Source organism: Eretmochelys imbricata, chromosome 6 (assembly GCF_965152235.1).
Source record: "Eretmochelys imbricata isolate rEreImb1 chromosome 6, rEreImb1.hap1, whole genome shotgun sequence".
Classification (NCBI taxonomy): Eukaryota; Metazoa; Chordata; order Testudines; family Cheloniidae; genus Eretmochelys; species Eretmochelys imbricata.
In genome coordinates this window covers 131,442,666-131,514,754 of record NC_135577.1, presented here as the reverse complement: position 1 = coordinate 131,514,754, position 72,089 = coordinate 131,442,666, and positions in this window count along the sequence as shown.

Here is a 72,089-nt window from a genome sequence, read left to right as displayed (position 1 = left end):
CAGAAAGGTGGTAACCAGAACACCTTGATACCAGCACATTCCCCAAAGATAACAGGAACACACTGACCCATCCTAAATATAAGGTCAGGATGACGATGAATAGAGGTCTATGATGAATAAGGTCTATGATGAATAGAGATGTACAAGGTGATTGGTGGTAACTGGCTATGTCAGAGTGTGTCAGCTAACTACGTCAGAGTGGCAGTATGTAACTTGTTTGTATTGGTGTATAAAATGGAGCCTCTAAGGGAGTGTCTCTGTCTGGCTGAGGGAGAAACGGAAAGTCCCGCCATTCACTGAGCTGGTCCATTGTTACTGGCATAAATGTATTAGTGGTCCGGTAAAGTCTGTGGGATACTAGTACTGTGCTTTGTCGACAATCAACCTGGCCGAGTGCCTTCGTCCCTTAATGAATCTTGTGGTCGTTGGGCAGTTCGCTTGAGGTCTGCTGTGCCAACTGTCTGTGTAGACCTAAGACAGCACACAGGGAGAACAAGCACACACAGCCAAACATCTGTTAACGTATGTTGCTTTACACTTCCTCATTATCCAGTCTGTGGCAATGTCAATCAACAGCAGAGATAAAATGTATCCCTATTTCACCACTCTCGTTTGGTTGTTCATCCTTACACTTCACATGATCAGTGAATACTATTTTAACCCCAACTGTTCCCATCTACACTCAGGGCAAAATTATACCGATACCATGTCAGTTAACCATGTTAGGATTAGTTTTCTAGCATGATGCATTTTCCTGGCAAAAACTGGCTGAACAGAAGAATGGTTTAGGGAAGGGAAGGGAAGACAGAAAAGGGAATCCTTTAAATCAACTAGTAATTCACATCTGATATACCAGAGAATGACTGTTTGGAGAACGTAACAATAATATGAGCCAGGTCTGTTTAAATTCCGGGTATGTCCTCATTGCAGAGTTAGTTCCAGCTATAGCCTGGGCGTTGTCCCCATCCCATCCCCTTCTGTCCACACAGAAAAATGTATAACCCAGGCTTGCTGATGCTTTTAACCCAGGTTAGCAGGCACAGCTGAGGCTATTGGCTTGAACTCGAGGTTTGCTTCAGCCCAGGTTGGCAACGTGTCTATTTTTCAGTGAGAACACAGGCTAATCGAGCCTGATTGCTGTTAGTCCTCCAATGCTATCCCACAATTCCACTTGAGCTGTACTTTGTCGATCTCCTCCTTTCTGTACTGGTTCAGTGGTTTAGCCCCACAACTGCCTGCTCCATTTCTGCTGCACTTACACGGCATTTGAACCGAGGTGCCATCCAAAAAATCCACCTCTCATGCTGCCAGTCTGCCAGAGGCTGAGAAGCCATCTGGTGAAGCTGTGATGAGATATCAATAAAACCCAGAATTTGGGGGAAATGACCCAAAGTGACATTTTATGTTTAATGGACAGGAAAGACACGGAGAGACCGAGATGTCCACCAGCTGCGCTACAAATCACTTTGGGGTCTGCAGATAGAAATCCTTAATGACTTTCTCGTTCCTGTTGCCAAATACTGCAATCTTTCACCTTCAGCCTGGCTGGCATTACTAACGAGTAACTCCACTCAGAAGTTCTTTACATGCAGCATTGTTCTGCTGTCACCGACAGACAGAGGCACCACGCTAGATGAGAGCGAGAGCGAGACCGCACTCAGGGCTTGTAGACAATAGCAGCTGTGTCAGTCTAACCTACGTCACCCAGGGGTGTGAATAAACCACCCCGCAAGTGACAGAGTTAGACCGACCCAGTGCCGGTGTGGACAGCGCTATCCTGCAGACATAGCTACAGCAACTCGCAGAGGTGATTTTGTTATGCTGACAGGCAGGCTCTCTCCCATCAGCAGCGAGCGTTACACCAGACACGTCACAGAGACACAGGTGCATCAGGTGGCTGTAGGGCGTTTAGCACAGTGAATGAATTCGCAGAGTGGCCCAGTCGAATGCACCTCTAAGAACCACTAGCCCACCAGAAACTCATCCCAGCACAGGGGCTAGTACACCACGACTGTGGCTGCAGTAACACCAGTCTGGCACTGGTAAAGCTTTGCAGTTGGGATGTTCCACCCAGGCGAGGCTAGCCTGGGCTACCTCTGCAGTGAAGACATGCCCTCGCTGGCAAGGCAAGCAGCATATTGGTTCCAGGTTAGCACCGTCAGTCGGGACAACTGACACGTGAAAGGCAGGAGGGAAGAGCAGAGGGGCCTCGAAGTGTGAAGGTGACAAGCATTGTGAGCAAAAGGACTTGTACACTGTAACAAGGGTGCAGGAAAAACAGAAACTGAAACAGTTTCCTCCAAAGCAGCAAAAAACCAAACCCCAGAATGAATTCAGGACACATACAATGGACATACCCTAAGAGACTGTCCTGTCCTCGTCAGACAGGACATCTGGGAGATGCCTTTGTGAGGGATGTCACAGAAAGCAGAACACAGAGGCATGAAAGGTATAACTGAAACCGCAGGGAGGAAAGAGTGGGAGGATGGCACAAGATACCTGAAGCTGCAGCTGTCTCTCTGACATGCTGTCTGCCAAAGGAGACAGAGCGACTCGCTGATGCTGTCCCTAGAAGTGCAAGACATTGTTGCTGTTCCTGTTACAACACCAAGGGACTTCTCTGGACATGCTCTGGCAGAGTTTCAGACTAGACCTGTTCTATTGACTCTCGTTGTAATCCAATTTTCTGTCTATTTCCAGTATATCCTGTCTGTGATTTAAGGCTTTTGGGGATTCTCGGAGGGGAAGAAGTTGAAAAGGAAGGGGCACAGCCTGCCTGGGAGCACAAACAATTTGGTGTTGTGAAGGGACATGCCCTAACAAGTTCCTCTGGGCCTGCTCCTGGATGAGGAGACACATCTGCAAGGCTTACTCAGCCTGGAGGGAAAGCAGCTTAAAAGGGGGAAACTTCACACAGGAAGAGGCGGTGAACACAAAGAAGTTTGCTCCACCCAGGGACTGCTGGGAGTAGAGTGAGCCCAGCAGGGGGGGAAGCAGCCACAAGACAAGTGCTGTTTAAAAATAGCCAGAGCTCCGCGAACCAGCTGAGCGGGGGTGAACCAGCTGAGCAGCGGGGAACAGCAGAGCAGCTCACAGCAGGAGTTTGCCTGGGAGTTCGCCTGGAGTGAGCCCAGTGAGGCTTACATCTTGCCAACTTCTCTGAGGAAGCTCATAGTAGGAAGGTGATATGGAAGGGGGGGGTTCAGCTGTTGTGACCTGCACTGGATGTGCCATGTTTGTCTTTCTTCCACAGGACAGAAGTGACTTTGTCTGTACAAAGTGCAAGCTGGTCTCCATATTGGAAGAGAAGATTGAAGGTCTGGAGCAACAGATAACGACCCTGCGTTGCATACGAGAATCTGAGGATTTTCTGGACAAAAGTCAGGATATGCTTCTACGGGCACAAACAACTAAAGATTTAGAGCAGGTTGCACAGCGGAGCCAAGAGGCCAGTGAAGAAGCTTGGCAACATGTGACCTCCAGAAGAAGGGGGAATGTCCGGGTTCCAGCAACGCGGACACAGGTAACTAACCGCTTTCATGTTCTCTCCACAGGTACCATTGCGGAGAGTGGACCAGATGATACGTCTGGGGAGAGAAAGCAGAAGGAGACTCCGCTGGTTGGAGGGCATGAGATGCGCTGTCCTGAGGTTGGGGGTTCCATGACCACCTCTCCCAAGAGAAGGAGGCAGGTGGTGGTGGTCGGGGACTCTCTCCTCCGGGGGACTGAATCATCTATCTGCCGCATCACAACATGGGGAAGAGATGGCCAGCCCTCTGTGGAGATAGAGGTGGTTAGGGACTATTTAGAAAAGCTGGACGTGCACAAGTCCATGGGGCCGGACGCGTTGCATCTGAGAGTGCTGAAGGAATTGGCGGCTGTGATTGCAGAGCCATTGGCCATTATCTTTGAAAACTCGTGGCGAACCGGGGAAGTCCCGGATGACTGGAAAAAGGCTAATGTAGTGCCAATCTTTAAAAAAGGGAAGAAGGAGGATCCTGGGAACTACAGGCCAGTCAGCCTCACCTCAGTCCCTGGAAAAATCATGGAGCAGGTCCTCAAGAAATCAATCCTGAAGCACTTACATGGGAGAAAAGTGATCAGGAACAGTCAGCATGGATTCACCAAGGGAAGGTCATGCCTGACTAATCTAATCACCTTCTATGATGAGATTACTGGTTCTGTGGATGAAGGGAAAGCAGTGGATGTATTGTTTCTTGACTTTAGCAAAGCTTTTGACACCGTCTCCCACAGTATTCTTGTCAGCAAGTTAAAGAAGTATGGGATGGATGAATGCACTATAAGGTGGGTAGAAAGTTGGCTAGATTGTCGGGCTCAACGGGTATTGATCAATGGCTCCATGTCTAGTTGGCAGCCGGTGTCAAGTGGAGTGCCCCAGGGGTCGGTCCTGGGGCTGGTTTTGTTCAATATCTTCATAAATGATCTGGAGGATGGTGTGGATTGCACTCTCAGCAAATTTGCGGATGATACTAAACTAGGAGAAGTGGTAGATACGCTGGAGGGCAGGGATAAGAGACAGAGGGACCTAGACAAATTGGAGGATTGGGCCAAAAGAAATCTGATGAGGTTCAATAAGGATAAGTGCAGAGTCCTGCACTTAGGACGGAAGAATCCCATGCACCGCTACAGACTAAGGACCGAATGGCTCGGCAGCAGTTCTGCGGAAAAGAACCTAGGGGTGACAGTGGACAAGAAGCTGGATATGAGTCAGCAGTGTGCCCTTGTTGCCAAGAAGGCCAATAGCATTTTGGGATGTATAAGTAGGGGCATAGCAAGCAGATCGAGGGACGTGATCGTCCCCCTCTATTCGACATTGGTGAGGCCTCATCTGGAGTACTGTGTCCAGTTTTGGGCCCCACACTACAAGAAGGATGTGGATAAATTGGAGAGAGTCCAGCAAAGGGCAACAAAAATGATTAGGGGTCTGGAACACATGACTTATGAGGAGAGGCTGAGGGAACTGGGATTGTTTAGTCTGCAGAAGAGAAGAATGAGGGGGGATTTGACAGCTGCTTTCAACTACCTGAGAGGTGGTTCCAGAGAGGATGGTTCTAGACTATTCTCAGCAGTAGAAGAGGACAGGACAAGGAGTAATGGTCTCAAGTTGCAGTTAGGGAGGTTTAGGTTGGATATTAGGAAAACATTTTTCACTAGGAGGGTGGTGAAACACTGGAATGGGTTACCTAGGGAGGTGGTAGAATCTCCTTCCTTAGAAGTTTTTAAGGTCAGACTTGACAAAGCCCTGGCTGGGATGATTTAATTGGGGATTGGTCCTGCTTTGAGCAGGGGGTTGGACTAGATGACCTCCTGAGGTCCTTTCCAACCCTGATATTCTATGATTCTGTGAAGACACACTGCTTCCAAAGCCGCCCTGACCAAAAGTAAAACAACACGCCCTCAAGAGGGTTGACGGTAAACCCCGAAAAGGGACCATAGACTCTGTTAGACCAGGTCCTTAGAGCTGACTCTCTAGGGCAGAGATACTCAGTTAGATCTACCCATGGACTGATTGGAGAATTTCATGGCAAGACGCGGGCCATTGGCACAGAAGGCTGACCAAAAAAAAAAAAAGACCTTGATTGCAACATGAGTATGAGTGTTTCTATCTTTTAACAATGTTTATAAATCAACATAATTCCCTGTGTTTGCAGCAATCTCTAATGGAAAAGGTGACATCATCTATCTCTGGCAAGCTTTGTGGAGAGTGGTTTGTGGGAAGTCAGGGCACTGCGATTGTGGTGTTGGTTTTTTTACAATGTTTGTAGTAGAAAACCCAGCGTCGCAGAGGCATGTTGAGCGGAACATCATTAAAAGATAAATGGCTAGATTCTGGCTATTCTGAAACTGGTCAGCATATTGAGTCCAGAAATCACCAAGTATTGCTTCTCTGAATTTTGCCTTCAAGACAGCTGAGCTCTGGGGCCTCACAATTTCTAAGTACAGACCAGCCCTACATTTTAAAATTTTCAGTCAGGTGGTTTAGGAATTCTTGCATTGTTTTCATCGAAGTTTCATCTGTAGCAACAACATGCAATATGGAAAAGTGCGACATCTTTCCTGGTAAGTCTGTATGGAAGATTTCAAGATTCCTCTGAAAAGAACACACTTTTTCAAACAGATCCCCAACACTGCTTGCAAAGCTTTGGAGCTGCAAGTTGAGGAAACTCAAGTGACCAGTAATATGGCACAGATAAGCTACCTGTGACATAAAGGGGACATCATTCATAAAACCACATTAAATTGCAGTAACAATCATATAGTAAAATCTAAGAAGCTAAGGAGGTGTCAGATGGAAGCTGAAGTTACTCAGGATGAGTGTGGGAGACTGTGAGAAGAGGAAGAGAGAGCCAGGAGTCAAGACCAGAGAGGCAGGCTGCTGGGAAGGAATTGGGTGGATGTTGATAACGGCAGCATTGAATGGGAGAGGAGAGAAGAGTTGGATGCTGTGCTGTTCAAAAGAGGAGAGAGAAGAGGGAGGGGAGCATAGAGGGGTTGGAAGTGGCAGGAATGGGAGAGGAAAAGCCCAATACCCTCAGCGTGGTCGGACCAGGGAAAGAGGAGGACAACAGATGCTATGATGCAGAAGAGGGGGCGGGGGGAACCCTAGGTGAGTGGCAGATGGATAGGGTTATAAAAAGAAGTTTCCGAAGTGCTGTGAAGGTAACATTCATGCTCTGGGAGCTGGACAGCACTGTCCCACCCTGCCAGGGAGGGGAGAAGGCAGGGACCAACCTCTGCCCCTGGAACGATGTTTGCAGGGTTCTCCACATGCAAGGGGAATTAGACACCTAACTACTTTTTAAGGATCTGGGCCCTAATGATTCATAAATGATCTGGAAAAGGGTAAGCAGTGAGGTTGCAAAGATTGTGGAAGATACAGAATTATTCAAGATAAGTTCAAGCAGATTGTGAAGAGCTACAAAGGGATCTCACAAAACTGGGTGACTGGGCAACAAAAAAGCAGATGAAATGCAAAGTAATGCACATTGGAAAACATAATAGTTGAATACTGCATGCAGATCTGGTCACCCCGTCTCTAAAAAGATATTAGATTTGGAAAAAGGGCCCAGGACAACAGAAATGATTAGTGGTATAGAACAGCCTCCTTGTGAGGAGAGATTAAAAGAGACAGAGTGTTCATCTTGGAAAAGAGGTGACTCAGGGGGGATATGATAGACGTCTGGTGTGGAGGAAGTGAATAAGGAAGTGTTATTTACTCCTTCTCATAACTCAAGAACTGGGGGTCACCCAATGAAATTAATCGGCAATAGATTTAAAACAAACAAAAGGAAGCGTTCCTTCACACAACAAAGAGTCAATCCGTGGAACTCTGACTGCCAGCGGCTGGGACTGGATGACAGGGGATGGATCACTCAACAATTTGCCTGGATCTGTTCATTCTCTCGGAAGCACCTGGCACTAGTCACTGTTGGAAGACCGGTTCCTGGGCTAGCTAGACCATTGGGGTCTCCCAGTAGGGTGACCAGATGTCCCGATTTTATAGGGACAGTCCCAATTTTTGGGTCTTTTTCTTATATGGGGTCCTATTACCCCACACCCCCTGTCCAGATTTTTCACACTTGCTGTCTGTCATCCTATCTCCCAATATGGCCGTTCTTCTTACTACAGACAAGACACCTTTGGTAGAAACTTAGTTTAAGCTCTCTGGGACAGGGACTGTCCTCTTTTCACATGTACATGTAGAGCACTTAGCACAATGGGGCCTTCATCTCTCACTGGCATTATCCAAACACATGGGCATTATCCAAACACATAATCCATGAAAAGAAAAGGAGGACTTGTGGCACCTTAGAGACTAACCAATTTATTTGAGCATAAGCTTTCGTGAGCTACAGCTCACTTCACCTCACTACAGCTCATGAAAGCTTATGCTCAAATAAATGTGTTAGTCTCTAAGGTGCCACAAGTCCTCCTTTTCCTTTTGCGGATACAGACTAACACGGCAGCTACTCTGAAACCTGTCATAATCCATGGGCATTATCCAAACACAACTAGTGCAGTTATTTGTTTACAGGAAAGCTGAGGTGAGCAGCAAGGTTCAGGGGGCCCTACAAATCAGAGGAAGGAAGAGTGACAAAGGCCCTGCAGGAACTGGTGTTCCATGAAGGAGGAGTGCTGGGCAGAGACGGGCTCCATCTTACGAAGAGAGGGAAGAGCATCTTTGCCAGCAGGCTGGCTAACCTAGTGAGGAGGGCTTTAAACTAGGTTCACCGGGGGAAGGAGACCAAAGCCCTGAGGTAAGTGGGAAAGAGGGATACCGGGAGGAAGCACAGGCAGAAATGTCTGTGAGGGGAGGGCTCCTGCCTCATACTGGGAATGAGGGGCGATCAACAGGTTATCTCAAGTGCTTATATACAAATGCACAAAGCCTTGGAAACAAGCAGGGAGAACTGGAGGTCCTGGTAATGTCAAGGAACTATGATGTGATTGGAATCACAGAGACTTGGTGGGATAACTCACATGACTGGAGTACTGTCATGGATGGTTATAAACTGTTCAGGAAGGACAGGCAGGGCAGAAAAGGTGGGGGAGTAGCACTGTATGTAAGGGAGCAGTATGACTGCTCAGAGCTCCGGTACGAAACTGTAGAAAAACCTGAGTGTCTCTGGATTAAGTTTAGAAGTGTGTGCAACAAGAGTGATGTAGTGGTGGGAGTCTGCTATAGACCACCGGACCAGGGGGATGAGGTAGATGAGGCTTTCTTCTGGCAGCTCACGGAAGCTACTAGATCGCATGCCTTGATTCTCATGGGTGACTTTAATTTTCCTGATATCTGCTGGGAGAGCAATACTGCGGTGCATAGACAATCCAGGAAGTTTTTGGAAAGCGTAGGGGACAATTTCCTGGTGCAAGTGCTAGAGGAGCCAACTAGGGGGGGCGCTTTTCTTGACCTGCTGCTCACAAACCAGGTAGAATTAGTGGGGGAAGCAAAAGTGGATGGGAATCTGGGAGGCAGTGACCATGAGTTGGTTGAGTTCAGGATCCTGACGCAGGGAAGAAAGGTAAGCAGCAGGATACGGACCCTGGACTTCAGGAAAGCAGACTTCGACTCCCTCAGGGAACGGATGGCCAGGATCCCCTGGGGGACTAACTTGAAGGGGAAAGGAGTCCAGGAGAGCTGGCTGTATTTCAAGGAATCCCTGTTGAGGTTACAGGGACAAACCATCCCGATGAGTCGAAAGAATAGTAAATATGGCAGGCGACTGGCTAGGCTTAACGGTGAAATCCTAGCGGATCTTAAACATAAAAAAGAAGCTTACAAGAAGTGGAAAGTTGGACATATGACCAGGGAAGAGTATAAAAATATTGCTCGGGCATGTAGGAATGAAATCAGGAGGGCCAAATCGCACCTGGAGCTGCAGCTAGCGAGAGATGTCAAGAGTAACAAGAAGGGTTTTTTCAGGTATGTTGGCAACAAGAAGAAAGCCAAGGAAAGTGTGGGACCCTTACTGAATGAGGGAGGCAACCTAGTGACAGAGGATGTGGAAAAAGCTAATGTACTCAATGCTTTTTTTGCCTCTGTTTTCACTAACAAGGTCAGCTCCCAGACTGCTACGCTGGGCATCACAAAATGGGGAAGAGATGGCCAGCCCTCTGTGGAGATAGAGGTGGTTAGGGACTATTTAGAAAAGCTGGACGTGCACAAGTCCATGGGGCCGGACGAGTTGCATCCGAGAGTGCTGAAGGAATTGGCGGCTGTGATTGCAGAGCCATTGGCCATTATCTTTGAAAACTCGTGGCGAACCGGGGAAGTCCCGGATGACTGGAAAAAGGCTAATGTAGTGCCAATCTTTAAAAAAGGGAAGAAGGAGGATCCTGGGAACTACAGGCCAGTCAGCCTCACCTCAGTCCCTGGAAAAATCATGGAGCAGGTCCTCAAAGAATCAATCTTGAAGTACTTGCATGAGAGGAAAGTGATCAGGAACAGCCAGCATGGATTCACCAAGGGAAGGTCATGCCTGACTAATCTAATCGCCTTTTATGATGAGATTACTGGTTCTGTGGATGAAGGGAAAGCAGTGGATGTATTGTTTCTTGACTTTAGCAAAGCTTTTGACACGGTCTCCCACAGTATTCTTGTCAGCAAGTTAAGGAAGTATGGGCTGGATGAATGCACTATAGGGTGGGTAGAAAGCTGGCTAGATTGTCGGGCTCAACGGGTAGTGATCAATGGCTCCATGTCTAGTTGGCAGCCGGTGTCAAGTGGAGTGCCCCAGGGGTCGGTCCTGGGGCCGGTTTTGTTCAATATCTTCATAAATGATCTGGAGGATGGTGTGGATTGCACTCTCAGCGAATTTGCGGACGATACTAAACTGGGAGGAGTGGTAGATACGCTGGAGGGGAGGGATAGGATACAGAAGGACCTAGACAAATTGGAGGATTGGGCCAAAAGAAATCTGATGAGGTTCAATAAGGATAAGTGCAGGGTCCTGCACTTAGGACGGAAGAATCCAATGCACCGCTACAGACTAGGGACCGAATGGCTAGGCAGCAGTTCTGCGGAAAAGGACCTAGGGGTGACAGTGGACGAGAAGCTGGATATGAGTCAGCAGTGTGCCCTTGTTGCCAAGAAGGCCAATGGCATTTTGGGATGTATACGTAGGGGCATAGCGAGCAGATCGAGGGACGTGATCGTCCCCCTCTATTCGACATTGGTGAGGCCTCATCTGGAGTACTGTGTCCAGTTTTGGGCCCCACACTACAAGAAGGATGTGGATAAATTGGAGAGAGTCCAGCGAAGGGCAACAAAAATTATTAGGGGTCTAGAACACATGACTTATGAGGAGAGGCTGAGGGAGCTGGGATTGTTTAGCCTGCAGAAGAGAAGAATGAGGGGGGATTTGATAGCTGCTTTCAACTACCTGAAAGGGGGTTCCAAAGAGGATGGCTCTAGACTGTTCTCAATGGTAGCAGATGACAGAACGAGGAGTAATGGCCTCAAGTTGCAGTGGGGGAGGTTTAGATTGGATATTAGGAAAAACTTTTTCACTAAGAGGGTGGTGAAACACTGGAATGCGTTGCCTAGGGAGGTGGTGGAATCTCCTTCCTTGGAAGTTTTTAAGGTCAGGCTTGACAAAGCCCTGGCTGGGATGATTTAACTGGGAATTGGTCCTGCTTCGAGCAGGGGGTTGGACTAGATGACCTTCAGGGGTCCCTTCCAACCCTGATATTCTATGATTCTATGATTCTATGACAGTGCTGGCAGTGAGTGCAAGTGGAGAGGTTGTTGAGATCCTGGAAGCATTAGCTACTTTTGGAGAGCAGGGGATGCCACTGTCCCCCTGACTGATCGTCCTTTGGGGGATGAGACTAGCCATCCCAAAAGATAGCCATGAGATGGGAGAAACACAGGGCAGGATGTACCAGCCCTCAGAAACAGTTCTTTGGAGAACGGACACAGAACAACGCTTTGCAGTTACATAGCTCACTGCATCGGCAAGTGCTATGAGATTAGGAAAGTGAGTGCCACTGTCCGAGGAGATTCAGACCAGCTTGCTCTAGTTCATCCGTCCCTAGCGCCACACATGCCCAGTCACCCCTGCACTCCACCCATCACATAAAGCTGGTCCCAGCGGTCCCAGCATGGCACTGGGCAGCCAAAGTGCTGCAGCACGATTTCCACCTATTCAGACCCTCAGTGCTAAACGGCTGTGAAAGACCTTGTGAAATTGAAAGGACAGGTTTCCAGAACAGCGTCACCGCCAGTTCCCCAGCACCACCCTTCTTCGGGGAGCAACAGAGAACACGGACAGCCCAGGGCACCCGTCAAGTGACACATCACTCTTGAGAGAGTCGGCACAATGACAAGCCCATATGTCTTAGCAGTGACCTATTGCTCTGCAAGCAGATGGTATAAAGCAGCCTCCCATGTGCTTGCTGCCCCTATCTTCATGAGCATTGCCGAGAGGGGAACTCAGCCCCTCCGCCCACAAACCAGGGAGAGGCCTGTGCACTAGACTGAGAGCGCCTCCGATTGTTAAAGACCAGGAAAGTTACAACTGGACTCTCCCATCCCTAGCAAGCTTTTCCCCTCATTGTGTAGCATCATCAAGGAGTTTAACCCTTATGAACGCAACAATGAAGCATTGACAGCAGGGAAAATGATATCAATGGCGACTGCTAGTCCAGGCAAAACGTAATATCCTGAGACAGCTTCAGAGAATTTGGGGAGAGAAATTCAGCTGGAAAAAAACCACCACAATAATGTACAGGGAACAACCTGTGCTAGCCTCTCTTTGGGGAGCTCGTCTGTCACCTGATATTGCTATTTATATTGCGGGAGCACCAGGAATGTGTTTGAAGGATCAGGGCCCAAATGGACAGGAAAGATAAAGGGTGTGAGAAAGAAAGGATGATCTGTATTCTATGGATGGGAAACTTTGGTACAGAGAGGCCATGGCCCAGATTTTTACAAGCATTTAGGTGCTGAAAAGCCCAAGTGACTTAGAGAGTGAAATCTCAGTTTCAGAAGTCACTTAGGCTCCTTAGTCCCATTGACCAAAATATCTTTAAAACGCTGGGCCTATGTGACCAGGGTTACACAGGAGGTCAGTGGCAGACATGGATATTGGACCAAGCCCAAGTTTACCCGCCAAGATCTTCCTTGTCTCTAACGTTCAGCACAGGCTCCCCATCAGCTAGGAAAAACTTTTTTAATTGAACCTTCATTGGGAGAAAAAAAAAGATAACGAAAATAATAGAGGAAGAAATTTTGCAATGCAGTCCCCCCCCAAAGACTAGTCCAAACAGCTCCTCCATCACCAGTTCAGCCATGCTAAGCACTCAGCTCTCCCCGCATAGCCCTGTTCACATTGCAGAAAGCCCTCTCCTCACTCCGTCTTTGCACCGCAGTTTGCATTCTCTCCAGACACACAGCCGCTGTTACCATGAGCAATGGAACTGAACGGCACCCACCCTGGGAGCTTTCTGAAGAGCCATTCGTGCTTCTCTCTTGGCCTGGGATTGTCACGAGCCGACAATACCTGACTGTAAATTGCTTGGTAGCCTTTGGGATGGATGTTCAATTCTGTTCGCTCTCACTTTGATGGATGCGAAAAACAAGTGTAACAAAAATAGTGTGACATCTTAAAAGCGTTGATGGCTTAGAACAGCACTGGCCTGCATCCAGACGCGTACATCAAACACTTGACAGTTTGGGGCGAGTAGAAGGGAGTGCTGCAGAACTAATGCTGCCAAGAGAGGTTTTGAAGTCACACGCCATATCAAAGCAGTGCATGCTGCATAAGACTGCAGCTAGGGAGCTGCCTTCCGCCCACATCACAGGAGATGGTCTCTTTTTAACCCAGGATCTTGGTTAATGAGGGGATTAAGGATGGGGCATCAGCCCCCATGTTTATTAGTCTTAATTCTAAGGTTTCTTGGTTTCATTGGGAATGTAATTGAGACTTTTAAAAGGGCAGCCATACAATCACCACAAGGGAGGTTCAGGGTAAGTTCTCCCCCGAGAGAGCACTAACGGATATATTTCTTTAAACTGAACCAGGGAAGGAGGAAGAACTTAGGGGCACCCCCCTCTGCCTGCTCTGAGGAGCCAGCCTTGCCCGCCGCGGATGGCACCAAAGAGGGGATGCTGCGGTGCTCTGTCTGCAGGGGGAGGAGGTGGGAGATTGGAAGCCCAGCTGGCTGGTTTCCTAGAGGCAGTGAAAGTGATGGCAGATCAGCCAGAGATTGCAGGGAAGCTAGAAGGAGATGGCCATCTAGGACGGTGTATTTAGGAGATTGCCCTGCCTGTCTGCCCAGCATTATTACTAGATGGGGAGTGCTTGATTCTCCCTCTTTCACCCCTGGCCCCCAGGCTGCCTGTAGGCAATGCCTGATGGTTTCTCTCCCCTTCCCATTGCTCATCAGCTGGACTCCCGATCCCATTTTACTTCCACAGAGAACCCAGGACACTCCCTCCAGAGCTGGGCAGGTCATTGAATTCAGTGTGGTGGCCACACTGAAAAATAAATTTAAAAATGTTCTGGGACAACTGGAAATGGAAATTTTTCAGTTTCTTGACAAAATAAAGTATTTCCTGTTTTTTCAAATATTTTGCTTGATCTGAAAGTAATATTATTCATTTTGTTTGATTGTGGGGGTATTTTTACATGTTTATGTTTTCAACTAGATCTAGTGAAACTTGGAAACAAAAAGTCAAAACGTTTCAACTTGTTTCTTCTGCTGAAGCAATCACCAAATTTGCCCTCAATTCATAAATAGCATCGACCAACCTGGAACTGCACTTTTCAGGGAATAAACAATTTGTCAGAAAAGTTCCACTGGGCTCTAATTCTCTCCTCCGAAGTGCCCAGGAGGAGAAGGAAGAAGGAGGCAGCTCCCAAGATCTTTATCCCCCACGATGAAACCGGGGGCGGGCGGAGGTGTTTTCTTTCATTAACCTGTAACAAGAAACCAGGCTGGAGGGTGCTGGATTGCAACCGACCTCCCTTCCCACATTGCTAAATGGGAGAGGGATCCCAGCAAGGTGGTGCGGGAGAGTCCCAGTGCGGAGAAGAGTGAGAACCACTGCCTTAGTGTAATAAAGCTCCCTGTTCAGTGTTATAAAAAAGCAACTGTGAGTCTGTGCCATTGTGACATGACACAGGGACATAACAGACCCTATCCACACCCACATGCACGCTGTCTGGGGTACAGCAGCACCCAGCGTATCTATCATAGTCTTCTGTGGCGTCATTTAGATTCCTCCTTTTAACTCTTCTCACAAATAATTTGGGGCTGTGAGGGAAGGCACTCGTGTACCCACACCCTACACAACACTATAACGATTTTTATACAGAATATGCCTTGTAAGGTATCATCTGAAAACCAATAACTTGCTGGTCAATAATATCATGAAACGTATGTAGCAACATGATATGTAAAGTTAGGAACATACACACACTTCAGTCATGATTTCAGCTTACCAGACAAGTCTGGGGAGTGGGTAAAGACAAAGGCCAAGCTGATGCCTCTAGCCAGGTAGGCAATCACCTATCAAGTGGCCGTTTTTTGGCAAGGAAGATCTGCAGCTTAGCAAACAGCACAGAAGCTCTTTCACCATCAGACTCCTTGCCTCCAACCTCACCAGGAGACCGGACTCTATCTAGGGGTAACCCTTAAGAAACGGCATTTCAAAGGGGGACTAAACTATAAAAGTGAGGGGCAAAAACATCCCAAGTTCTCACCCTATCCATCTCTCTCCTTTTCACCTAAGATGACAAAAGAAACAGACTTGGGAAAAGATCCTGGCCTGAGAGTTTGGTCAGCAATGTTACTGGAAACATCATGAACCAAGTCTAGTTTGTAAAGTTTAGAACTAGGAAGCATCTTTATTTCTCTTGTAACCATTTCTGACTTCAATGCCTTATTCTTGTACTCACTTAAAACCCCTCTCCTTGTAGATAAATAAACTTGTTGTATTCTTTAATTAGAACTAATCCAGTGTTGTGAATTGTTTGGGTAACTCCATGTAAGGCAGCAGACTGTTGTATGTTGAGTCCCTTAGAGGGGCAATGGACCCAATATTTGTGGACTGTCCAGGAGAGGGCTGGTCAGTGCAGAATACACAGTTTGGGGGGAAATTTGAGACTGGTGGTGTGTTGGGGTCACCCTGTAAGTAGTAACCGAGGTTGGAGGAAGCCAGAGTGTGGCTGGTGTTTGCTGGCAGGCTGCTGGGGCCAGGGCTGCGGCTCTAAACAGATACTCAGGGTGTGACCTGCCAGCTGTTTGGCTGTTTGTGAGGAGCCTAGGTTGGGTGCTATAGCATCAAAGCATTGTAAGGCACACCACGTTGCAGGCCAGGGGTGACACAGCCCCTCACTGGTCTGGATTGCACTCCAGAATGTCACAGGGACGTAAGGAAGAAAGTGTCTCTCATATAAATATGAAAATTCCCAGCATAGACTAGTATGGATATGAGCAGTTCTTAGGTCTGGGGAGTCAGTAGTTTTGATGAAATCAGAGCTGTGACAAGAGCATTTTAAAGTGCATCTAACTGGTGACCAGCATGAATCACACGTTTACCACCAGACAATGCTGTAATTGCCAGTTCTCATTATAAAAGATGCTGGCTTTCAAAACACTGCATATTAAGCTTTTTAAACCATCAAAGTGTGTTTGGTTAAAAAGTGATTATTTTGAAAGGAAAATACATAGCCAGAGTACTGTAACTAATGTAATTCAGTGCCCAGGTTTATTTGTCCTGGTTATATGCCAGCAGAGGAGAAATGAAAAATGGATGAATGCTGTCAGCCATGAATGCTAATGGAATGCATTGTCTTCTACTCTCTGAAAAAGCTATTAAACTGAGAGTATATAATAAACTGTCATGATATTTACAAAAGACATGCTTTGCATTCCCTCTCATATACAATTTTCAATTGTGTTCTCAAAATCTAAATCCATTTTCTAATTACAGGGCAGATTCTGCCAGCAGATGAATGAACACACACACACACACCCCCTACCCTACCCTCAGGGGAGTAACACAAGGGCATCCGAGGGCATGGTAGAGATGACATTGAAAACCACTGCACTTTAATTCATAGCAGTAAAATAGTAACTCCACAGGAAACACTTACCGTTACCCATTAATGACATTTATAGAGCATTTTTTTCCATCCAAAGCATCTCATTAAAGTAAATATGAAGCTTATGGAGCTTTTGATAATGTTTTGAATGCATAAAAAAATCTGAGTGGATGGCTAATTTAACCACTGGTCTGACTCAGATACCACAATGAAGGAGACATCATTAGGAAGCATTGATTAGTTAATCACTCCGTAGCTAAGGTTTAAAGGAAAACTTAGCCACCAAGATGAATTCTGCAACCTCTCTAAAAATCCACAAATACAGCCAGGTTGACATTTGACCCAACCTGATCTTAAGAAGTCCTTACCTAGGATCACACTATAATCTCTATATTCGGAAAAGCTAAGATGCAATAGAAACAATTCAAGCTATAATGTAAGTAGGGAAAAATAAGATGTAAAAGTATGTGAAATAGGCTTTGTGATAAGCTTCAGGCCTAGCAGGCCTAGAAGCGAGGCAAACTACTCAGGCCTGATGCTAAGTGTTTGATCTAGGGTTATAAGATTTAGCAATATGTAACTTGAAATAAAGACAAACCACTGAGAAAAAACTGAATTTAAATTAGTAGGGTTTTTTTAGGTGCCAGTAACCATGGAGCAAAACCACCTCTGTGTATTGAAACCATAGGGGAATGTATTGATGGAAATAGCTTATACTAGCAGTTGAAACCCTAATTATAGTCCACCAGAATAACAAACAGGAGGCCCCGAACTAATCAAATCTGGGCCAGTTGCGTGGGGATGAAAGTAAAAAGCATTATAAAAGGTTCTCAGACCAACGCCTAGTTTGGACATCAGGACAACATCACCATCAATCCCATTGACAGTGCGTCTTCACTTCCTATTCTTGCCATCTTCGCTTCTGATGGGCTGCATAAAGGGGTGAGTATGTGCCATACAGAGGAGTATTTTTCTATGGTTGCAATGATACTGGTTTGTACTTGGGTATTAAATAAAGGCTTTGCGTCTTTACATATGTGATTCACCAATCTCATTTCCTAGAACAAATTTCAAGGAGCTGCCTGACTACAAGAACCTGTTATTAGTGACTGGTGCATTTTGTACCCTACATTGATCAAAGGCTATGTTGAGACTGGTCAACCAGGTCAGAATCCAGGGTGGACTTTATGGGGAGACTTCAGATCAGTTGATCAGGGTGTTCCAAGACACAACACCTTAAAATGTGACCAATTTTGAAGTTGCCGAAGTCTTCACTGCATTTTTGTGCTCAGCTCGGGGGGAAGGGGAAGTGACTAAAAGACGTGCAACTCCTAGCATGAGACTCCCCGTGCCCAGATCTAGTGGCTGGTACCAAACACAGGATGTGGAGTTTGAAATATGAAGAGCTATTAAAATTCAGGGAGGACATATCTAGTGGGGTCCCACAAGAGTCTGTCCTGAGTTCAGTATTATTCAGTATTTTCATTACTGATTTGGATAATGGCGTGGAGAGGATGCTTATAAAATTTGAGGATTACACCAAGCTGGGAGGGCATTGCAAGAATTTTGGAGAACAGGATTAAATTTCAAACTGGAGAACAGGTCTGAAATCAACAAGATGAAGTTCCAGGAAGATAAGTGCTGTACGTTGCACTTAGGAAGTAAAAATCAAATGCACAAGTTCAATATGAGGAATAACTGGCGCGGCAGGAGTATTGCTGAGAAGGATCTGGGGGTTATAGTGGATCACAAGCTGAATGAGTCAACAATGTGATGCAGTTGTGAAAAAAAGGCGAATATCATGGTTCGGTGTATTAACCAGAGCGTCACATGTAAGACACAGGAGACAATTGTCCTGCTCCGCTTGGCACTGATGGGGACTCATCAGGAGTCCTGTATCCCATTTCGGGCACCACACTTTGAGAGAGATGTGGACAAATTGGAGACAGTCCAAAGGAGAGCAACAAAACCAATGAAAGGTTTAGCAAACCTGACCTGTGAGGAAAGGTTACAAAAACTGGACATGTTTAGCCTTGAGAAAAGAAGACCGAGGCAGCACTTGATCACCGTCTCCCAATATGGGGGTCAGTCCGATGGCCAGCTGTGTTTTGTCTGTTAATTCTGGAGGGAGCTCTGTCACGTCATTTACAATCAGGTCTCTCCCTCCTATGCACCCCTGCTTCTCCCCTTGGAGCTCTGCCACGAGCAAGGGGAGAGGGACCTGGCCCCTCCCACTCCACCAGGTCCCAGCCCAGGGCTCTCAGGGGCATTGCAGTTTCTGGACCACTGGGTATATTTTGCTGTCACAGCAGACGCTGGAAAACAATCAACGGCAGTTGAGAATTGCAGAAGGCTCAGCACTCAATATATTTTCATGGTACTTCATTAAATCTGCCAGTGAAGAAGTAGGTAAACAACCAAATCAAAAATACGCGACTTAAAAATGATTAGGATAGAGTGACAGCGACTGGGAGGCTTTTAGTTTTGCATAGTTATGTAAATACATTTAGACACACGCCATTGCCTTCCCTCTGTAGCCAAACCCTACAGCTCAAATTGCCTTTTGATTTTTAATAGCATGGCTTAATACTCTGGCTGCATTTTTTTAAAGTCACGTAATCCTCTCATTTTAGCTTTTTAATTAAAAAAAGGAAAGCAAATATCAGAGCTGAGAGAGGTTAGTGACTAGAGAAACTCTCCATAGACACAGCATTGCCTTTGAACAACTTTGGGCTATTTTCCCTGGCACTCTGGCTTGGGTTTTGAGCATTTCACCTTCCTCTATGCACTTTACTTCAAAAGCAAAGGACTTTTCAAAAGTGCCTTAGAGACTTAGGAGCCTGAGTCCCATCATCAAAAGTGACTTGGGCACTTGGGAGTCTAATCTCATTGAAAGCCCAAGGAAGTTAGGCACCTAACCCTTCTGCCAGGTGGAGTTGGCAGCAACAAGGGCCGGGTTCAGTATCTAGGGGATCCTCTTAATGAGCCCCCCTTCCACTAATCTGGGAAAACTAACCACCACCCTTGGACACTCAGAGGGTGGTGGTTAATCTGCACAATGAGTCTGTGAATAGCAAAGAAAACTTATAATGAAAAGGGGAAAGGAACCTGGCATTAATATTGGGAAAACACCACAACTGTGATTGAAAACCACACGGCCATGAGCAAACACCCACCCCAGAGTACGCTGGGCAGTGTCCTTTGCCTCAGTTTCCCCACCTTGCAGTGTGAAGGTCTGACAAAGAAATGTCCCTTTAACACATCGCTCCCCTCTCCCTCCACTGCACCCACTCACAGTGGCCATCCTGGGTCAGTGAAGACCCAGAGCTCAGAGGTGCATGCATGTGAGTTCGCGTCCCACTCAGGGGGGAAGAAGTGTGAAGCAATGCCTCAGCTGCTGTATCACTGATACTGTTCCTACCACCACCCTCTGCTGCGACATCACACTCAGGGATCCCACCACTTGCCCCAGCTCCCTGGGTTTTCAGCAGGAAGGGGGGATTCTCACTGCCAGTGTAGGCTGGGCAGCCTCTTTCCCTGTAACACTGTCCCACACCAGGGCTGGGGCTCAGCACCTGGATTTCACTCCTAGCAACCACTGAGCAAAATATGGACTCTTAATTGAATCTAAGCAGCGGGTGTCTCTAAAAGTAACAAAAATGGGACCAAATGGTAGCTAGTACTCTTAAACACCAACCACAACATCCCACAGAAACACCTACTGCTCTTTCTATTACTGGGGATTGGCATCCCTACCCCCAGCTTAGCAAGGGAGCTTCAGGTTAGGGTGACACCCTCACCCTGGGCAGGCTAAGTACAGTTCTGCTGCCTTTTACTCCTCCGATAAGGATAACAGCATTTCATTCCCCCTGCACTCAGTACTCAAGTGATTTGTAACCCAACATCCTCCAAAAGTGATTCCTTGGGCAAAGCAGCTCCATCATGCTGCTGACTGGGCAGAGTGGGCAGGACTATACAAACATGGTCTGCTCCTGAAGTATTTTCCCCCAGCTCCTCACTAGATGTCAGGGGAGAGCTCACTCAGACTCTGCTTACATCAGGAAGTTACTTAAATTCAGCCCTCGGTAAACACACATAGCCTTCAACCTGTCCAGCAACGAGACATGTTTGGTGGACCTTCAGGGGGACAGGCCAGCTCCTGGGAGCGGGGTGAGCTCATTCCCAGGGCCAAGCGCCTCCTTATGATTAAGAGTGCGCAAGGGAGTATGCCTGGGGAAGGGGCCTCTCTGCCTCCCACTGACCAGCCAGGGTGTGAGGGGAGGCACTTGGCTTTCACAGCCCCACTCTCCATGTGCAGCATCCCCAGGTGTCCAGGGACCATCTTGACATGTTGTTGCCCTCCCTGTGGCTGCCGGATATTGAGCTGTGTTTACAGGTTGCTGAGGGGTCTAACCCATCACTGGTTCTGGGGGTCAGGAAGGGATTTTTTCCTGCTGGGCTAAATTGGCAGAGACTGGAGGGCAGAGGCCCAGTTGGTGGACTCCCAGCTTCAGGCCGGAGGGGTCAGAATAGGAATGCGAACATTAAGAGTAACATGGGAACGTTGAGTTCATCACCATTTGTGGTCAGTGTCCTGTGCAGATGAAGGCTCCCAGGGCCAGCTCCCAGAGGGGAATGGGGCCTTGGGATATGGCTGGGGGGCCTTTGCCATAAGGGGAAAGGGAGACCTGGACCTTGGCAGACTGAGGTCTCCCCACATATCCTTTACCCCCCTGGCAGGGACAGGGTGAGAGAAGTCATCAGTGAGCTGAGTCCTGGGGTCAGGAGGGTCTAACCCAGGTATCGGTTATATGGTGGGAGCCTTGTGACCCCACACTGGGCCCAGTTAAATGGTTGGTAATGCGGGGAGGCAGAGAAGTTAACTCTGTAGAGAGATGCTAACGAAGTTTCAGTCTCCCACTTAAATGCATTCCTGTGTCCTTCTTTCATGCACCCGCGTGTCCTGCTATATTTGAGATAGTGCAATTAAACTGGTATCTTTTCAATGTCCAGCCCCCCCGTCTCGGTTACGATGCCAGACTCCGCTCAGAGGGTGCTGCCCCTCCAGCGATACCCGTGTGTCTCAGGCTTTCTGTGCCTGCTGAAGGCAGGAAGTGTGTTTGGTACCATTCATCCAAATGTTTTCTTTCCAGCAGTTGACATGGATTCCAAACCTGGCCCTCACGTGACTTTACCTAAATGATGAGCAATTCAGCCTTGTATTGAACTGCATCATTAAATGTACATGTCAGAGAATTAACAAAACCCGCTCATTTGCTCGTGTCTGAATCTAGGCCGCATACGCTCAGTGACGCACCACAACTACATCCCAGGGGTCTTTGACAGAGGTGACCCACTTCCTTGACCAGACCCACTGCTGCAAGACTAGGGCACCTGAGGCTCTAAGGATTCCCACACACTGGAGGACACGTTACGACCTGCTGTTGTCACTCATCTTCATCAGGACCATGCTTTCCCTAGTCCAACAACCGGCTGTCTCTGGCAATGATCAGCGACGTACCCACAGGGTAGGAGGGGGGCAGGGTCCGCATAACTAGAGTTTAACTCATGCCAGAGATGAACAGAGCTTGTGGCAGTATGAGCTGCTCTATCACACAAGTATTGGAGGAGTGCGTTGTCAAGCACACCAGGAGTAGAGGGGAGTCGAGTACATTATGAGCTACCGTAAGTGCTGTCAGTGACTGTTTGTATCAGTTCATTCGACTTGGGCTGTCTTTCCTCCAACAGGTCAATGGTTAATACACTTCAGGCAGGAAGCCATTCGAGTGCTCTCCATAGTTTGGTCGAGCAGCCAGGGTCAGACCTACTGATGCCTGGAGGGGAGAGTTGCAGGCTAGAACTACCCTGCAGTTGTCTAAGAGGGGTGGGGGCTGTGCCCAAGTGTTCTGGGTCTGTGAAGGGGAAGGGGGAAGGGGTGGCTTTTTATGGGACAGCAGAATTCGCACACCCACAGCAACAGGTGTCTCTGCTCTGCTCCTTCCTGCTATCAGCCAGGATTGAGAGCTAGAGGAATATGCTGAAAAGTGCTAGATAGGGCAGATGCATTTACATTGGCCTCGAGGGAACTGTTTTCCACACCAGGACTAGACAGGATGGGGACTGCCCAGCACGAAGGGGACGTCAGTCCAGCTTAGCCTGAACTTGGTGCTCATTCTGAAAATAGAAGGTGATGCATTGCCTGGGGTCTGAACAATTCAGGGTCAACATCTCTCTCCCAGTTCCTGCACCCCTCAAGCTGTCACTGCCTCATCTAATCAAACTCTCCCTGTATGTTCATGACTGACAAAATGCCTTGAAAGTTAAAGGAAAAGACGGTGAAATCATCTTTGAGTTCCAACCTGGTGGGTTCAAATAGAATTCACCCAAGACATCGCAATTCTGCAGCAGAAATGACTCACAGATATTAATCACTACAGACTAGGCTTTTTTCTGCATACCCTGTGTTGGTGCCCACATCTTCCCCTCCTTCCCAAAAGAGCTTCCCTAACGCCATCTCTCTGCACCTGCAGCAGCCCTCAGTGCTTAGGAGATCAGGCATGCCCTGCAGTGCACAGTGTCAACCTAGGGTTGCCACCTGTCCAGGTTTTCCCAGGCTTGTCCCATTTGTGCGGTGGCTGCACTGGGAGATCCGTCAGGGTGCTCGGCAGATGCTGTCAGCTGACCAGTTTTAGGGGCTCAGGATTGTCCCAGACATCCCGTTTTTCACATCTCAGAGGTAGCTGCCCTGTCCTAGAGGAGCTGGGGTGGAAGAGTCAAAGGCCACTTATCCCCTCTGCCCAAGATCCTGGAGCTCCAAAGGGAGACCCAAGGAGATGTGGGGGACATGCTGGGCAGTCACAAAAGACAGAACATTCCTGAAAGCTTCTCTACCTGTCGCAACAAATCCGTGTGTTCCTCCTGTACCCCTCGTTAAGGGTCAATAATGTCAAGGGTCTAGAACAGGGTTTGCTGTTCAGGACACAATGGCTAATAGACATCCTGATGGACTGTGGAAAGGATTATCTGACTCCCAGAACATGGCCTGGCTGCATCAGAGCACAATCTTCTGTTACCCTGGGATAAAGTCATGGCCTCGTTTGAGACCCTGTGCACGTCTCCCTGTGCACTAGGGAGCTATGCCTGCCTGCTCACATCACCACACCCCTGGGTACCAGCCTCTCAGAACCCCAGCAGGCACAGGGGAGAGCATAGCTCTCAAACACCCGGACGTATCCAAAACTACATAGACTTCAAAGAGCTACCCTTGGTGCCCAGAATTGATTGCCAGTGCAAAATGAGAGCAGACTGGAACTTCCTTAAGGGGTTGGACTTCATGCTGCAGCTGGAAAATAAATAAATAACTAAAAAATAGGGCCATTTCCCAAGACACTGTGGAGAGATGCACTAATGTGCAAAAGCAACTAAAGGAGGTTTGAGGGACTTCCCAGCTGACAAGATAACACAAGTATCAACATCTCAGGAGCCTGAACTGGCTTGGTCTAGCACTGGAATCATACAAGGACAAAATCAGAAAGCCACAGACCCTTCCCATTACTTAGACAATGTAACTGATCCCGAATACAAAAGATCAAAGGCTGACTCCAGAACAGGAGCACAGGTGAAATATGGCTGATGGCAAGCAATCCTCAGTCCCTTCGTTCTAGGGTGACCAGATAGAAAATATTAAACATTGAGATGGGGTGGGGGGTAATAGGTGCCAATATAAAAAAAGCCCCGAATATCAGGACTGTCCCTGTAAAATCGGGACGTCTGGTCACCCTACTTCATTCTCTTCTTGCATTTAGAAGGGAAGGTGCAGCTTCCTTTCCCTAAGCCCGGTTCGGAAAGGAAGCAGTGTCCCCGAGCCGTGCGGCAGAGGGTGGGAAATGGGGGAAGTGAAGTGGCAGAGCAGTTGAAATCTGAATTTTGTAAATTTGAATGCCCAGCAACAATCATGGTTTTAGCATATGCTGATTGGCGTGGGTGAAAGTCTGTAAGGGGCTAAATGCTGAAAACCAGACTGACTGATGATAGACGTGTGTCTCAGGTAGCTGTGGGCAGGGACAGAGTGGCTGGCCTAGCTAGGCAAGGAGTAGGGCTCTAGGAATCGGATCCTTATGTTCTGTTCACAGAATTGCAAGCTTCTACGTGTGACCAAGGTGCGTCCTTATGTTCGAAAAGTGACTACGCTGCCAAAGAGAACTGTGTGGTCTGTGTTGTGTTCACTTTCTCATCCTCTTGCCCAGACACATGCCCCAGAAGAACCTTTTGGGATTGGGGAAAACCACAGCCGCTTGTCTGTACTTCACCCTGCAGGAGGCATTGGGGGAAGGTGCAGTGTAGACACAGCACTCAGGGAATTTAATGACAAACTCATTTCACCCTTCCACGGGTCCGGTTTTTGCCAGTGTAGGCAAGGCCTGTGGGAAATTCAAACAGACTTTTGGAGCAAATAGGGACAGAGAATAAGCCACAAAATGGTGCGCAACCAGAGATGAACAAACTGTCTGAAGAGAGAGTGATTTAAATAACGTATTTTGCATATTTCTCCTCTTTGTGAATCTTCCCTGAATAGACTTTGATTTTTATAATTTGATGGAAATTTGCAATTGCTGAGCCAATAGTCCGTGAACATATTTCATCCTTTGGGCTGTTACCAGACCCGTCACTAGTCCTGGCACATGACTGGGCACCTAAACCACATGGTATTAGTTTGGGATCCTGGTTGGACCACTGAGACATCTTTAAACAGAAAAAGGGGAATGAGATGGCAAGGCCTCCTTGAGACCACCCCTATGGAAACCTTCGTGCAAACACATTTGCAGAATTATGTGACCTTCCGTGAACATCTGTGTGACAAAAGAGCCACTTTTTAATGTTAGAAACAAATCCAGACAATCACTAGTGCCATCAAAGTTCAACTGCAGAATTTAACCAACCATTCCTGCAGCATTTACCCAGCTCTTTATGGATTAGTAAAACCAACTGAGATGAAATTATTCATGTAGCTTTCTAAATTTATACTCTCAGCTTCACAACTTTGGATCCTTCTCAATCCTTGCAAAGCTCGAGAGGCTGCGACTGTCACCAGGGGATCCACTTTCATCAATGGTGACAGCGTGTTAAATTTCAAGATGCTGTGACAATTTTGAGGAGGAAATCTGTAACACACTGGCATTTGATATTCCTCTTGCCCTACTTAGGGAGATCTTGGGAGTATTTCCAAACACGGCCTGTGTGTTATGGCTCAGGACAAACATGCAGATTTTCACACCATAAAAGCATGCTCACTGAGCCTTGGAGAAGAGAGATCCAAGGGCCCAATCCCACAATGAACTCCCTGTGGGCTGACACAATGGGGCACACGCAGTGGGGGTCTGCACACAAACCCCATGGGCCAGAGTCAGCAAACCCAAATACAAAAAAAGGTGAAATTCTCAAAAGTGCCTATGTGATTTAGGAACATAGAACCCATTGTCAAAACTGGAGTAGGCTCTGAGGATCCCAAATCCCATTGAAAGTGAGACCCAGGTTCCTAACTCACTTAGGTTCTTTTGAAAATTTGCCCTACAGCTGAGATTTTAAACCAGGAACTTGAAAATGCCCAGGGTGGCCATGAGCAAGTTCAAAAAGACGTCACAATCACCCTCCCTTTCTGTAGGTTAGATTAGCAGCAGTGGAAAGAGCGATGGATGGGGGGGCCTGGTATGGCAAATGCTGAGAATGGCTGGGCTAAGCAATTATGAATTTACACACACAACTATGACCTTCAGATCCATCTTTTTGGAGACATTGAAGATATTTTCCTGGTTAGCTCTGCCTCTCTGCATGGCGGGAATCTGCAGAAAGTCACCTGAAATTCTAAAAGTTGTTGGGTTTATTGGGCTAATGCGGCTTTCACACGAGGCAGCTGGTTTTCCTTTCAGCTATTCAGACAGGCAGCCAAAGAAGCTATCATAAAAGCTGCAGTTAACTGTGGGGGGGTCTCTGGCAGCTTGGATGTCACACTTCACCAGGCCATAGGAATCACACTATGTGCTCAGGTGGATTCAACGAGATTTCAGTTACTTCAAGAGTTGAAGATTAGAAGACTTGCCTGATGGATGAAACAGCCAAGTATCTGCACAGGGTGGAGGAGGCTAGATGCCTGGGGCCAGCTGTAAGATAATTCCCCTGTAAGAGCAACAGGAAGCTTGAGGGGGAAATGCCCGGCTGAGACAAGTCGAGGAAGCTGTGTGAGAGACTGCAGAAGAGATGCAGTGGGGAGAAGACTCTTGCAGGAGACCCTTAGCCAAGGAGTAGCATTTGGGCCTAGCAGCCAGAAGGCTGAGGGCTAGGGAGAGCATATGTAGGGGGAGAAGAGAAAGCCCAGGCCTGAGTTTTGTTTTCTGTCAATAAATTCGATCCTAGGAGAAGGGGTGCTATTGGACCAGAAAGCTGATGTGGAGTTCATTTAAGAAGACTCTAGAAGAGGGAAACTGAGGCCAGTTGCCTGTAGAACGTCTTCATGCCATGAGGAGGCTCTCAGGTGACAGTCAGCCCATTCACAGGCCATAAATGGGATGATCCGAGGAATGGAAAACTTGTCTTATGAAAGGAGACTCAAGGAGGTTGGCTTGTTTAGCCTAACTAAAAGAAGGTTGAGGGGAGATATGATTGCTCTCTATAAATATATCAGAGGGATAAATACCGGAGAGGGAGAGGAATTATTTAAGCTCAGTACCAGTGTGGACACAAGAACAAATGGATATAAACTGGCCACCACGAAGTTTAGACTTGACATTAGATGAAGGTTACTAACCATCAGAGGAGTGAAGTTTTGGAATAGCCTTCCAAGGGAAGCAGTGGAGGCAAAAGGTCTATCTGGCTTTAAGATTAAACTTGATAAGTTTATGGAGGAGACGGTATGATGGGATAACATGATTTTGGTAATTAAATATTCATGGTAAATAGGCCTAATGGCCTGTGATGGAACGTTAGATGGGGTGGGATCTGAGTTACCCAGGAAAGAATTTTCTGTAGTATCTGGCTGGTGAATCTTGCCAATATGCTCAGGGTTTAGCTGATCGCCATATTTGGGGTCAGGAAGGAATTTTCCTGCAGGGCAGATTGGAAGAGGCCCTGGAGGTTTTTCGCCTTTCTCTGTAGCATGGGGCACGGGTCACTTGCTGGAGGATTCTCTGCTCCTTGAAGTCTTTAAACCACGATTTGAGAACTTCAATAGCTCAGACATAAGTGAGAGGGTTTTTGCAGGAGTGGTGGGTGAAATTCTGTGGCCTGCGTTGTGCAGGAGGTCAGACTAGATGATCATAATGGTCCCTTCTGACCTTAGGATCTATAAATCTATAAAGTGGGGGAAAACTTCTTGGGTCTTTAGAAATAAGAGACTTTTGGGTTTGGTGTAGGTTTGAATAGCTCTAGAAGGACTAGATCCAGAGCTGACTGAAGTCAATGGAACTCCTGCCAAGTATTCCGATGGGCTTTGGATCACGTCCCAGATGGGTACAACCACAGGCACTGACTTGTGTTTTTGCTGGTGGTCCTGCTGATCCCTGCAGGTTCAGTGCTGGGGGAGGGGGTAAATCCCTCTTGCCCGTCCCCACCCATCATGGACCTGCCTGATCTGCAGAACCTCCTTCAAAATCCTAGCTCCATGGACTCCCAGGACCCCAGAGCTATGCCTGACCCCACATGCCTATGGCAGAGGTGAGACATATGTGCAGAAAGTCCTCTCCCAGCATGGATTGGGGGAACACTAACTGAGCTTGAGCCACACAAAGACCCTCCATCTCATATCTAGTACCCCGCAGTCAGACCTGCACATGCAGCATATCCCAGCAGTGACCGATGCATTAAGAAACATACCCAGAGTATGCATCTGATGAAGTGAGCTGTAGCTCACGAAAGCTTATGCTCAAATAAATTGGTTAGTCTCTAAGGTGCCACAATTACTCCTTTTCTTTTTGCGAATACAGACTAACACGGCTGCTACTCTGATACCCAGAAACAGGATCACGTTCCTCTTGTGAGTGGAGAACCAAGTTCTCCTAGTTCCTCTTTGCAGTTGTGCCAAAGGAGGATGTTAGATGGAGCATCTTCATGAATGCCTTCAGGCAACAGGCTTCCCAGTCTGGGACAGACACAACGGTTTTATGGACAGAAACTGCAGCACTGTTAACCTGCTGCCCTCTCGTCACTCTCAGATTCTCTTCCGTGAGAGTGTTTTAGCTCCATATGGGAAGTGATGTCGGCGTTTGTGGTGGTCTGTACCAGAAGCTCGCTCTCTCCTTCCTTGGCACATATGGCAGGTGCCTGCATTGCTCTTGCATGAGCTAGACATAACCGTACAGCCACAAGCTACCAGAACAAAAAGAAATGAAATTCGTAACCATCTGAATGTATCCTCCTGACTTTCGGAGATAAATGTGTGCACCTCTGACCCCTCAAACTGAACTCGCATTCTGAGAGAGCACATTCACTTGTTTTCATGTGTGTGCATGAAGGTGCCATCTACGTACGCTGCACGTGCAAATGCGAACTGAGCATAAAGAGGTGAACACTGGCTACTATTATTATTTGTCAACAGCTATTGAGCTCTGTTAAGGTGAGTATCCGTGTTCATCGATCCGCGAGGGAGGTACTGACTGAGGTAACACTAAAGTCAACATGTTCCTCAAATGGCCAATCCTGATGCTCACTGAAAAAATAAGGCCCTGTTCTTGCAGTAGGATTAACAAGGGTCCCCATATCTGTCTGCATGGACCAAACCCTAAGGCCATATATGCATTGCCCGTTAATACCTGGCTCTTTTCATTGGCAGATTTCAAAACACTTTACAAAGGTGGACAGGATCACTATCCCTCTTTGACAGCTGGGGAAACCAAGGCAGACAGCAGCAAAGTGACTTTTCCAAGATCACCCAGCAGGCCAGTGCCAGAGATGGTCCTGGTCTGCTGACTCTCACTCCAGTGCCCCATCCACTACGCCACACTGGGTATACTTACCAGCTTCAAAAAGATCTGAGGGTTTCTTTTTTTGAAAGTTTTTGTTTGAAAGTACAATGCTGAAGAACCCAGAAATAAATGTTGTTGGATCTCTATTCTCCCATGCCTTTCCTTGGGATAGGGGAAGGTGTGGGGGAGGGGACAATTTGCTTTTGTGGCAGGGACACGTTTTTTGGACTTTGGAAAGACCAGTTTTCGTGTATCGTTTTATCCTGCCCCTGCGCTCGGAGCATTGCCTGGGCACGTTGTACTTCTTCTGATTTATGAACAACAAAATAAGTCTCGGCCCATCCGATATCTAACACACCCTGTAAGCATAAATGTTATCTCGGCTGTGAATGGCCTCCCCAGCTTTGATACGGCTGGAGCTCGCAGTGACATTGGTTTTTAAGCACGTGAATGTGCCACGTCTAGCTTTGCCTTTTTTATGAAAATAACGTGGAAATCAGCAGCTGTTTAATTCTCCTGAGTTTGTTTTGTTAAACTATTTCTTTTGAATTTTTTACTGATCCCAAATCACACTCTCCCCCAGAACCCTTTACTTCCAGCAATGAATCATAAATGTGCAAGATTCAGTCGTGTTGTAGTAAAAATCAGGAATAAAGAGCTTCTTAGTACTACTTTAAAAGGAACATTTTGGTGCTTGTATCACAAACACGTTCTACATCAGCAATGAACAGCTGCCGCTGCTGGTTCCCTGCTTTTTCTAAAGCCGTTTCCGATGGCCACATGGGACTAGCTATAGTGGAGGTACAACTTAGTGAGGAAAAGTGTCACCCTTCCAACCACAAAGGGCCACACTAAGGAGCAATGGGCAAGCAATCATGGTGCGCGTGATATTTAATCATAAGGAGGCACCACGGGGGCTGAGGTACCAGGAACACTTCTGCTCACACACTGCTTGTACTTCATACAGTCCTTGTATTCTGCTATTCCCATGCATCTTCTCTGGGGAGGAGTTAAACTCACACAAGGTTTTTGTGATGGTTTTTTTCCCTTTTTGGAAAGTGAAAACCTTGTAACTAATAATACAAACCTCAGCCTCACTCCAGCTCCAGCCTACCTCCCCGCTGGGGTGGGTGTGACAAAAATCTGTTCTTGCACCATAATTTAGGGAGGTGGCAAGTTGTAATTACTGCTACCGCTGAACCGCACACAGCCAGTCTGCACCAAAACATCCTATTAACACGGTTATCCATCTTCCCCCACCCCTCGTCTTTTAAACCGTACCCTGTTTGGGGCAGGGACTGTCCTTTACTAAATGTGTGTTCAGTGTCTAGTACAATGGGGCACTGGTGGAGGCCTTTAGGCATTGCTATAATTTAAATGTTAATTAATAATGGTAATGGTGACATGTATATTTACTGTTTATACAGCTCCACAGAATACAAAGCACCCTATAATGGATAAAGTGTTTCGGATACCAGAAGCTGAAACTGGGAACAAAGTTCCCACTGGCTCTAGGAGCTTGGGAAATGGGGGGCAACAGAGTGAAATAAAATACAGCAAAAACCCTACCAGAGCGCTAAGCAACTGACAGTGGTTTACGACTGACTCACCCGAGAGGACAAGGTACTGCACGTGTGAGCAAAATGAGGAGGGCCCAGGGTGAAGTGGAGCTCCGGTTTTCAAGTGTTTGTACCTAACACCAGCTCCATACTTAGACCTCTTAATAAGCGGCTTAATTATCAAAAGTGCCGAGCACCACAGCTTGCAACAGACTGAGCAAAACAAGTGTTTGGGGTTTGAATTAGGAATTCAGTTCCTGGCTAGGCGAGGAGAGACTGCGCTGACCAGAGAACGACTCCCGCAGGGCCGTCCCACTGGCTGAGAGCAGAAGAGGGGCAGACACCTGGTCAGACTGATTCTGCTAATTGACATTTTGAACAAGAGTTTGTTAGAGACTCAATGGCCTGAGCCCTCCTGGAGGCCAGTCAGACAAACTAAGGAAAACAAATGACTTCCCCGGTGTTTTCAGGGTTAATAAAAATATACTAAAGATACCCCTTTGGGGCCCATTCAGCCATCTGGGAAGAGTAAAAGAGGGCACAAGCCCAAGTTTGGGGAGTTGTCTGTTTTTTCATCTGAAGCAGAGATGGCCACAGCTGGAGGTGGGACACCAGGGCTCTGAGGTGGGACAGAGAATCCTCTCTCAGGTGCCTGGCTGGTGTGTCCTGCTCCCATGCTCAGGGTCTCACTGATCACCGGATCTGAGGTCAGGAAGGAGTTTTGCCCCAGGGCAGATTGACAGAGAACTTGGCAGTGGCGGGAGGCACAGTCACCTTCATCTGCAGCCTGGGGCATGGGTTGCCTGATGGGATCATGCGTGCGTGTCTCACCTAATCAATTCCCTGCTAGTGCAGGGACCTGGGTGGCACCTCCCTCTCCCCTGTGTGTGACTGGCAGAGAACACCACTTGAATCTCCTTTGGAGTAGAGTCACTGGGCTCACCACAAGGGTGTCTAGGGGACATTCCCTGGCCCTTCTAGCCTTAGAATCATAGAATCATAGAACATCAGGGTTGGAAGGGACCCCTGAAGGTCATCTAGTCCAACCCCCTGCTCACAGCAGGACCAATTCCCAGTTAAATCATCCCAGCCAGGGCTTTGTCAAGCCTGACCTTAAAAACCTCTAAGGAAGGAGATTCTACCACCTCCCTAGGTAACGCATTCCAGTGTTTCACCACCCTCTTAGTGAAAAAGTTTTTCCTAATATCCAATCTAAACCTCCCCCACTGCAACTTGAGACCATTACTCCTCGTTCTGTCATCTGCTACCATTGAGAACAGTCTAGAGCCATCCTCTTTGGAACCCCCTTTCAGGTAGTTGAAAGCAGCTATCAAATCCCCCCTCATTCTTCTCTTCTGCAGGCTAAACAATCCCAGCTCCCTCAGCCTCTCCTCATAAGTCATGTGTTCTAGACCCCTAATAATTTTTGTTGCCCTTCACTGGACTCTCTCCAATTTATCCACATCCTTCTTGTAGTGTGGGGCCCAAAACTGGACACAGTACTCCAGATGAGGCCTCACCAATGTCGAATAGAGGGGAACGATCACGTCCCTCGATCTGCTCGCTATGCCCCTACTTATACATCCCAAAATGCCATTGGCCTTCTTGGCAACAAGGGCACACTGCTGACTCATATCCAGCTTCTCGTCCACTGTCACCCCTAGGTCCTTTTCCGCAGAACTGCTGCCTAGCCATTCGGTCCCTAGTCTGTAGCTGTGCATTGGATTCTTCCATCCTAAGTGCAGGACCCTGCACTTATCCTTATTGAACCTCATCAGATTTCTTTTGACCCAATCCTCCAATTTGTCTAGGTCCTTCTGTATCCTATCCCTCCCCTCCAGCGTATCTACCACTCCTCCCAGTTTAGTATCATCCGCAAATTTGCTGAGAGTGCAATCCACACCATCCTCCAGATCATTTATGAAGATATTGAACAAAACCGGCCCCAGGACCGACCCTTGGGGCACTCCACTTGATACCGGCTGCCAACTAGACATGGAGCCATTGATCACTACCCGTTGAGCCCGACAATCTAGCCAGCTTTCTACCCACCTTATAGTGCATTCATCCAGCCCATACTTCCTTAACTTGCTGACAAGAATACTGTGGGAGACCGTGTCAAAAGCTTTGCTAAAGTCAAGAAACAATACATCCACTGCTTTCCCTTCATCCACAGAACCAGTAATCTCATCATAAAAGGCGATTGGATTAGTCAGGCATGACCTTCCCTTGGTGAATCCATGCTGGCTGTTCCTGATCACTTTCCTCTCATGCAAGTGCTTCAGGATTGATTCTTTGAGGACCTGCTCCATGATTTTTCCAGGGACTGAGGTGAGGCTGACTGGCCTGTAGTTCCCAGGATCCTCCTTCTTCCCTTTTTTAAAGATTGGCACTACATTAGCCTTTTTCCAGTCATCCGGGACTTCCCCCGTTCGCCACGAGTTTTCAAAGATAATGGCCAATGGCTCTGCAATCACAGCCGCCAATTCCTTCAGCACTCTCGGATGCAACTCGTCCGGCCCCATGGACTTGTGCACGTCCAGCTTTTCTAAATAGTCCCTAACCACCTCTGTCTCCACAGAGGGCTGGCCATCTCTTCCCCATTTTGTGATGCCCAGCGCAGCAGTCTGGGAGCTGACCTTGTTTGTGAAAACAGAGGCAAAAAAAGCATTGAGTACATTAGCTTTTTCCACATCCTCTGTCACTAGGTTGCCTCCCTCATTCAGTAAGGGGCCCACACTTTCCTTGGCTTTCTTCTTGTTGCCAACATACCTGAAAAAACCCTTCTTGTTATTCTTGACGTCTCTCGCTAGCTGCAGCTCCAGGTGCGATTTGGCCCTCCTGATTTCATTCCTACATGCCCGAGCAATATTTTTATACTCTTCCCTGGTCATATGTCCAACCTTCCACTTCTTGTAAGCTTCTTTTTTATGTTTAAGATCCGCTAGGATTTCACCATTAAGCCAAGCTGGTCGCCTGCCATATTTACTATTCTTTCGACTCATCGGGATGGTTTGTCCCTGTAACCTCAACAGGGATTCCTTGAAATACAGCCAGCTCTCCTGGACTCCTTTCCCCTTCATGTTAGTCCCCCAGGCGATCCTACCCATCCGTTCCCTGAGGGAGTCGAAGTCTGCTTTCCTGAAGTCCAGGGTCCGTATCCTGCTGCTTACCTTTCTTCCCTGCGTCAGGATCCTGAACTCAACCAACTCATGGTCACTGCCTCCCAGATTCCCATCCACTTTTGCTTCCCCCACTAATTCTACCCGGTTTGTGAGCAGCAGGTCAAGAAAAGTGCCCCCCCTAGTTGGCTCCTCTAGCACTTGCGCCAGGAAATTGTCCCCTACGCTTTCCAAAAACTTCCTGGATTGTCTATGCACCGCTGTATTGCTCTCCCAGCAGATATCAGGAAAATTAAAGTCACCCATGAGAACCAGGGTGTGCAATCTAGTAGCTTCCGTGAGCTGCCGGAAGAAAGCCTCGTCCACCTCATCCCCCTGGTCCGGTGGTCTATAGCAGACTCCCACCACTACATCACTCTTGTTGCTCACACTTCTAAACTTAATCCAGAGACACTCAGGTTTTTCTAGTTTCGTACCGGAGCTCTGAGCAGTCATACTGCTCCCTTACATACAGTGCTACTCCCCCACCTTTTCTGCCCTGCCTGTCCTTCCTGAACAGTTTATAACCATCCATGACAGTACTCCAGTCATGTGAGTTATCCCACCAAGTCTCTGTTATTCCAATCACGTCATAGTTCCTTGACATCACCAGGACCTCCAGTTCTCCCTGCTTGTTTCCAAGGCTTTGTGCATTCGTATATAAGCACTTGAGATAACCTGTTGATCGCCCCTCATTCCCAGTATGAGGCAGGAGCCCTCCCGTCACAGACATTCCTGCCTGTGCTTCCTCCCGGTATCCCGCTTTCCCACTTACCTCAGGGCTTTGGTCTCCTTCCCCCGGTGAACCTAGTTTAAAGCCCTCCTCACTAGGTTAGCCAGCCTGCTGGCAAAGATGCTCTTCCCTCTCTTCGTAAGATGGAGCCCGTCTCTGCCCAGCACTCCTTCTTCATGGAACACCATCCCATGGTCAAAGAATCCAAAGCCTTCTCTCCGACACCACCTGTGTAGCCATTCGTTGACTTCCACGATTCGACGGTCCCTACCCAGGCCTTTTCCTTCCACGGGGAGGATGGACGAGAACACCACTTGCGCCTCCAACTCCTTTATCCTTCTTCCCAGAGCCACGTAGTCCGCAGTGATCCGCTCAAGGTCATTCTTGGCAGTATCATTGGTGCCCACGTGGAGAAGCAGGAAGGGGTAGCGATCCGAGGGCTTGATGAGTCTCGGCAGTCTCTCCGTCACATTGCGAATCTTAGCCCCTGGCAAGCAGCAGACTTCTCGGTTTTCCCGGTCAGGGCGGCAGATAGATGACTCAGTCCCCCAGAGGAGAGAGTCCCTGACCACCACCACCCGCCTTCTCCTCTTGGGAGTGGTGGTCGGGGACTCTCTCCTCCGGGGGACTGAGTCATCTATCTGCCGCCCTGACCGGGAAAACCGAGAAGTCTGCTGCTTGCCAGGGGCTAAGATTCGCGATGTGACGGAGAGACTGCCGAGACTCTCTCCTTAAACTCTATGAATCCATGAAAAGTTCTCTCTCCCCTAGCCGCTTTGGCTATTGTTATTTTCATATTACAACTGAGATCAGGGCCCCATTGTGCTAGGCGCTATCGCTCTGGCACTGTAAAAAGACCTTAATCTGGTGTATACGTAATTTATGCCCAACCTGAGAGCCCTTCATGCTGCTCGAATGAGGTAAAGTGGCCTCAGGCCCGAAGCAGTCATGCAAAGGTATTTTGCACCCTCGTATGGAATCACAGTGATAGAATTTGTACCTGGAAGTCTCCTAGAATATGTGAAACAGGCCATTCAGTTTGTTTCTTGCTCACTCAGATCATTTTTTGCATGATTATCTTCCTTCTGCAGACCAAAAATGATGCATGAATATAAATTTCTACATTCTTCCAGAAAATAACCCCATTATTTCATAAGCTTGATAAAAGGTATTTTTGATCTATATGCCCACAGAAAGGCTAACCTATTTTCAGGATTAAAGAGGAAGACAGAAATAACTCTGTAGCTTCCAGCTACCAAATGTAAAGAATGTATTATTCAGTTCATTAATCAAAATCTAGGTCACTTGTCAAACATACATAACGTGAAGAAGGAGCAAAATTAAAATTCTCTGAATAAGAGCGACCATGTGGGGTTTTTTGGTTTGGTTTGGTTTTTAAGACTCAAGAGTAGCCTCCCAGTGATTTCAGCGCAACGTTCACAAACTTGGGTTCTTTGCTACAAATGAAGCCTTTTTTACGGGGACCATACACAGCAGCAAAGTCCATTTCACGACCTTAGTACAGGATCCGAGAGACCTTCCCCTAGATTATCGTCTCTCCTAAAAAGCCTGAGGCCATGGCCCACGATATGCTGATTCAATTAATCTCTTGAGGGCAAGGCTTCTGCAAGGATCGCCGCTTGCTCGTGTCAGAGGCAGCGGTTTCTGGGCTCAGGTCCCTGGAGAAAAAAGTGCAGCTCCTCTGGGGGAAATGGAAAGGCTGGGACAGGCTGGGACAGGCTGGGCTGGTGACTCCCCAGGAAGGAAGATGTTGCTCACAGCAGTAGGCAAAGCATTCACTATGCTCACATAGGGGTCCCGGAGAAGCACATGCTCAGCAAGCAAAGTGAGCAAAGAAATGACAGCCGGTCACGTGGAGGTTAGTACATACAAGGCCTGACAGACGAAGCCCTCATGGGACAATCACGCACTGAGTCTAAAGGGCCCGAACCGCTAGGGGCGACAGCTGTTGCTTTACTCCTGCCGCAGCAGGACGCAGGGACGGGGGGCAGGGGAGGAGCACTCACCGACGCACACGAGACATTCTGGTAGGACAGGCAGCTAGAAGCAATGGCTGTCAGCGTGAGGCTTCTCAGTTCAGGGCCAACTGGCTGAGAAATGGGACTGTGGTGTTACCTGGTTACTGCCTTTCGTGGGCATGCTGCCCTGGCCGGGAGCTGCTCCAGCACCCCGCTGGGACCCTGCCCCGGCACCTCTGCTGTGTGTGGTCAGTCACCGTGTTTAACCCAACCCTAGAACACTCCTCTTTCCTGTCTCTCCCACGTGCCGGTGGCTCTTGCCTGCCTCACGATTTGAGGCCTCAGCCAAGCCCACAGAAGCCCTGGGGAACATTGACTTCAACGGGCTTTGATCAGGCCCTGCGGGTTCTGCTGTCTGACACACACACGCAGCATCCTCTGGAAGAGACGCTGCTTGGCTTGGTCTCCACTCCCAGGGGCAGGGGGATAGTCGCGTACGTGGGACTCTCCCTCTCTGTCGCACTCACACGTGCCCTTCTGCCCGTGCTGCCCCGTGAACTGAGGATCAGGTACAATCCCCACCGATGAGTCTCTGCAGCATCCTGAACAGTTCCAAGTGCCCCTTTTCCCAGAGACAGCAGTGTCCAAGGGAGTTTGCAGCTTCCCAGAAGAGCCAGGCTGTTCTCACCGAGTGAAATCCAGCTGAATTGGACAGTGTTCTTCAGGTCCACAGCAGCCTGCCGCCAGACCCACACCGCACCAAGGGCATCTCTGAAGAGTGCTTGCTCTGTGGTGTTGCCATCCCTGCGGGAGGCTGCCTGCGGCAATAAGATCTCCCGCGAAACACATCGGCTTTCAGCTGTCCCGAGTGGGATGGGACGCTCTCGCTTAGAGGAGCAGCTCCCCGTTGGGCCGTTTAATTCTGTAGGGCCTTTCAGGAATTACAGTCCTGGAGTGTTTCCCCTGGGGACACTTATTACCAAGAGGCTAGGAGAGAAGAATTAAGGAGCCAAAGCCCAGCTCTCCCCAAACTTGCTGGGCTTCTGCTCACCCTGCCGCCCCTTCCCCTACAGGGCAGCCAGATGGGAGCGTCCTGGGAGCAGATTCTGTTGTCAGCAGCTTCCCTTGTGCAAGGAGCCAGAAGGTGGGAAAGGTCCAGCTGCCTCCCTATACTGACCGCAGGAGCTCACAGCAGCACTGGGGGCGGGAAGAACAGGGGCTGAAGAGTCCATCCCTGGCTGGTGCTGAGCGCCTCCTTGGAGACAGGCTGTGTTGCTGGGAGCAGACAGGGACTTGGACCCAGGGGCGTAAAGATGGAGAAGAGCGGCCTTCTGTTCCTCAAAAGCCACTGCCCCGGCAGAAGCTTGTGTCCAGGGGGGCCTTCTCAACCAGCAATCAGCAATACCTCAGGAGTTTCAGAACTTGCCTGGTACCTCGTTGACGGTTCACCTCCCAGAAATGGTTTGGCCAAACCACTCAAATTGTCCACTAGCCACAGACGCAAAACAGGAAGCCTTGAGGGCCCTTTCAAAGGCTCTTAGTGTGAAGCCCAAGCCAGGCTGGTAATGGAAGGCACATCTCACCTTAAATGTGGAGGATCTGCCACTTTTCCCCAATATTTCTGGATGGCTGATTTCCTTCTCACTCCCAACTGCACAATCCCACTGGGGATTCCTGTGCTTAGCCCTATTAAACTAATACATTTGAAATACAAAGGCTAGTTAGCTTTTGCCTGCCACTGCAGTTCCCGCTTTAAAGCATGATTTGGATAGCTAGTGCCTGCGTAGCCCTGCTTTTTTTAACATAATCTCCTTCTAAGGAATTGTCTGCAGCTGCAGATTGCCAGCTAATCCACACAGAGGTAAATTCAGAGCTTTAAAGTGGCCCAGAGCTTCCCGGCTCCAATTCTGGCCCAGCCCAAGCTATAAGTTTGGGCATGACGTTTCCATCACGCCTTGCTTCCCTGTTGCAAAAACATGGGAACCCATCTGCTTCAGGGACAACACTGAGCGTCGCTGGATGCCCAAGTTCCCAAAGCACATAGTAAGGGACTTCAGGAAATACTGTGTGTCCTACAGGCAGTGAGTAAACCCACCCACAGGGAACCCTGACACTTTCCTACCTCTCCCCTAGTCCCCGCCTGAAACAAGAGGCTCCAACCATAGCTCTACCAGCCTGAGGTATCACCAGTGCCTCATGCCCTGGGCAGACTGGGTTTGACTTCCCAGTTTGCCCTCCTCAATCCAAGCCAAACGGCTGACAGCCCTCACCCATGGTCACATCACAGCCCCACCTAACAGGAGGCTCAGGGAGGCGTTGTCTCCCAGCACAGGGACTGCAGAGTTGGGGATGCTGCTTGTTCTCTCCCTACCACCCTCAGCAATTGCACCTGGACTAGTCCCAGTTTGTCTCTAACACCCTGGTCCAAATACACATGTGCCATTTCGAATGCTGCCTGCAAATCTTGGGAACGATCCAGCCAGTTTATCCTGATTCCAGGTGGAAATGGACTGTGGGTGTGGAAAGTGTGATTGCTTACAGGAAGTGTGAGAATATCAGCTCTGAAAGAAATCAGTGTCTACATTGTACTGTGTTTATGTTGTTCTCCCTTGGCAGCAGGGCTGATCAGAGACAGCGCATCTATTCTGTTTTCAATAGCCCTCCTTTACTGTCCTATGTGAGATCCAGAAAGATGGCAGAACCTATCTGCAACATGGGAAAGAAGGAAATTCATGTCAACTCTGATGCTGGGAGCACCTGAGAAGGTTTGGTTTGGAGAAGCTGTCAGAGGTTTGATGCCAGTTCTTGACCCTACAGTGTAATCAAGGGCTGTCCCAATAAAGGTTGTGATACAATAACCCACTTCCAAAGTCGTCGTAAGGGGCCAGATTCGTCACTCTGCAAAGCTGATGTCACTTCATTGCTAGCAGGGAGTGGTACTTTCTGACAGTAGCGGTGCTTCTAACCAACACCTTTACAAATCCATGACAAAACAGGAAATTGTAAACCTCAACTTCTCTTCCTCAGAAAGAGATGCTAAGCAGTTGTAAGATATTACAGTGATGGACACTGCAGAAAAACATCAAAAGGACAGATAGAAAATCCCCTTAGTCATGATATCGGTTTGGGAAGTCCCAAGCTTATGCACAGAGCTGGTCAGAAAACGGGATTTCCGTTTCACATGAAATGCTGACATTTCAACTTTTGTTTTTCTTCTGAATCGGAACAAAAAGTTGAAATGTCCAAATTGACCATGAAATCAAAATTCCAACATATTTCCTTTCAGACACATCAAAATCACCTGACTGAAACATTCCATTTTGATAAGGTTGAACCATTTCTTCTTGACATTATCATTTCAATGAATAGAACAGAGGCTTCTGACTTTAAAGTAACATAAAAGTCAAAGTCAAAACAAAACCTTCCAACTATATCAAGTCATTTTGATATTTTGAGTAAAAAAATTCCAATACTATCCACATGTTCCCAGAAAACATCGCAATTTTGTCAAAAATGTTCCAGCAGAAAATTTTCAACCAGATCTACGTATGTGTTTATATTTCAAACCTGTACAGAACCTAGAATTCAGAACCTGCAGTGGGGTGGAGGAACCATGAAAATGGGACACAGCCAGCTCATGGGCAGCCAGACGAGGTGGTCAGAGTCAGGGTCCATTGGCGTGGGACAGGAGTCAATTTGACTGCGTCAAGGTACAAGGAGATCAGAAGCAGGAGACAAACCTGAGAGCAGAATCATGAACAGGTAGCCAGAGCCAGGCCAGGTCACAATAGCAAGAGGTCAGAGGCAGGAGACAAACCAGAGATCAGAATCACAAGTTGAACACCAGAAGGCAAGACAGATCAGGGAGTGGCAGCGAGACCGCAGTAGATTCCAACTGCACGGACAGCTTCCTGTTCCTGTGCTGAGTTTATATGGAAGCTGTGGACCAATCAGGACCCCCACTATTCTGCCAATCAGGTACCAGGACAGGGGTCTTCTCTTGGGTTTCAGCTTCTACCCTAGCCACTGTCAGCTGGGTGGCAGGTCGGAGAGCACTTGTGCTTAAGAACGTTGTAAACCAGGGTTTGAGCCTGGCAGCCTGTAATAAAGAGGTGTCCCTGGAAAAGCAAAGACATAGCTGCTGTCCAGCTAGAAGTGCTAAATAAAAAATGCTCTAAAAAGGGGGCTAAAACTCTTGGATTCCTTCAGTCCTCAGCCCCCCCCGCAAATCTTTATTCTTAAAGGGAGCTAACATTGGTGAAAGCTGCAGGTTCTCAGTGTCTAGGTGCCCAACTCTCAGCCCCCACCTTTGAAAATTCTGGCCAAGTTTTTAACTTCAGGAAAACTCATTCAAAGTTTCTGTTTTTCATTCAAACCTTGTTTTTTCTTAGCCATCTCTATGTTCTTAATGTAAATTGCATATGATTATGCAAACAAGATCTAATTAGGTTGATTGATATTGTCATCTCCACCAAACACATACCGTCTTTCAAATCCCATCAAAATACGGGCACTAAGCAGCACTATTGTTGTGTCAGGCTTGTTCTTTGGGGACTTTTATTTTGCATGTATGATTGTTTCAGGATCTGTGTTTGCTGCTCGCTCTGTAAGGAGCTGGGACATTTTAATCATAGCTTTCACTTATTGTTGCTAATAATATTGAATTTTTTCAAGTTGGCTTTGACAGATCATGGTAATGATTTTTGTGTTGGTGCACCGCGCTTGCATAAAGAGTGGAAATAACCGAATTGCTGTCAGCCTGCAGCTAGCGACCACAAAGATGCCAAGAGCAGGAGGCTGTTGCCATCTTTTACATTTAACTTTGTTTTAAAAATGAAAGAATGCACCAAGGGCATATGAGAGAATCAGGTTTGGTCTCAGCTACCTGGCCCATGAAAAGCTAGCAGCTCTCCCAAGTCAGATCATAAGCCCTTTGGCCGTGTAATGCGCTGGCTTTGTGGGCGGAGGGGCAAGTTGCCCTTACTGTCTCGATCGCAGAGAGGGTAAGGGACCTACTACTACTAACAGTTAGAGAGGAACTCCGTTAGCTCAGGTGACAGAGGCCTGAGTTTTAACCAGGATTTTCAACTTTCTGTTTCACATGTGTATGCAAGAGAGATTTATCTCGTAGCTGTGCCTGTCTGTCACACAAGCACTAGTGAGCGCAGGAGGGAGTGGCCCATCCAGCAACATCCCTTGCAGGTCCTCAGAGTGGCCTTCATGAGCACTTTCTTTGTGCACCCAGGTAATAAACTGCAGAAACCCTCACTGGATACCAATCCAATACCACCCTCTGATGGGTGTTGCTGGTTTGGCAGAATAACAGATTTCCTACTGACATGGCAGAGTCTCACTCCCTTTGTCCGCTTGTCGGTTTGCCAGGGACCAGTAAATACCCCCGAGTGAACCCATTCAACACTTCACTTGCTCAGGCCCAGGAATTTTGGGTTGATTTCACCTGCGGTGCCAATTCTTTCCACTGGACTTTTCCATAGTCATGTCTTGGTCTGACCCAAGTCTCATGTCCTAATTAAGTGGGGCTGCCCCAGGTTTCTACCCCTGGAAATGGAAACAGGCACAGCTGGCAGCCTAAAGCCAGTAGCACAGAGGCTGCTGTCACTATGAGAACAAGAACAATGATGGAAGCTGATTTATTACACCACAGGACATCAGATTGGGAGTTTGGAGACCTGGCTTCTGTAACCAGGTCTGGCCCTGACTCACCATCACTAACTTCTCTCCAGCTCACTTTCCTTATCTGTTAAACGGCGATCAGAGTGATTTTCCCTTGTTAAAGGGCCTTGAGATTCCTGGAGAGAAAGAGCTAAGTTAAAATTGCAATTAATAGATTTCCCTGCTCAAAGGTACATCCACATAACTGGAAAGATGCCAAGATGCTGAATCAGTGTAATGCTTTTCATTTACCCTAAACAGTGGATAAGTGGCACATGGTAGCTGTGTTAAAGCTGCTTAAATGAACACCAGGGATGTCTGCAAGCCTATTCACAGTGGGTAGTTTTCATTTGCAAGTAAAAGTCTCCAACTTTGCAGCCCTTTGTTCCCTTAATGCTACCTAAATTCCTGCCTTGTTGTGTCAAAAATGCAGAAAAAGGTAAAACAAATCGGTTTGTGTTGGAGGGTGAAAAGAGGTGACCAGATTAGGCAGAGCTTGAACCAGGTTTTCCAAGGACTTTGAGATGGCTCCTGTCATAAATATAAAGGGAAGGGTAACCACCTTTCTGTATACAGTGCTATAAAATCCCTCCTGGCCAGAGGCAAAATCCTTTCACCTGTAAAGGGTTAAGAAGCTCAGCTAACCTGGCTGGCACCTGACCCAAAATGACCAATGAGGGGACAAGATACTTTCAAATTTCGAGGCAGGGAAAAAGGCTTTTGTCTGTCTGTGTGAGACCTTTGCCTCAAGGATCCAAGCCCTTCAACTCCTGTAAAGTTAGAAAGTAATCTAGCTAGAAAATTCATTAGGTTTTCTTTGTTTGGCTTGTAAATTCGCTGTGCTGGAGGGAATGTGTATTCCTGTTTTTTGTGTCTTTTCATAACCTAAGATTTTGTCTTAAGGGATTCTCTATGTTTTGAATCTGATTACCCTGTAAAGTATTTACCATCCTGATTTTACAGAGGTGATTCTTTTACCTTTTCTTTAAATAAAATTCTTCTTTTAAGAACCTGATTGATTTTTCATTGTTCTTAAGATCCAAGGGTTTGGGTCTGTGTTCCCCTGTACCAATTGGTGAGGATTATTATCAAGCTTTCCCCAGGAAGGGGGGTGTAGGGCTTGGGGAGATATTTTGGGGTAAGACATCTCCAAGTGGTCTCTTTCCCTGTTCTTTTTTTAAATTGCTTGGTGGCGGCAGCATACTGTTCAAGGACAAGGCAAAGTTTGTACCTTGGGGAAGTTTTTAACCTAAGATGGTAAGAATAAGCTTAGGGGGTCCTTCATGTGGGTCCCCACATCTGTACCCTAGAGTTCAGAGGGGGGAAGGAACCTTGACAGCTCCCATAAAGGGAACTCAAACATTTATCGAGTTTGTAGAGAATGTAGAGTTCCTGTGGACTGAAAACATACTGAAAGGCTGTCTAAAGGGTAATGATAATCAGCAATGCACTGGTGCTGAGGTTCAGAGGGGTGTCTAGCATCACACTGCAAGACTGATTTTAAGACCAGTCTCTCATAAAATCTTCACTAATGATCTGGAAGAGGGACTAACCAGTACATTAATTAAATGACCAGATGAGAGTAAAAGGGAGACATTCTTAACACCAATGAGAACGAAGAAATAATAAAGAGGTGTAGAGAGATTGGAAATGGGGAGACAATAATGGGAGAGTCAGTTAGGAAAATTGCAAACTAGTACATCAGAGGGAGTGCAGGAAATAAGAACAAATGAAAATATTCAATAACAGAGGAAAAACTAGCAAGCGCTAATGCTGAAGGAGACAGGGTTATTGGTGGACAGCAAATTAGACAGGAGTTTGCAATATAATGCAAAGTACAGCCATGCAATTTTAGACTTGGGACAGAGCAATCAGCCACTGAGCATGGAGCCCAAGGGGCAGAGCCACTAAGAATTTACCCAGAAGTATATTCTGATTCCACTGAAACCCCTCTCTGAAAGCTAACATGAAAGCACAAGGGAAAGGTTGAGAAGAAGAAATAAGAGCACTGATTTCCTCCCCACCCCCGTTCCCAGCCCAACTGTATTACATAGGCAGGGGCCTGGGCATTCCTACCTGCTGGGACTAGTCCCTTGGGGCTCTTGGCTTCCTCAGGACTCTGGAGCCCAGGAAAACCAGCAGTAGTCACTGAGAATGCCAAGGGGACCCAGAAGTGCTCCCACCCAGAGCCTCAGCCTGCCCCGTGTTGTGGCAGCAATTCAGCATGACATCTTTTCACGCGGGCGGGTGAATGTAGTGCGCTTGTTTGGTCTGTCGTTTCATTTTACAGGAGGGGACTGAGGACGCCCCATGTTCCCTGCTGACCCACAGCAGGCTGAGATGCCAATCCTGCAAATTATTCCAAGTGCAGAGTTGACTCCAACGGGCCCAGAATGGGTGCAGGGATTCCCCGAGCACATGCAGTTGCGGGAGCGGCAGAGGCTTCCATGGTTAAAACCAAAAACACCCAAAAAAGAGCGAAACTAGAGGGCAGGCCTGATTAAAACGTATAGCCAACTGAGTGCACTTGCTGTTCAATGTTCAAAAATGTTCCAGAGACTAAATAACCAGGCTTAGCCAATGCACGGCCTGCAGACAGAACAGTGCAGTACAAAAGGGAGATGCAGATGCCCCATCTTTCGGGAAGCAATGCTTATCTCGCAGCATGTTCACCTTACACTGAAGGCGTGCTTCCGAAAATACACCCTCACAGTTACCTCGGCTTATAATAAGGTTGTTTATGAGCTAAAAGCATTTATATGTTGCCTAAGATCCAAACCCCAGTTCATACCAGTCCCTTCACTGGTTTTGGACCTTTCCTTACGTCTTGTTTTCCACTTTCGAGGTCCCAATGGTCATGATGGCTCCTGTGCTTGTACCAGGGCAAAATGTTCCTGTATCTTGCCTTCAACAAGCTTTGTTTTCGCTAATGTCAAAAGCTACGGTTAGCTTTGCAGAGCACAGAGGGCTACACGTCTCCAGCCATAAGGGAGGAAAAGGATTATCATAACCATCCACCTTTTGGACATAACACAGTCTGAATGGGGTGAGCCCTTCGCCTACCATGTGTGTGCAGGTGTGTGCAGACAGCAGCCTGTCCTGCTGACAATCAGCTCGTTGTTTCCTTGTACTCCCTGGTCCGTCTGGCTGGGTCCATGTATCATGGACTTACTCTTGCCTTACACATGGATTGTAAGCGCTGTCTTTTTGTTCTGTGTTTGTACAGTGCCTAGCACAATGGGGTCCTGCTCCACGGCTGGGGCTCCTAGGCACTGCAATAATGCAAATAAATAATTACTGATAATCATATGGGTGAAAAACCACGTGGAAAAGGGGAGGAGTCCTGCCGCCAGGCTGAAACTAAGCCCCACAAAGCTGCTATAGACAAGGTGGGGACCCCTGGGAGTGGAGGGATCATCGTTACCTGCGCTGATGCAAGAGGATCCAATTCGCCTGTCTAATACAATTTAAAATCACAATGGATTTGTTCTGAATTTCTGTGAGATCCCGACTGGCTCCTCCCGCCAGGCTACAGTGAATCACTGTTTCTGCACCGCAGACCCAAGCCGGAGTATTCTAAAGGTACCACTAATTTGGGGTGTCTCAGATTCAGAGTGCTCGACCTGAGAGAGCCGGGCCTGATTCTAAGTGTCCTGAGCTCGCCCAATGGCCAGTGATTCCAGCTGATTCCAGCTGCAGTTGCGGTTGGTTGGTCCAACTAATAATCAGCACCAAGGTGTCTCAAGCCAGGCACCCGGGATGAAGGCCGTGTTTGAAGGTGTTGGCTTTGGAACACCTAGAGTTACATATACCAAGGCATCATGTCAAAAGTGACACAAAACAGATTATCACAGGGCCTAGGTGACAAACTTCCCAGGACAAGTCGGCTCCTTGCTGGCCTCGCCCTGCTCTGTTCTCAATCTGGGACTGCCATTCTCATGTCTTCCGGACGTCCAGCCACCAGCTCTAACTCAGCATGCTAGAAAGGCCAAGACTATAACAGGGTTCAAAAAGAACTAGATAAAGAACTAAAAAGAACTGCATCAATGGCTATTAGCCAGGAGGGGCAGGGATGGTGTCCCTAGCCTCTGTTTGCCAGAAGATGGGAATGGGCAATGGGGGATGTATCACTTGATGATTCCCTGTTCTGTTCATTCCCTCTGGCGCACCTGGCACTGGCCACTGTCAGAAGAGAGGATACTGGACTAGATGGACCTTTGGTCTGACCCAGTATGGCCGCTCTTATCATTACTTCCCTAAGTGCGGAATCAGGTGCCATTGCCCCAGGGGGCACAAGACCAACCCAGGGGCATGGGAGGTGGAGCGAATGAAAGGCACTTGTCATCTCCCTTTTACCAGGGGGCCCTCAAGGGGCCCATGCAGCCCCCAAAGTAGGTGGCCTGTGAGCGGGCATAGCTCAAGCGGATGGGAGAGCAGTCTCCATGAGATTCTCTAGAGTTCTGGTGGGAACTAAAACTGCCCTGCATGGTAGAACTGCTGGAGAATGCTGGCACAGGGAGACAGAAGGAGAAAAGGACATGGAGCAATTTCCAAGCTAATAAGACATCTTCTAGCCAAGGCAATAATGATAGCTGCCTCCCCATGGGCTAGGTCCATGGACAGGTCACTGAGGGGCCGCGCAGGACTGATGAAATGGGCAGGTGCTCATCTTCGTGCTCATGACCTTTCCCTGGGCTAGTACCATTCATGCTTTGGCAAGGGAGTTGTTTTTCAAGCCATGGCTACATCTCCTGTGTAATTTATTGCCTGTTCTCATTAGCATGGCTGAAATTTAGAAACAGTTCCTAATGGTACCACTTTCCAGATCGTCCCAGCCAGAGCCAGAGAGCCTGGAGCAACATGGTGATGCTGATCCAGTCTGGAGAGTCTGCCGGAAGTCCGGGAGGATAATTGAGGGCCTGTGCTCAGGTCATGCTGAGCCAAGCCTATGTCAGGAAAAGAGAAGCACTACACAATGTCTGCATATTGTAGCCACAGTAGATTATCTCCCAGGCTTTGCCCCATATTTCTTAAAGAACTTCAAATGCTCTTACATTCTCTTCCTGATTTATTCTTAGTCTCTGTGAAGAGAGAAGAGCGAGTCAGGGCTGGACTGCATAGGAATCCAAGCGCTCACACAGCTGTGTTCCGAATGCAAAAGCAGTCGAATGACTCCAAACCACCAACCTGTAGGGAAGTTGTGAGCCCCGTCAGACTTAATTACCCAGTAACGAGCAACAAGAATTAAAACCCCTAGAACTCTTTCAACATTTTGCAAGAAATGTGCTAAACGGAGGTGGTTAGCGATGTACCTCTGAATTACAACTGCAAACGTTGGCTTTGATCTTGTTAATTCCAATTACAAACAAAACAGGGCTTTTGCTCAGGGTTTTTTTTTTTTTTTCTGTAAAAGGTCAAACTGTGCCCTGTGCATGGCAATTAAACACTGTTTTCCTGAACACCGGAAACTTTGCACTGCCATTTGAAATGGAAGTGTCAGATGCACACTGATCAGGAGTTATGCTGACCCTGGCATTCTCACCGTGGTTCATCAGGAGCAAAGTTCACTTGTTTAAATGCTGCTGAAAAGGAGCGAAACAGGAGACCAGTGAGTCCTGAGGATGGGCTCACGGTCCGATTCCGCTCTTCTAATCATCCCCATACTGTTGTGGGGCATGTTTGGGAAATAAGAAAAAAACAGCCTTAAAAATGCCATTCTCCACGTGTGTTATTTCTGTCGGTTTTAATTACGTGCCAGGCAGGTTGTGCAGTTACTGTTCTGACTGTACCAGCTCTTTCATTAGTAATGGCATCTTTCAAGAAATTAAAACTCGTCTATGAAAATGTCCCAGTATAAGAACTATGCAGAGCATAAGTCTGGAAGTTAATCCAGACTCTTTTGCTGGACTTTATTTTAAACAAACAATGGGTTGGACCATTTTTAGGTGACTGGGACTAAAAAAAAAAATCGAAGTAAGGCCCAAAGAGATGATTCGATTATTTAGTCCAAGGGTCATCAATAGGAGAGCCATGGGCCAAATCCAGACCTTCAGACACTTTTGAACAGACCCCGAAATCTTTTTATTTGTTTACTTATTATTATCATTATTATTGTTGTTCTAGTTTTCTTATTATTTTCTCTGGAGTCTGGACCTCGACTATACCTTGACCGAGAAATTTGGACCTTGACAAAAAATAATTGACTACCCCTGATCTAGTCTGATCTCCTGTAGATCACAGGTTATTAAATCTCACCCAGTTACCCCTGTATTGAGTCCAGTAACTAGTGTTTGACTCAGGCATCCAGCCTGGATCTGAAGACTTCAAGAGATGGAGGACCCACCACTCCCTGAGGCAGTTAGTTTCAACAGTTAATGAAGCAGCATTAGGATGCTTAAAAAATAAAAAGAACACAATGTGTGAAAAATGATGAAAATTATGCTCCAATCAGACTCAAACAGGCTGACTTGCATCGTTGGGGGCGGCTGACTGCAGGACTGGGGCCTCAGGCCTGGTCTAAGCACAAAGTTACAGTGCTTTAACCAACCAAGTGTTTTAAAACAATTTAGTTGAAGTGGTGCAAAGCCCTGCTTGCAACGCTAATCGTTTTATATCAGTTCAGCTTCTATGGGTAACTTTACAGACACAAGCTAAAGTCACATACGCCAGTTGCAATCTGATTCCACACAAAGCTTTGCACCAGTTTAACTCAAATTGATTTAAAATTTGATTTTAATGAAACTGGAGCAAGGTCAGTGTGTAGACAAGGACGGAGTCTACAATATCATGGCTGACAAAAACATTTCAGATACTGGAGAGGCATCATGACCCAAAGGGCAAGGCACTGGTCTGGGACTCAGGAGATCCAGGCTCAACTCTGCAAGTGGCCTGCTGGCTTTGTGCTGGCTGTTCTCAGTTTGCAGCCTGAAACGTGTCCACTGGCTCTAGCTGCCATGAAACAATCTTCACGATGCTCGTGGGCTACTCAGCCATCCGGTTCCGTTACTTTTAGTCAGTTCTCTGGTTAAGGCTCAGCACCCCGCCTCTAACAAGGCTTGTGACACACTTACCAACGTGCACCTTGGTAAAGTTTCAGGGAGGAGCATTTGCGCTGAGTGGTTCATCTCACTGTTCACTCTCCTAACACTTTTATAGCACTTCTCGTAGTGTAATCACGCTGAAAGAGTCACGTGTTACCACAACTTCGTGACGGCTCACGCAGCATGTTAGAGGCATTTTTAAAAACTGATGTTCAGACTCTTATGGAAAAGCAACAGGATGCAGTAAAGTTGGCAAATATGTCAGAAACTACAACAGTTTAACTCTGAGTAAAACTCAGCTGACAGAAATGGTTTATGGCTGGCTATTAATGTGAATGGGGCAGCATGAATCAAGACTAATGCATGAAACAAATCATGTTGCCCAACTGTTTAATAAGAAATGCATTTTGTGCTGTGTTTATCTTTGCCATTCAGTGCAACATTTCTCCCTCCTGAAAGAGTATTTCATTTGGCTTGATTACAGTGAATATGTATTTAATATCTGCACTATAAGTGTTATTAATTTCTGCTAAGCAGGAAAAGATTTCCCTAAATCTACCAGGTGTCAGAATACAAGCAAAACACTTTGCTGTTTAAAGAGCAATGCATTAGAGTTCATTGAGTTAAATTGAATTTCACTTTCTCTCCCACAGTTGCACCTGCTTCTCTGACCCAACCAGAACAATTAAAAATCATTGCCAGGAAGAAGATGTTTTAAGTCGCTATTTGCTTTGAAAGGCCATTTGGCATCCATACTTTGCGTCTTTCTTCTTCTGTTCAGTCCTGACCAAGGCAAACGCTAAGAAGGGCTCAGTTCCTTGAAGGCTGGAGTATGAAATCTGAGTTGGGGATGGGGTTGTCATTCATTCCAGGCTGCTAGTTTTTACTACATTGGCCTATCCACACTCCCACAATACACTGCATTCCCCCTCCGGCTGGAGCCTTGTCTACACTAGCATCTTTGAAACCCCTTGTCAGCATCAGGTGAGGTGCCCTGATGTTGACAGGGATCTGAAGAGACTAGAAGGGGAGGAGATGAGGAGGAGTCATGACCAAGGATGTCTGTGTGGTGTGGATCTGTGGGGAGCAGCTGAGGATGGAGTGAAGTCGCTGAAGGGGGTGTGGATGGAACTGGGCCTTACGGGGCTTCTGAGGGTGTGAGGATGCTTAGGTTCCTCTCACCCATGATCTCACCCATGATCATTCTGCCTGGTGAAGCCTCATCCGCGCTGGAGCACTACAGGCTCTGAGCAGAGAACGGCTGAGGCAGAGCATAAACGCCAGCAGCCTCAATCTCCCCGTTAATCAAGTCACCCACAGCAGCATCTCAGTTCAAAGCTCAAATTTGCCCGATCAGCCACTCACGTGTTCACAGAAACCAAACCGATCAGCGAGGTCATGGTCAGCTTCGAACAACAACGACCTCGTGGAATGGCCGTGTCATGGAAAGCTCTCAGGTATGCAGCTCCCCCGTGAGCGAGCCGGGTTCTGTCCTGGCTCTGCCAGGCCACAACAGGGAGTGAGCAGCACGCAAAGATGGTCTATTCAAGATAAACCACCTTTGGGCAAGAGGTTGGCTCTAGCTGGGAGAAGCCACTTCCCCCTCTTGTCTGACGGGGGCGGGGGGAGTAATGGGAAATTACCAGGAGGCAGAGCAAAAGGAGCAGGTGAGCCCAGCAGAAGGCTATAAAGGGACTCCCAGGGGAACTGGAAGCAAGGGTGATTTTGCACCAGGTGAAGGGAAGGGAGGCAGCTGCTGGGGCAGTGTAGGCGGTGGGGTGGAGGCCCCTGCTGCCTGATGGAAAACGCGTGATCTCCACACCAGGATGCCCAATGGAGGGGAGCTCGTGAGGGACTCAGGGTTTGGATTGTTTTGAGTGATCTGTGTTCTCTGGGGTTTATAAGATTAAATATAATGAGTGTAAAGGTGTTAGCCTGTTCCAAGCAGATGTGTACTGACGGTGTACTGACTGCCTCACAGCTGCTACCTGCCCTGAGAGTTACACCGTGACCAGCAGCAGCTTCGCACCTTCGGGGTGCAGGTCTGGGGGGGGTCTGAAGGGTCAGTGCTTTGCCCAGAGGGGCTAGGTGGCCGGACAGCAGGTTCCAGCCCTTGGAGGGGACCCCTGGTAGAAGGCGTGTGCCCAGGGACCCTGAGCCTGGGGCAGTGGCTGGGCTCCATTCAGTTCCAGGAGCTGGACAAAGCCTGGGGACCAGCCCTAGTGGGCTTGCAGGAGGGGCGCTCCCTTGGCCCTGTGGCAGCCCGTAGCAGGACGCAGGCTGCTCCTGCCCTTGTGCTCCACAGGACCCTGGGCGGCCTCCGCTGGTGAGGCAGCTGCGTTGTGTCCCCCCGCCCGCACTGTACAGTCCCTTGCAGCACAAAGCGATTGACAGTGGGCCTGGTGTCCTCAGCCCTTTTCCCAAAGAGGAGACGTGGTCCCCTTCCTGGGGAGCTCGCCCACTCCAGGCTCAGCCAGCCCTGCGTCTCCCCCAGCCCTTCCTTCCTGGGCTTGTTTCATCAGCCCTCAGCTGATGGGCTAATTAATCCTTTAGCTCACCAGCCTGCCGCCCCAGGTAGCTAATTACACTTCCTTCCCCAGTCACCCTCCCTGGGCAAGCCAGAGTGATTGAGTGCGGGCTCGGCTGCTTATTCCCCGCCCGGCCACACACCCTCCTTGGAATCCTGGGGGCTGCCAGCTGTTATGCGGGGGTGGCACTTCAGTCCCCCACGGAGCGGCATTGGGCTGGGGCAGCAGGACCTAAGCTGTGGGAAATGGCTAATAGCCCGCGACCAGCTGCCGAGACGCCCCAACACAAAACGGGGGGAGGGGAGATGCCCACATATGGAGCAGAATGTAGGGACACGAGCTCGCAGCTGGTGGTAGCTGGGCCCCATTGCACTGCTCGGATGCTGTCTCGAGGGAGGCGCTCTCTCTGCTGCAGAACCCTCTGGCTCTGAGCACAGTGGGGAGCATTTCCCCAGGAAAGCCCGGAGAGGGCCCTGGCAGGCTGTCTGCGCTAGAGGTACAAACAGGACTCTGCCTGCTGCCCCGGGCTGGAGGAAGCAGAGCAACCCAGCAGTGCCAAGCCGCACAGAGCAGCAGATTCCCTGCCGGAGATGCAGAGAAGTCTGTGCAGTTCCACTCTGCTTCCTCGGGGACAGCAGGTTTATCCCTTTCGCAGTCTGTGATCTTCCCTGCAGCATTAGCATTAATTTTCTGCCACATCTCTTCTCACAATCCTCACCCCTTTGTGAGGGGCCCAGCATTAAGCATTAGCAAAGAGCCAGCACAGAAAGCGCATTGATTCTCATGCCGAACGAGGCTTGCTGTTGCATCTTTAGAGCCATCACCTCGGCTCTGAGGTGTGCAGTAGGATAACAGAGAGGTTTGATTTTTTTCCCTTTAGAATTATGGCTTTGTTATAGCAAGTGCCAGAGTCAGACAATCAAAAATAGATTTTTCTCTGCTGTGGTGTTTGTCAAGGCCTTTAATGTGCACTAAGAGGAATAAAAAGTTCCTTAGTTAGGGATTGTTAAACTCCTGTAATGCTGGGCATTATTTCACACCACAGGATACTGACAAAACAATAAACCAGTAACATATTTACTGACAGATGATCTCCCCCACCCGTAGAAGAAGCTGTAACACGGGCAAAGAAACAGGTGATCTGTAAAGCCATGGAAGCAGAGCTATTTACCCATGAGGTCAAACTATTTGGTGCACTGCTTGTTTCTTCTAGCTAATAGGAAAACTTTGAGTTGTTAAAACCTCAAGTTTTTTTACATCACAACAGGGATGTGCAGTTCAGCTAGAAATTATACTTTCTTCTCAACTTGTTGAACTTGTTCACTTTCTACTTGAGCTGAGCAGAACAGCTGTGCTCACCATTTCCAAATGTCTGTCTTTATGAGCAGCCGTTTCAAGCTGCCCTCTAAAATTATGTACACGATTTTTACATATTTACCGGGAAAAACTGGTAGCTAGAGATGCTAGTCTGAACATGCATCTACCTGTTAGCCAGGCCTCTGAGTGCATGCACAATATTTGTGGGGGAAACTGTGTCTGAAAATTTGAGCCTAGATGACCGTCTCCTGGTAGAACAGTTACCCCCCACAGCCAGCTTTCTACAGAACTCCCTAACTGCTGCTCCAGCATTTGCAGGCAGGTCCATTTGCATGTGCAGAGCCCTGTTTGTGAGATGCTGTGTATGGAAATGAACAATTATATTATGTATTATCAGCAGAGATTATGAGTTCATTTAAGGAGGATCAGAGAAGATTTGTCCTCCAACTAGGCTAATCGAAGGTCTGATTTACTACACACATCCTGAGGTGTAAATCAATGTTTGCTATTCAATCACTTATTGGAACTGAAGATTAACTGCCAACTCTGTCAAAACATAGTGCATTGTCATGCCGTAACATAGAAATGCTGCCTCCTGAAAACAACACAAATGGCCACAACTTCATTGCCTAAAAAAACCAAGATGCAAATGACACCCACGTCACCTGTTTGGGAGAAGAGAAGGGATAATTTACACCAGAGCTGGTCCAGAACCAAAGTCCCAGGTACAAACACCAAATGCAAACTTCCTGTCTCTCTAATAGAACACACAGAATCTCAATTTCCCCACACCTGGAGGTCTGAAATCCAGCTACAAAATGTGAACTTTCCCCTGAGCCTGAGTGTTCAGATTTGGCCCCTTCCGGAGGTAGCATGGAGTTAGGAATTCTATCTGTGTTTTGATCTGCTCAGGCTGAGCTCTGGTGGGCGCTGTGTCATGTAATTTGCAGAATATTTCTTAGATCTAAGCTAAAAGATTCACCATTCACCTGGGGAGTTGTAAAACTGTAACAAATAATCTGAAAGATGAACAACGGAGAGAAGTATAAAGAAATCTCTCGGCAGTTAGGGCTTTGATGGTGTGGTGACCAGATTGAGGAGGAGGATATTTTGCATAGTGAGCTTTGTCAGTGACAATCAGGAATGGCTGTCCTTGGCCCGTCAGCTAGAGACATGAAGAGAGGAAAAAGGGAATGGATATCAATGCTTCCGACAGTGTGCACATTGCAAAGACTGAACAATTGCCAGATGGGATCGCAAACAGCTTATTCCAAAAGCGGGGAAGCTTTCATCAAACCAGCAAGCTGAGGAAGGTGTAATCAGTACATGACCCTTTGTTTTTGTTTATTTATCTTGGCTGAAAGATACTTCAAATGAGCAAAGACAGTCAATTTAAAGTTTGCAGGGGAAAAAAAGTTCACATGCGAAACCAGCAATTAGATAAAATGCACAAGTTAGGTTTTCAAATAATGGCACTTGAAAATAAACAACAAGAGATAAGCAAATTGCTGCTTAGGTACTGAGGCTCAATTGCTTACTAGACATCTCTAAAGCTACTAACCGCAGAGCATGGGATACACTTGCAGCTATTGTGTGCAATGGGCACATCCACAAACATGTACTTGAAAAACCTTCTATTTCCTCCTGCACGTTTTCACAGGCAATGTGGATAACTGTAGAAGCACATAGTTACCCAATATGCTCATGCAAATACATCTCTGGGCACACAAATGTGAACTGTTGCACACAGAGCAAATGTGCCCATTCCTGTGTATTGAGCTCTCTATCTATCAAAACACAGCTCCTGCTTGGAAAGAATGAATGATCATCACAAAACTTGGCAGCTCTTCACCTCTCAGTGCAATCACACTTTCACCTACTTCTCTAATGCCAGGCTTTAAACGCGGAGGTCAAAGCGTTAGCCATCTAAATCCATATTTAGCCACCAAAATACATGGTCAGATTTCGGAGGTGCTGAGCACCTGCAACACCCATTTGTGCGATAGCATAGAATAGACTATTTGTATATCGATTTATTGGGTGGGTGTGTGTGTGTGTATATATATGCAGTGTGTGTGTGTGTATTTATATATATATATATGTGTGTGTATTTATATATATATATATATAAACTTTTCCATTGCACTCCATCTGGCCCCAATCCTAAAAACCCTTTCACACATGCTTAACTTTAGTCACCTGAGTAGAAGGACGGTGGAACCTCTGTGCCAGGTCTATACGATACTAAAACATGCAGGGAGGAGGAAGAGCATTGTCATAAATATAAAAGAAAGGGTAAACCTCTTTAAAATCCCTCCTGGCCAGAGGAAAAATCCTCTCACCTGTAAAGGGTTGAAAAGCTAGGATAACCTTGCTGGCACCTGACCAAAATGACCAATGAGGAGACAAGATACTTTCAAAAGCTGGGGGGAGGGAAAAACAAAGAGTCTGTCTGTGTGATGCTTTTGCCGGGGACAGAACAGGAATGGAGTCTTAGAATTAGTAAGTAATCTAGCTAGATATGCGTTAGATTATGATTTCTTAATTTCTGGCTGAGAAATTAAGCTGTGCTGAATAGAATGGATATTCGTGTCTGTGTGTCTTTTTGTAACTTAAGGGTTTGCCTAGAGGGATTCTCTATGTTTTGAATCTAATTACCCTTTAAGGTATTTACCATCCTGATTTTACAGAGGTGATTTTTTTTATTGTTACTTCTTTTTTACTGTTTCTTCTATTAAAATTCTTCTTGTAAGACCTGAATGCTTTTTTCATTGTTCTTGAGATCCAAGGGTTTGGGTCTGTGGTCACCTATGCAAATTGGTGAGGATTTTTACCAAACCTTCCCCAGGAAGTGAGGTGCAAGGGTTGGGAGGATTCTGGGGGGAAAGACATTTCCAAACAACGCTTTCCTAATTAAATAAACCCAGATAAACGTTTCGTGGTGGCAGTGGAAGTCCAAGGGCAAAGGATAAAATAGTTTGTACCTTGGGGAAGTTTTAACCTTAGCTGGTAAAAGTAAGCTTAGGAGGTTTTCATGCAGGTTCCCACATCTGTACCCTGGAGTTCAGAGTGGGGAAGGAACCTTGACAAGCATCTACTTGTGTGTAAATCTAAGCAAGCACACGTTTTCAGGAAAAGTACCTATATTTGGCGGGGGAGAAACAGAAATCTTGCTAGATATAGACAGCGTGTTTAAGATACTTTCTGTACAGTTATTTCAATCAACATGTGTTTTTAAAAACACACAACATTTCCTTTGAACTGGAGAGTATCCTGCACTACACACCACTGCCTCATATGCGGGCACTCCGGGATACCTCTTCAGACCTAAGTTGAGCATTTCAAACCATCTCCGTTAGGCGGCCTAATGTCCAGCTGGGTTGAACACTACAACTTCCAGGAAAGGGACCATTTGTCTCCATTGGAAGCTGAAAGTCCCCTGTCATTTTTTTGGCTTCTCTGAGTAGGAATCAGCTGCTTGACTGAGCTGGAAATGTTGGGATTTCCAGACTTTAAAAAGTCTTTGATGCAGGCAAGAGATTCCTCCTCCCCCTCCTCGTGCCCTCCCATGGCACGTGCTTGTCTGGGGAAGCTAGAGGGACAGGGAGAAGATGACCCCAAAAACTCATAGAAAAAAGCTCTCAGAGAACACCATGGAAGAAACCTCTACCTCGGGACCTGGTGGGAGAACAATCAGCCCCTAGTTCATCCAGTGCTCCAGCAGGTGGTAGTGACAAGGAGGAGAGGAAATTCTAGCCTTTGAGACAGAAACCCACAGCAGATTCCCACCACAGAGAAATTTCCATTCACTATCATAGAATCATAGAATCACAGAATATCAGGGTTGGAAGGGACCCCTAAAGGTCATCTAGTCCAACCCCCTGCTCGAAGCAGGACCAATTCCCAGTTAAATCATCCCAGCCAGGGCTTTGTCAAGCCTGACCTTAAAAACCTCTAAGGAAGGAGATTCTACCACCTCCCTAGGTAACGCATTCCAGTGTTTCACCACCCTCTTAGTGAAAAAGTTTTTCCTAATATCCAATCTAAACCTCCCCCACTGCAACTTGAGACCATTACTCCTCGTTCTGTCATCTGCTACCATTGAGAACAGTCTAGAGCCATCCTCTTTGGAACCCCCTTTCAGGTAGTTGAAAGCAGCTATCAAATCCCCCCTCATTCTTCTCTTCTGCAGGCTAAACAATCCCAGCTCCCTCAGCCTCTCCTCATAAGTCATGTGTTCTAGACCCCTAATCATTTGTGTTGCCCTTCGCTGGACCCTCTCCAATTTATCCACATCCTTCTTGTAGTGTGGGGCCCAAAACTGGACACAGTACTCCAGATGAGGCCTCACCAATGTCGAATAGAGGGGAATGATCACGTCCCTCGATCTGCTCGCTATGCTCCTACTTATACATCCCAAAATGCCATTGGCCTTCTTGGCAACAAGGGCACACTGCTGACTCATATCCAGCTTCTCGTCCACTGTCACCCCTAGGTCCTTTTCCGCAGAACTGCTGCCTAGCCATTCGGTCCCTAGTCTGTAGCGGTGCATTGGATTCTTCCGTCCTAAGTGCAGGACCCTGCACTTATCCTTATTGAACCTCATCAGATTTCTTTTGGCCCAATCCTCCAATTTGTCTAGGTCCTTCTGTATCCTATCCCTCCCCTCCAGCGTATCTACCACTCCTCCCAGTTTAGTATCATCCACAAATTTGCTGAGAGTGCAATCCACACCATCCTCCAGATCATTTATGAAGATATTGAACAAAACCGGCCCCAGGACCGACCCTTGGGGCACTCCACTTGATACCGGCTGCCAACTAGACATGGAGCCATTGATCACTACCCGTTGAGCCCGACAATCTAGCCAGCTTTCTACCCACCTTATAGTGCATTCATCCAGCCCATACTTCCTTAACTTGCTGACAAGAATACTGTGGGAGACCGTGTCAAAAGCTTTGCTAAAGTCAAGAAACAATACATCCACTGCTTTCCCTTCATCCACAGAACCAATAATCTCATCATAAAAGGCGATTAGATTAGTCAGGCATGACCTTCCCTTGGTGAATCCAGTCTCTCTGCCCCTGTAAAATGACTGCAGAAGCTGCCTGAGGAAGCTGGTGCCTACTGCTGAATGTAGATGCTAAGGAGAGAGTTCATTTTGATATTAATCTTCCACATCAAGTGACTACCTGATATTAAAACATGCGGGGAGGAGGAAGAGCATGGGGCAAACATTTTAATACACAGAGCAGTTCACCACAAAACTCAAGAGCATTTACATTTTATCACTGATTCACCCCACATAGAATCATAGAATCATAGAATCTCAGGGTTGGAAGGGACCTCAGGAGGTCATCTAGTCCAACCCCCTGCTCAAAGCAGGACCAATCCCCAATTAAATCATCCCAGCCAGGGCTTTGTCAAGCCTGACCTTAAAAACTTCTAAGGAAGGAGATTCCACCACCTCCCTAGGCAACGCATTCCAGTGTTTCACCACCCTCCTAGTGAAAAAGTTTTTCCTAATATCCAACCTAAACCTCCCCCACTGCAACTTGAGACCATTACTCATTGTCCTGTCCTCTTCCACCACTGAGAATAGTCTAGAACCATCCTCTCTGGAACCACCTCTCAGGTAGTTGAAAGCAGCTATCAAATCCCCCCTCATTCTTCTCTTCTGCAGACTAAACAATCCCAGTTCCCTCAGCCTCTCCTCATAAGTCATGTGTTCCAGACCCCTAATTATTTTTGTTGCCCTTCGCTGGACCCTTTCCAACTTATCCACATCCTTCTTGTAGTGTGGGGCCCAAAACTGGACACAGTACTCCAGATGAGGCCTCACCAATGTCGAATAGAGGGGGACAAGCTCATTCATTCCAGAACAAAAGAACCTTCTGACTCTTGGGAGAGGCAGTCAAGAAGAAAATGATACCTAGCCCTCGGGTGAGGTGACCACGTCAAAAGTATGTGGCTGCCATCATGGAAAGCCTGTGGACCAGGAATAGTGCCAGAAACAAGGGACTGTTGGCTAGAGCAGCTCCTACAGGATGGCAAGAGAAACCGTGCTAGTCAGAGTCAGTGCAATTCCCTGTGGATTGGAGGTACTTTCCCATCTCCATGCCCCCATGAGAGGTGCTCACTCACACCTATTTCCTTGCAGGTTGAACATAAGAATGTCCATACTGGGTTAGACCAAAGGTCCGTCTAGCCCAGTATCCTGTCTGCCAACACTGGCCAGTGCCAGGTGCCCCAGAGGGAATGACCAGAAAAGGGAATTATCAAATGATCCATCCCCGGTCACCCATTCACAGCTTCTGGCAAACAGAGGCTAGGGACGTCATCCCTGCCCATCCTGGCTAATAGCCATTGATGGACCTATTCTCCATGAATTTATCTGGTTCTTTTTTGAACCCTGTTATAGTCTAGTTACATTCTCTGGCAAAGAGTTCCATCGGCTGGTGTAACAAGGATTTCTTTATCGCCGTCTAATTTAATCTCCACTCTCTTCCCATTGCAGTTCTGGTGCCCAGGCTCTAATAAAGCTAATTATAATTACACAGATGTATTACAGTAGCACCCAGAAGACCCAACGAGGACCAGGGCCCCACTGCACTACACGCTAAACCAATACACACTAAAAAGAGGGACCAGACTCACAGAGCTATCACGTCCAGAGGTAACAAGCGAATGTAACAACCAGGAGAGAAGGCTCTGGGGAGGAGGATGGAAAAAGTAAGAAGACACCCACTTGCATAGGCTACCAACATGACTTATCATCAGTGCCCCCACTGGTCCTGTGCCTAGCCATATTCCCTGGCAGTGGTATGTCGGCCTCATAGTAGAGGTTGGTCTTGAGGAGGGATTCAAAGGAGGAGAAAGCTGTGATTCCACAGACTAGTTCTTCCCTGAGTAAAGGGCAGCACCGAAGGAAGCCCAGAGATGCTTGTGGAAGAAGCAGACGAGGTCTCCATTAAGGGGGTGACAAGATACAAGAGATGAGCTGCAAGGGGCAGAGATGTGGAAGGCCTTGAAGAAGGGTGGCAAAAGGGAGCCAGCAGAGAGATTAACGAATAATGGCCAAGGGTGTGAATGCCTCACCGATCTCAGTGGGTCCAAGGGAGGCCCGCACATGAAACTCCTCGCATGGCAACCCTGTACCAGGACGAAATTCGCCCTCAATGTGAGCAGCTCCATAATTGTTTTCCTAAACTGGCCAACCCAATCGTGACCGCTTAAAGAAACAGTTCACAAAACAGAGCAATGAAGCACTGTCATGGGGTTTATATACCCTGGCAACCAAGGGGTTAATGCAGGAATTGCCGCTCAGCACTGACAGGCAGCCACACAGCAGCTGGGAGAATAAAAGGGCTGGGGAGCAGAGGGGTGGGGCATCTGCCCGAGGAACAAACAGGCTGGAGAAGGAAAGTCCTGCCAGCAAGCTGGTGAGAAGCCGCCCAGAGACAGCCCAGAGCAGGGACAACCAGATCTACAGGCTGGAGCAGCTCACAGAGCCCAGGGAGGCAGGCAGGAGCTCAGCACCTAGCAGGAGAAGTTGATGAGGCCTGATTCTGCCTGCCTGGTTTCAGGGCCACCCCGCCCCATCTGACCAAAGGATGCGCTGTCACATCAGCACACCGGCTCACATGCACCAGCCCAGGCAGGGACCATCACGTGGATGGCATGCAGTAAATTAAAATCCCTCAGCAATCTCCACTGCAGCCAGGGGCCTGGAGTCTATCCCCTCAATCGTTGGCTTCTCAGTGTGAGTGTGGTGGTGTTAAATGCCTGGAAGATACACCAGGGTAAGGGCTAGGCTGGGCTTGTTTTGTTTGCAGGATGAAAACCACATGTCACTTCTTGCGTTGGGAGCAGCCCTGCACACGCTGAGGGACAGCAGGAAGACAGAACAGAGGAGTTTGGAGTGTGAGGGTGTTTGGCACCAGGGGAGTAGATTGTTTAGTCGGCTATTAATGGACTGGAGTCAAGAAAGTCTGCAGTCCAATAAGTAAATTCATGGGTAGGAGAATAATAGTATGAGAAATACATATTTAAGACACTCAGACAGCTTTACCTCTGCCCGGTAGTGGTGTCCTGAGTTAGACAGAACTCAGCGATCTGTGACAAACAGTTTCAGATCAACAGTGATGGCAAAACACTGGAATGTTTTAATCATACAGCGTTGCACAAAATCTGACCTCCATGTTCACGGAACGGGACACACTTTACAAAGTACTCACACTGGAGGTAAGCATCCCCATTCTTTTGAAAGACTCTATTCTGCAGATTATGCAAGTATCCAAAATTAGAGCTCAGATTCATGAAATTACAAGACACATGAAAGTGGGTTGCTAACACATCATACTTACAGCCAGCATCAGACATACCAGTGTGAGCTTACTCTATAAGTATCTTCTCCAAACCAGAGATTTCTGCAGCCAGAGAGAGGAAATTAATTAATACCCTTGTGAAAACAAGACGACCAAGGGAAGATGGGAGGATGCCACTGGGTACCAGTTCCATGGGCTTTTCCAAATTTAATAACTTTAAAGCTATAATCTCTGATTTTGCAAAAGCCCTGAGAAAGTCCTTGATCCTTAGTAACACATCTCACAATGTACAGCCCTGATCTTGTAAACCCTTAAATGTGTGAATAAATGCTGGTGGAATCAGACCAAAGCAAGCAGAAGGCACAAAGACTGGGGGGCTGGAGACCTACATTACTACAGAAGCAGAGTTAAGGTTGGTTGTATTAAAGCTGATGGAATAAATGGGCCCAAAAGAGTCAAAGGTGTTAACTTGACCCTGTCACTGTCCAACGTTAAACAATTTTAAACAAGGTTCAGGGTTTGATCTACAGAGACTTCAGCTTGCCTTGCACCATGGCAAACACACCATTAAAATATTAACCCTTTTATTAAAGATCTAAAAAAGAGAAGCAGTTAAAGCCTTTAAAATGTAAATATTAAAAAGGCTTTCATTTTCCCAACATCCCTTGTTCTCTTTCTCTGGAGAGAAGTTTTAGAATGAAGCCCCCTTCTCCCCACTGCCCCTTCTCACCTTTGACAATTCCTTAGCTAGCATTAAAGAGGGTAATAACCATCCTTTCTGGGGGGGAGGCAGAAAGTGTTAGTTGAGATGGGCTGAAGCTGTCGGATTAGTAAGTCTGATCCCCTTTCCTAAAATGGAAACAAGACAAACACATTCAAGATGGGGCAAAAGAACAACAGCAAAGCCAAAAAATGCAGCTTCTGTCTTGACTTTGACTTGCAACCTGACAGCTGGAGAAACGCGGGCATGGCCCACAGTTTTATTAGCCACTCCGAGACCTGGCAAACTTTTACCAGAATCAGGCTGTTTAGGGCATGGCTTTTCAATTGTCTCTTTGGTAGCATACTTACAGCAGTGTTGCGAAATATACAGCCTAAGGCAGCTAAGCCAGACTCTTATTAGACAGAAAGAAAAGGGAAAGGATGAGAAAACAGAATAAAGTGAGGAAGAAGGACACATGGGGGGAGGAAGTGGCTGGACCATGTGGAGGTTGGGATTTAGCGGGACCCAGTGGAGGTGACAATGTCATCTGCATCCCTCTCTCTGGCCCTGTCTGGTTAGGATGTCTTTCTGGATCAGGACAGTGAAGGCCCAGTGATGTTACGGTAGACCCGAATTCCCAGGAGACTCTTGAGGTGGAAGCCACAATGATGGGGCTGGAAGTCATAATGGTACTTCTTCTGGGTCACACATCTCCCGGACAGCAATTGGGGCCAGACAGCTCGTTGGTTTTCCCCCAAAAGTCTTTTCTTTTAAGGACCCCAAAGGCAGTGATAGGAGGAACAGCCCGTCCCCTCATTCTTTTGTCTGCCAATTAGGCCTATCTTCCCACACACCAATTCCAGCCCGTTAGTTTCTGGTCCCACACTGTTCTTGTTTACCAGGCATGATTTGGACACAGACCTTGAATGACAGCAGGAGTCCTTTTTGTCTGGACTCACTTAATCTTTATCTTTCTTTTGCCCCTTTTCCCAGCAGCATTTATTGTTGCAGGTTATTGTTACACTTCATGAATTTTCACTCCCTTTGCACAGCTGAGCTCACACTTGGGTAAATTTGTCAGCCCAATTATCACAACAGGGTGTTTGGGTGGCAGCTCCCTATATTAACATATTTGAATTTCTCTTAGTTTAACCTTATCTCTGAATTCCGTCCATTTCTAATGCTGGTCATTTTATTTGTCTAAACACCACAGCACTCTTGTACTGGTTTAACCCCTAAATTACTCAGACATACTATTTTTTGTGTAGGTGTACATATCTGTGTTTGGTCACAATAAGAGAATGGACCAAGAACCTCCAAAGCTAAAAGCAGGAGTGCATCTACAGCGTGAACTAAAGGACGTCTTCTTTCTGTTCAAACTATCTGAGGTTTGTAGGTCTAGAGATCCTCAGTTCAATCCCTGCTCGTGCCCAAGATGATGAGCATCACACAAATGGCTCACAGCACTTCTAATCCTGACAGCATATGCACATATACCATGTGGGCATCTCTGCAATAAACAGACCAATGGTCAGAATGACCTGATGAGACAATGCAGGCCTCTGGCTGTGAGAAAAGACCTCCCCACTTCCAAGTGTGGTGGGTTTTACTTCTTTGTGATCATGAGCCTGCAAATCCTTTCAGACACAGAGGTTCTTTCTGCCTGGGAAGAAGAGGGTTTATTTTCATCATAAATATGTTGATTTATGTGGACCCCTACTGTAAATCATGAGATCGCAAAGCCAAGCACCAGTCCTTATGCAGAGCTCTACAAAAGCACCGCAGCTCAGGGGCTGGGGAATAGTCAATTGTGGATCAGAACTTGCCGGCTTTGCTCACTGGAGGTGAAGTTCATATCAGGGCAGAGGAGCAGTGCCAGGTTTTTGCATCACATAAGTTCCAATTCAGCCCATAGTCCCTCTGCCCTGGGGTGACTTTCACCGTCCTGTGAATGAGACCAGCAGGATTTGGCCCCTATTTTCCTGAAAAAAAGAGCTTAAAAAGTAGGATTAACCCTGAATACAGAAAAAGACCATTATTGTTTTCCAAACTGCATTGAAACTGTGTAAAATAAGTGTCCTATCACATCTGCCCCTCTGCTGATTGCTGGAATTGGTCAATTAACCAGCTGAGTAAGGAGTACTCATGCTATTTCGCTGACTTAAAAATCACAGCACAGTTACTTACAAATTCCTTTAGTGTTTTTCTTTTCGAATCCTGTAGATGCAGGAATCATTTTGTCCCTTGGCAACCTTATGCTGTCTCTTTGGTTGAAGGGCTTTGGAGAGAAATCGTTGCCTCTTTTAGTTTTCTAATTCGAAGTGGTACCTGCAGAAGTTACTGTGTCCAGTCTTCAAAATGAGCCCGACAGGTTCTAACCTGCACTTACGTTTCAAATAGTGCTAAACTGGGGGTGAGCCAGTGAAACACTCCCAGTGAAGCACTCCCAGTCCTGACCATTAAGCCAGGCTTCTTGCTTTTGTTTAAAACAACTGCAGAAATAGCATTGGGGAAAAAATTCTAACAAACCTGTGAACTGAACACATCCTTGCTGCCTTTGGCTATGTCCTGCCATGAAATCCCCTGCAGTATTGCTACATTCAGTGCATTTGCCCAGAATAATGTTCAGATACTAAACAGGAACTTCTCTTCAAATCAAGCCTTGAGGTCTTTCTGGAAGATATGCTCTAGACACACCAAATTACTAGCCACAATTCAGGGAGAATGGGTGAAATTTGATGGCCTGCAATATATAGCAGGTCAGACAAGATGATCTCGGCCCTCCTGACCTTAATCTCTATACATTTATGATGGAGTCCTTGTCACTGTGTCCTTCCCACCTCACCTCCTCCTCTACCTGTGTCTCTCCTCATGTGCTAAGATTACAAGCTCTCTGGGGCATGGACTGTGTTTGCCACATGTGTGTTCAGGGCTTAGCACAATGGCGCCTTTACCCCAGCTGGGGCTGCAGTCTGAAGAAAACTCATAATAATAATGAATTATGAATCAGGGATTTTTCCAAAGTTCTTTTGAGCAGAAACAACATTTGCCATGAGGGAATGTCTCACAGTTCAGTTCCTGGATAACCACAAACTCCAAGTCCTGACCGCATAAACACGGTCAGAGCAGTTTCTGTTGCACCCACACAGCCTCAAGATACAAGTCAGTGGGGTTTATGCCAGCTGAGAATTTGGCCCTCCATCCACCATGGCATAAACTACCCTACCTAGGCAGGAATTTCCTACTGTCATCGTCGGCTTCCTCCTCTCCCTAGCCGAGCACTGGGGGCCTGTCATTTAAAAGCTTGCTCACTAGTTCCTGCCCATTCCAGAGAGTCTGGCATTTTTCTTTTGGAACAGGGCTATAATTACTCACCACCTGCCATCACCCCCTAGTCCCAAGAGAGCCCTCATCTGGGGTTTCACGCTAGGTGTGTGCCGACCTCTGCCAGCCTCTGCTGGTGCTGGTTCCCTTGGACTTGAGCCCTTCTCACCGTTTCCCAAACACAAATATGACATGCTTCAGAAACAGAAAGAATCCAGGAACCTGCTCACTTGAAGCATAAATACTTTGGGCATCCTTGTAGGAGAGAGTTGGAGCTGTATCTGAACTCAGTGCCCTCAGAGAAGGCAGTGGGGGGACCTTTATCCCCCCTCCCCAGACAGACAGAAAGACCAGGAGCCCATCTCCTTCCTCTCTCTCCATCCGTGCTTTCCAGGGGATCCTACTTGCAGGGAGGAGAGCTTGGGAGTGGAGGGAGATGGACAGTTCTCTGCTTCCCCTTCCAACCAAGGAGAGAACTCTGGTGGGGCCGTCTGCCTCTCCTCGCATAGCTGAGAGCATAAGCCAATCATTACTGGATGACAGTTTGGAAGAAGCTTCCCTGGCAGGCACGCTACTCCATAGGTGTCCACGAGGGGTATGCTCGCACCTTTCTCTGGGGCAGCTGGTCCCAGCTACTCTCAGAGACCGGGCACCAGGCTAGATGGTCCCCTGGCCTAATCTGTTCCTGCTTTGTGGTCCGATGCATGCTGACGACACCACAGCTCAAATCACCTGACCCTCTGCTCCGCTAAGGGCATCACATGCATGCATAGCCTGTTGCAAAGGTAAACCAGAAGGCTCACCCCTGTGATTGGCTACGTGTGAGCTAGAGGGAGAGTCCGAGGGCTCCACAGTGGCTCTAGGGGCTGGGCAGTTGGACCACATGGTTTCAGCTCTCAGGAGAGGATGCTCACTAGAGGATCTGCACCCAAGAGTGTGTCTAGGACCCAAAATGAGGCAGTTCAGACTAAGGGCTTAAAGCACACAGAATCCACCAGCTGGATCCCCTCGCAGCAGCCTGGCAAGGGCAGGTGCATGGCTGGACTGATTGATGTGCAGTCCATTTCAGTAACGTATGATCAGGTCTCCCTTAAACCCAAGCTGGGACACAGACTCTCACAGCACAGCCGCTAATGACCACGTTCAAAGAAACGCATTAATAATTCATTATAAAAAAGACTATCCTTTTCCCTACGGAGCCTGTCACCAGCCTGACCTGGCAGAGGTCTCCTTCTGCCCACTGGCCTACACCTATCAAAAGGCAGTGGCTAAGAGAGGCCTGAGCCAGGGAAATAAATGGAAATCAAATGGAGAGGAGGAGGACCCTCTTCAGCACCCCCTGCAGCTACACACGCTGAGGCTACAGGCTGCAGGGGGTTTCTCGTTTTGTTCTCTTGCCCATGGTTGGCTAATACCTGGCACAGCTGAGAGTTCTGGCTGAGGCATTTCACGCCTGCCCTGTCCCAAGGAGGCACCTGGAACTCCATCCCACCTCCTGCTCCACTAACCCCATACTTTCCTAACGTGGGCAGGGGCTAGGATTTTCCCACCTCACCGAACCTCAGTCAGCCAGGCAGGATACTGATAAACACTGAGCTCTTCCCGGCTGGCAGATTCACCCCAGAGCTCAGCCCGTGGGAACACGAGGCCTCCCTGCACCTAAGCACTGACTGGAGAGGAACCTTCCACAGCAGCGGCATGAGGGAGCAAGGCCCCTGGCATCCCAGGCCTCTGGAAACAAGCAAACCAACGTGGTGCAGTGGAGAGAGACACTTGAGCTCCTCTCGAGCTAAGATGTACACATAGAAGGGGCAGAGCTGGCCAGGCAGAAGAGAAGCCCCCCAGATTCTCAGCTGCCCAGAGCTGCCTTTGGGAAGAAGGATGGGGTGGAGAGACTCTAGTCTGCACCGTTCGGATAAGCAGCATCCCCGTTTTGGGGCACTTATCCAAACCAAACCTCTGAACCGCTACAGACTTGTGCCCCAGGAGAACTGCCCATTGCAATACTTTGTATGGCACGATGCTACAGGCGGGAGGAAGCGGCGATATTCTTCTTGGCCTCCATGCCATGGAAGCAGGCAGCAGCGAGCCAGGCTGGTTGAGGAGGATAGAGAAGATTGTTAGAATTCACTAGACAAATTACCTGATGCTCTGCTTAGGAATAAGGCTATTACGGAAAAAGAAAGCCAAGCGTAGGGCAGTCTGAGAGGCACATCCTTAGCGAGGAAGACAGACTATTTCAAAGACACTGATTTATAAAAGCAAGCTCCATTAAACCAGAGTGCAGAAATTAGTGGAGTAAGCGAATTCCTTTATTAGCTGACTGTGTATCCTGGTACTATGCACACTGAAGTCCTTGCTAGCCTCCTTTAAGATGAGCTTATCTGAAAGAGAACAGCAGTTCTTCTAAAAAGAAACCAAACTGACAACAGGAAAGTGCACGATCAGGACAAACCTTTGATTCTGCAAAATGTTGCCATAATAGCTACAGGTAGTTAAAGTTCCACTAATTATTATGGTCTCATCCACCCCCCTCACCTCCAACACCACACAGAGAGCTACAGCTATGGGTAACACTCTAGAGGATAACAACCCACTACTGCTACTAGGTAATGGTAGCTCACATGGCACCAACCCGTGCTTTGGTGCTGAAAATCCTGGGTTTAAATCATTCTGACAACCCGCATACAGAGCTGGTACTATGCACACAGGAAAATCCTTCCCTGGTCGCTATAGTCCCTCACTTCCTCTGGCAGAGGGAAGTAGGCCAATTCTACCATACATAGGGGCAATATAAGAATGGCCATACTAGGTCAGACCAAAGGTCCATCTAGCCCAGTATCCTGTCTTCTTACAGTGGCCAATGCCAGGTGCCCCGGAGGGAATGAACAGAACAGGTAATCATCAAGTGATCCATCCCCTGTCACCCATTCCCAGCTACTGGCAAACAGGCTAGGGACACCATCCCTGCCCATCCTGGCTAATAGCCATTGATGGACCTATCCTACATGAATTTATCTAGTTCTTTTTTGAACCCTGTTATAGTCTTGGCCTTCACAACATCCTCTGGCAAAGAGTTCCCCAGGTTCACTGTGTGTTGTATGTCAGTTTGCCAGCTCTAACCTAGGTCAAAGTAAGTTTAAAGCAGAGGAAACAAGTTTCTGCTTTAGTTCCACTGAAGTCAATAGGGGTTGTGTCCTTGACTTCACTGGGAGCAAGGTTAGGATATTTCCTGACAAACATTGTGGCCTTATCTATGTAAAACCCCCTACAGGAACTCCAGGAGAGTTAACACATTAACAGATCATTGTAAACTGACTGGCAGGTAACAGGTAGCATCTGATCTCAAATGCCAGTCAAATCATCCATCCCTAGTTTGGATAAGGGCCTCATGTTTCTGTCCCTCCCAGACAGATACGGGGAAATACCAGCACTTCCCCACCCCCATCCACCATGCACTCTTATGTGCTCTGTGCAGGTCTTCTTGAGTGAGAAGGGAGACCTTGCAGCCTGGCACTCTTTGGGGAGGTCAGGTGGCGAAATAACTCCACTCAGCAGGAGGGTGTATGGCCAGTAGACTCAGTCTCTGCCACCTGTCTTCAAAGGATGAGCTGTCTGTCACTATTCTGGAGCAGAAAGATGTAGAAAGGGTCCAGTGGGTCCCACTGCAGCTGTCGCATCCAGCCCAGAACACTTGGAAGTACTGTGTGGCCAGGACACTGGAGTATCCCAAAACTCAGCTCTGGGAGGAGGGGGGGCAGTTTGGAAGAAGAGATCTCCGAAGCTCAGATAACAGTACTATAGGACACAGCCTCCTTGCCAATCCAGTGCAACCCAGACTGATCTCTAGCTTGGTCCTTATCAAGGTCTAGCTGGATCTTCAGTTGTCTGTCTGTCACTGGTGTCCTTATCTCAACACTGAAATCTTTGGGAACCACGCGATTGTCAACCAGATTGTCAACCATTCCTTGGTAAAGATACTTCACAATTCAGTGGTTTTCTATCCTAATATATCTGTACCAAGAAAGCTGCCAAAATCCGAACCAGGTCTGAGAGACATGGCTGCTGATTTTGGCAATGAGTATCCTCATTTCTGATCTTATCCTGCCACTGAACATGGAGCCGCTGATGAAGATGGCGAGAATCATGCATGTCAATCTACCACCCTTCAGCCTTCCTGAGTGCCCACATTTCACTGCCATACAACAGAATTGGCATAACTGGGCTTCCCTAGATCCACAACCAGAGCCGTCTTGATGTCACAACATCTCCACCGAGGCTGCAGAAGGGCCTGCTACATGACAACGGCTGCTGCTATATAAGTGTCCACATTTTTCTAGCACTGTCGACAACACCGCCCAAATATTTCATGGTTGGCAGCTGTCAAACTCCAACCTTTAGGGATGATCAAAGTTCCAGATCATGATGTGCATCCAGAAGGATGCACGATGCACACGCCTGTGTATGTATTTGCCAGGCGCTCCCCCAGGAGGACCATAAATGAGAAACATGGGGAAGGATTCTTAAGGTCCCTGGTTTGGAGAGAGAGGACAACCCTTGCATGTAATTCACAATCTTCCTTTTAACATTTATTTTACTGACGGATGTTAAGAAGAATGTGGAAGAGGATCTTGACAGTTTGCCTCAGCGCAACTCCATGACAGAAACTAGATTATTAACTTAGGGAAACAAAAGGTTTCAATAAGGGGCTGGCTTCTCCCCAGCCCCTGAAGGACCCACTGCCACAGCCAGACTCTCTTTCCATAGACAAACAACAAAAGCAGTTCCTTAGCTCCCCTGGGCTACAGCTCCCAGGGGATTTGCCTATTTGAATCCCTCAGTCTCTCTTGCTTCAGAGCCTACTGCAGGACTTTTCTGTGCTCTGCCTCCCCTGGCTTTCAACCTAAAGGCCCTTTTCCGCCAGCAGGTTCCCACTGCCTCTCCTCCCAGGGGACTCTGGCAGCATCTCCCACAACTTCCAGCTGCCTGTTCCCCCTTCCTGACTGACAGTCTAGCTCTTTACTGCTCTCCCCTCTTAATTAGCTAAGCTGGGAGCCTGTTCTAGCACAGGGAACTGGACCTGCTCCGTTTCAAGGGGCCAGCCGCTCTGTTACATTCTGCGTGTGTATTTTTTGCAACAGGGAATAAAATGTGCCCAGTGCTCTAACATGCTGAATGTAAAATGTGTGTTTAAGCCTGAAAGAGATCTTTACTCACACTCCGTGATTGTGTCCTGGGAACTTTTAGTCATTGTTCAGCATACAGACTGGAACTAAGAAGGAAATTTATGCTGAACATAACAACTTTGCTGAAGGTAAAAACCGATTTCAATCTGTTTCCAAATGATTTTTGGAGTGGAAGGAAAGGGGGAACATTTCTGTCGTTAAACTTTGTTTAAATGTTTTTTCTGTTCCGCTTTCGCACCTGGATCTGCTTTTTAGCTACAATCCAGTATGATAGGGAACTGAAAGCGAGAAAGAAGAATTTGCATGGAAAGGTTGGGTCATCCATAGAAAAGAACCATTATTAAGTTGTTCTCTTTTTTCTCTCTGTAGTCCACTGATCCCATAAAACTGAGATAACTGGTGGCTTACTGAGGTTGTACATCTTGGGCTGCTGTAAAGGAAATCACCTCCTTGATCCAGGACACTTGAGCCTGAGAAGATAAAAGGAATTGGTGAGCAGCAAGTCAGAGAAGTCAATCCACCACTGCTTACTACACTGTTGTAGTATTTTAAAATTTGGCTTTGATTTAGAAAAGGGGTTTCTATTTAACTCTTGCTGTTAAGTTTAGTGTTGTCGCTGTCCGTTTCCTTTCAGTGGGAAAGAGGACTGCAAATGTTTTATCATTAGAAAACTGCATGTGGGATAGCAGTGCAGTACTGGTGTAATTTCAGAGGCCCAAATGTTCCATTTGCTCACAACTACTGTTACACTGAATGAATCTGAAAGATCTATTCTTGTTTGCTTCATAGCTAGAATTCGCTTTTGCCTTATCTGGAACAGGTTATTTCTGATTCCTATAATTGCATAAAAATGAATGAGTGAGAGTGGCATACTTTTTTTCCCAGTCACATCTGATTAAAAATCACTGTTTTCTTATTCAAAGTAAATAACCTGCAGGATTATATGAAAAAAGCTCATTGCAATATCAAGGGCTGTTTAGTGACCAGGTGAGAGATGCCTGCACAGTGAAGAAGAATAAAACACTATGAAAT